The following is a 72,089-nucleotide window of genomic DNA, read 5'->3' on the forward strand; positions in this document are numbered from 1 at the left end:
ACTGAAGACTAAGTTTTTCATCCTTGCCTTCCCAAATGGCTTCCAATTCTCATATATCGATTCTTCACCCGTTCACGTTTTTATTTAAAGCCCCATTCCGGAAACCATCACGAATGTAGGTTTTGTGGTTGAAGTTTACCTTGTATGAATGAAAAGAGATGGTTTCTGGCCTCAGTGCATGATTAGGCAGCAATGTAAAATAACGCATAGTATGAACGTGCACACACAATGTCACGACTGGCTAAACACACTTAAAGTAAATGCTTCTGCATGGAATTTGTGGGTTGTATTAAACAAAGTCTAAACTGAGTTGTCATATCTTATCAAAGGGGAGTATTGACTCGAATCAAGGTAGCATCCTTGTTTTCATGCTATTGGTGAGGTTTGCTTTCCTGGAAGAGACTGCCCATTTGCAGCTACTTTTAGTGAGTGGAATAACTTTCAAAGTGTTCTTTTCTTTTAATGCAGGTATTCTGAGAAGTCTGAGTCCTGTGAGACAAGGCAAGGTCATTTCTATTGCTTTTGAAAATCTGCTTAATAGTTGTCTTAATTGGTATATTGGGCGTTTACCAGAGTAGAAAGAATCAAAGCCATCAGGAGGATTTCAGGTGTTTTGAATAACAGGGAGATCCAGGGAGAATGTCCCCACCTCACCATGGGTAGCCTGGAGTTCAAAGACAGCAGTAAATGTTTCCTTCCTTGGATGTCATTAAAATGGGGACACATTAGTGCAACTCTGTTCTAAACATTGCTTTCCAGTCTTAAACGAATTATCTGATTTCACTTACCCTTAACAGCCAATTTGGGTAAGTCTATGTTTCCAGGTCTTCATTTTGCAATATCTAACCAAGATAAGATGGTTACAAATAAGATCCTTAAAGTCTGTTCTAGATCAAGTTATTTGAGTACATTACTCAGTCTCATCTGCAAAGGAAAGTAGGCTTATGCTTAATGTGTCATCTTTTAAATATTCAACCAGATTATAAGCATAAAAATCTCAATGGCAGAGAATGTTCTTCTTTTTTCTCTTCCCTGTCAAAGACCACAGCACTTTCAACTTAGAGGTTCTCAATATTTATTTTGAATTCATATAAATCATAAATGTATATTTTCATATATATGAACCTATATATACATGTTTTTATATTATATGTATGTGTGCATACACACACACACACACACACACACACACACACACACACACGCATATTTCTCTTCACCAGAAATTCAGTGATATTTCTCAGTCACCAAAGGTCATCAAGCAACTGCTGCCCACTTCAGGAAACAAGCGATTTTGGCTACCATTTAAAAGAAATCTCCTTAATTGGCCAATCACTCCAGATTTTATTTTCCAGTTTATTCAGGCTGAGGATATTCTGATATTAAAAAAGAAACATCCAACTGTCCTCAAACCTTCATATATCCTAAAATTAGACAGTTATTTGGTTGTAAAACTGTTGAACTTTTTTTTCATTTATTTTCACGATTTTTCCTTTGGTTTTTTACTCCAGGTTTATGTTTCAGTATGATAGTTCTATTTATAGGTCTCAGTTCAAACTCACTGAATGCTTTTGATTAAAACCCACTATTAATTATAAAAAGTCAAAAGCAGTAATGTAAAAAGAAAAGGAAACATATTAGTCAAATGAGGTAGATACAATGTTTTTAAGGCTAAATTCTCTAGAAAGCTCCTTGGTTAACATTCATAGTTTCTGTTGAAAATACTTGAGTTCCTTTCTTATATAAACTGTACATCTGTATAGCCAAGAGGAAAGTAAAGGAACATTCTGTTTGTGGAAGTGTTTTATCACAGTTACAACTTGTCTCTGTTTGCTGGTACTTAGCTGATTTTGCAATGAAAGCTCCACACCTTGAGAAGAGGGTCAGACCCCTACTTCCAGAAAACAAATGAGAATAACTGACAAAATTAGAATAGCCACACTGTTATCCCTAAAAAGCAATAGGTCTAGGTACTGATCACCAATACCTGCCAACATCACACAAAGGAATGAGGGAGCACAGAACCTCTTCTGAAGGAATCTCATATTATCACAGGAAAGCATCTTAGCAAAAATCCAAGCATGCACTAGACATGAATCTCATGGAGACTCAAGAACTAAACACCAATTTACGGAATACACATAGACATGTAAACATGTAAAAGATTAGCACAAAGATGCTGTTCGCAAAATCCAAACTGAGACACCGTGCAAAAGAGACCTGGTTCCTTCAAAAATTAATTTCAATGAAAAATAAAACACTTTTTTTGTAACCTTGATAAAACAGCAAACGGAATGTTCCTTTACTTTCCACTTGGCTACACAGATGTAGAGTTTATATAGGAAAAGTACTCAAGTATTTTTGACAGAAACGATGAATGTTAACCTTGGAGCTTAAAAAAAGGAGAAAAAAAATCTATAAATCAAAAGACTACTTTCCTTGCAGATTTGTCATACTAGGTTACAGAGTTTCTGAAGCAGACTTGTGTCTAACCCACCTGTAGACTAACATCTCTCAACACCTAGCACAATACCAAAAACATGATAGGCACTCAAAGACGGTTTGTTACCTGTTGACCACATAATACTTTTTCCGATCCTTCTAAAAAAAAAGGTAAACTTTTCTCCTATGAGACATAATAAAAATGTATTATTCTTATACTTACATATTCAGCTGGTTAAAACAAGCAATAAGCCAGGCTCGGTGGCTCAGCCTGTAATCCCGCGCCTTTGGGAGGCTGAGGTGAGTGGATTGCCTGAGCCCACGGGTTCGAGACCCGCCTGGGCAGCAAGACAATAAATCGAAAAATCAGCCGGGCGTGGTAGCGCGTGCCTGTAATTCCGGCTACTTGGAAGGCTGAGGCGGAAGGATCGCCGGAGCCCAGCAGGTCGAGGCTGCAGTGGCCGGGAGCAGCCACTGCACTCCAGTCTGGGCGACAGAGTGAGACTCTGACTCAAAAAAACAAAAAAAAAAAACAACAAAAAAACAAGCAATAAGTCCATTGAGTGAATGGGTAGTATACCACTTAATGTCAGGAGCCAAGTGTCTCCATGGATGTCATTCCCAAAACAGATAAGCAATACATAGTATGAGAATTAAATTAAATTAGGATTAAATCCACAGGGATGACAATTGTAATCATACACACATATGAAGGAATACTGAAATGGTGTCCTGCAAAGTCTTAGCTTGGCAGCGTTATTTAAAGGACACAACTGAAGCTAGATCAGGTGTCCATAGAGTAGTCATGATGAGGAAAATATGGAATGGTTATCTTTTTTACTTTACATTTCTTTTCTAGAAGGGGAAAATCAGTGTAAGAACTGCTTATCTTAAATCCATAGGGTGTTATTTATACTTCACTTGTCATTTGTCACATTCCTTACAGGCTATACACTAGGTATTCATCTATAAAACTAAAAAGTTTTATCACGAATGAGCATACAAGGTATTCTGATCCAGGAAGAATTTCTAATTTATCACCTTAAGTTAAATATGAAGGACATCAGCGTTACTTGCCTCAGACCTTACTCTTGGGTGATCAAATGGAATCCAGATCAGATGTCTTACATGAGTAGCTGGAAAGCTAGACACAAAAGATGGAAAACAATAACTTTTCTCTCCTCATATATAAGTAGAGAGACAGTCATCCCTTTCCTCCTTAAGGGACAAGTAAGGAGAAACTCGTTTGCTCCATTGAGACTTGAGAAGTGTCCTGGGTTCTTTCCCTAATACTTCAGAATGTAAATGTGCCTTCCAAGAGACAGATTACCATCCTCCACTCTCATCTCTCGCTGTTAAGACAAAGAGATACATGTCTCTGAGTTCCCTGAGTTGCCGTTTTGCCACAAAATGTAAATACTTAGAAAGATAAGGCTCCAGTCTTGTGGCCATCTCTGAAGCTGACCTTGCTCCCTCTCTGAGGATGTGTGTCCAGTTGGCTTCGCGGAGATGAAAAAATGTTTGTATTCCTTTTGGATCAGAGTAATTAACTTCAGCATTAGAAAAACAATTGGCTATGGATCTAAACCTTATAGTGTGTGAAAATGTTTCTTGGGAAAGTAAAAACAAACATTGTCTAACTTCCTATCATAGACACTTTGATGACTCATGAAGCCTTGGCTCTTTACAGATTCAATAAGAAACCCAGAAATGTGCTATTTCCCTGAAGTCCTATTCAAAGTATACATGTCTATGTGATTATGTGATTATGTGTGCATGTCTTACCCATGCAACTGAATTGAAAACTCCTTGAGACACCCATGATTTTATACTCTTGTAGCGAATGAGTGAGGAATAAATATTAGTTGAACATCTGTCATCAACCAAACACTAGAATAGTTCAGAATATAAAAAGACAAAGAATGTATGGTCTTGACTTCAAGGAGCTCAGTTTCTTTGACTTTTTATTTTCAATTTTGTACATATGTGCCATGTGTATGTTGTGTTTAAACTTCATTGTAGTCTACTGAGTATGCAATAGAATCCTGTCTAAAAAAATGCAAGTACCTTCATTAAAAAATATTTCACTGCTAAAGAATGCTAAAAATCATTTGAGCCTTCAGCAAATTACAGTCTTTTTGCTGTGTAGCGTCTTGCCTCGATGTTGATGACTGCTGATTTCAAGGTGGTGGTTGCTGATGGCTGTAGTGGTTGTGGCAATTTCTTAAAAGGAGACAACAATGAAGGGCATCCCACTGATTGACTTTTGATCTCACAAAAGATTTCTCGGTAGCGCACAATGCTGTTTGATAGTGTTTTACTTACAGCAGAACTTTCAAAACTGGAGTCAGTCCCTTCAAGTCCTGCAGCCGCGCAATCAACTAAATTGAATAACATTCTAAATCCTTTGTTGTCATTTTAACAAGGTTCGCATCTTCCCTAGAAGTAGATTCTACCTTCAGAAATCTCTTTCTTGTTTCTCCACAGGAAGTAAACATCCATCCATTGAAGTTTTATCACAAAAATGCAGCAATTTAGTCAGAACCTCAGGCTCCACTTTTAATTCCAGTTTTCTTGCTATTTCCACCACATCGGCACTAACTTCCTCGATTGAAGCCCTAACCCCCTCAAAATCATCCATAGGGACTGGAATCAACAACTTCTGAACTCCTCTTAATGTTGATATTTGACCTCCCCGCATGAGTTACAAATGTTCTTAAAGACATCTAGACTGGTGAACATTTTCCAGAAAGTTTTCAATCTACTTCGTACACATCCATCTGAGGCATCACATCCGTGGCAGCCATGAATTTACAAAATATATTTCTTAAGTAACGATACTTGAAATTACTCCTTGATCCATGTGCTTCAGAAAGGATGTATTAGCAGGCATGGAAACAACATTAATTTCCTTGTACTACTCCACAGGCACTCTTGGGTGAGTGGGCGCATGGTCAATGAGCAGCAATATTTTGAAAGAAATCTTTATTTATTTTGGGGGAAGAGTTGGTCTCAGCAGTGAACTTAAAATATTCAGTCAACCATGCTGTAAACAGATGCGCTGTCATTCAGGCTTTGTTGCTTCATTTCTAAAGCACAAGTCAAGTAGATCTAACATGATTCTTTAGAGCCCTAGAATTTTTAGAGTGGTAAATAAACATTGGTTTTAATTTAAAGTTACCAGCTTCATTAGCCCCTATCAAGAGAATCAACTTATGCTTTGAAACTCTAAAGCCAGACTTCTCTTGAATCTTCTTCTGGTATAAGGCAGTTTCACAATAAAACAAAGTTTACTTGTAATCACAGGTATCTTGATGATTAAACTACCATTTTGCTCCATTAAAGCCTGTCATGCCAAATAATGTGTTAATAAATTAAGACATGACTACATTAAGACCAACTGGTCATGTAACACCAACAAAGTTAACGAAACTCAGTTAATAAAATTAGACACTATTAGGTTTGGTAAAATAAGACTGTTAAACTAAAGCAAAGATAGTTAAAATTAATGGTATTGAAAAAAATACTGGGAAAATGCAGATGAAGTGGAGGAGTGGCTGAGAATGTTAACCAAAAAAGAATACTCAAAAGAAAGAAAAACATTATTTTGTGCATAGACATTTTAGACTTTTACAGATGAAAACGCATCACAATATAGCACTGAAATTCTAAAAACCAGACTTGTATGGATTGCAAAGAAAAATCGATACATCAACAGTCATTTCATACCTTGACTTTTGTTTGTTTTTAATAAATCAATTAGAAAATGACAAGCATAAAGTAACAATGAAATAACTAAGGCAGTTGATTTAGTAGATACAGAACACATCCAACTTTCTATATATCAAGAATATTTGTTTTAGCTTTCCCAGGAAGGCATTTTGGAAATATGATTCAGAGTACAGAGCCAAGAACGTATCCGGCAAGGCCATGAATACAGAAGACAGTGTCAAGATCTCAGATGGCAGAGTCAGGATTCTACAAGGCACAGCCAGGATCCAAAGGGCAAAGTCAGGATCTTAACGGGCAGAACCAGGATCCTAGGGGTCCAGACAAGGATCCAAGTGGACCGCTCCCAGGCATTGAAACCGAGACCTAACCCAGGAAGAGAAATGTGCCTTGTTGGTTTTTAGAATTTCTGTGGGCCAGTGACTGAGTGGGAAAGCGGGTCTATCACGATTACTCTATTCTCGCTCCACCTTGTGTAATAGGCATAGAAGAGGAGGGAATAGCTTGTCTCTTTGACGTATATCTGTATTAGTTTGCCAGGGTTGTCATAACTAAGTGCACAATCTGGGTGGACAAAACAGTATAAATGTTTTGGTTGAAGGTTCTAGAGGCTAGAAGTCCAAGATCAAGGTGTCAGAAGGTCTAGTTTCGCCTAAGGCCTGTCTTCTTTGCCTGCTTCTCCCTGGGGCCTTTGCTCTGGGCTTGTGTACCCCTGATATCTCGTGTGGCAAAATCCCCTCTTGTCTTAAAGCAACAGTCAGTGACAGGCACAGTGGCTCACGTCTCTAATCCCAGCAATTTGGGAGGCCGAAGTAGAAGAATCACTTAAGCCCAGAAGTTTAAGACCAACCCTGAGCAACACAGCAAAATCCCATCTTTGAAAAATAATAATAATAGCTGGGCTTGATGGCTCAGCCTGTAATCCCGCACCTTGGGAGGCTGAGATGAGTGGATTGCCTGAGCCCGAGGGTTCGTGACCCGCCTGGGCAACTTGGCAAGACCTCATCTATACAATAAGTCAAAAATTAGCTGGGCGTAGTAACGCGCGCCTGTAGTTCCAACTACTTGGGAGGCTGAGGCAGAAGGATCGCCAGAGCCCAGCAGGTCGAGGCTGCGGTGGCCGGGAGTGGCCACTGCACTCCAGTCTGGGTGACAGGGTAAGACTCCAACTCAAAAAAAAAAAAAATAATAATAATAATAATAAATTTAATTAAAAATAAATGAAGACACCAGTCAGATTGGATTAGGAGCCACCTTACAGACCTCATTTAAACTTAATTACATCTTAAAAGGCTCTCTCTCAAAACACTGAAGGTTAGGTCTTTGATTTATTTTGGTCGAATGCAATTTAGTTCACGACAACATCCTTCAGAACCTGAGGGGTTCCACTCAACAAGTCAAATGTCCAAAGTCTTATCCACATCTGGATCTGGATTAGAAGATTAAATCTTGACCTTGAGCAATAATGGGATGAAACTTTGGGAAGTGTTAAGTGTGTCCTGTCTGTGGGAAGGACACTGTGAGTTGGCAGAATGTGGTAAATTAGTGATCTAGGAGTAGCCACCATAATATCTATGCTTCCACATGCTTTTCCAGTACCTTTCAAATCCCCAGCAAGATGTGTACAAATTGGGAGTATGCGGCAGCCCTGAAAAATAGAATGAGACAGAAGGGATACTGCATGCCTCCTATAACTATAATGACAGGCCATGTGGCTTTATCCTGGTTCTCTCTCTCTCTCTCTCTCTCTCTCTCTCTCTCTCTCTCTCGCCACTTGCCTTTAGATCCCAGTCACCATGTTATGAGAATACTCAAGTCACCTTAGGAAAACCATGTGTTGGTGCTATACCTAATAACCTGAGGCAAGTTCTCAGTCAGATTACTGAGTGGGTGAACCCTCAGATGAGGCCAGGACTGGCTGTTCAACCTCATCTAGCTAACCCCACAGGGAGCAGAGACAAGCTGTCCTCACTGAAATCTGCTTCAGTCAAACATCTCTGAGCAAAATAAATCTTCTCTTTTAAGCCACTAGTTTTTGTGTAATTTTTAACAAAACCACTATAACTGGGACGCTGGGTTGTTTTGTTTTAAAAATAATATCTATCAGGATTCAGTGAAAGAAACATCATAAATAGAGCAAACACAATATAGTAATAGATCAATAATAAAACAGTAGCCCCCAATCTAAACGTTCTCCAGCAGAAGGCGAAATGTTCTTAGTATCAAAGTTTCCACATTGCCTTTTGGAAGATTGTCAATGGAAGTTATGGTATTATTTCAGAAATCACTGCAGGTCTGAGTTACCTCTCCTCAGGTGAGTAGCACTGTCCACCCTGATCTAATCTTTGTATTGATTGATGTCTTATCCCTGAGTTTGCTAGCCTGGAAAGCATGCATACTCATCAGTATTGTGGTAGTATTAAGATCCTGGGTTTTAACTCTATTAAACCTAGAACATCACCTGAAGGAAAACGTGTACCTCATAGATACAGAATTATTATTATTTTTTAGTTTCAAAAACCAGTAGAATTATAATTTCAGTTTTATTTATCTGAAAGCTCATTCTTAAATGGATTTGATGATCATATAAGAATCATATATATAATTTAATCAATGATTAAAGTGACTTTGTGTGCTACTACAGCTAAAATATAGTGCACTAAATCATTTCCTAAATCATATCTAGTTTGTTATTTATATACTTTCATTTAAACAATCTAGTACATCACTAATCTTTCTGTTAAGAATAATTTGTGGGCAACCCTTTCGGGTCCCCTCCCACTGTGGGAGGTTTTTTGCTTTCTTAAAATAAAAGAATTTGTTTGGTTTAATTTGTATCTTGTGAATCTTTAAAAATCTTGTTTTTATAATTAAAATAAATTAACCATTACTTTCAACCACACAAATATCCATGACACTTTAACTGATTTTTCTTACAAGAGTATATCGTTTTACTATTCTAGCCTTAAAATGTAATTTTGTAATCTCATGTGAGGCTTCTGAAACAGAAATCACTAATGATAAGAATATAATGGTCTTCCATGTAGTGTTTGGTTCCATGTAGTGTTTGGTTACGTGAACGTCATGTGATCTGTTGAATCAATGTTGACAGTCTTCTTTTTTCAATATTTAGTTTTAGTTTTTAAATTTTTTAATTTAAAAGTATGTAATGGATAAATAAAGCTGATATATATTCAAGATGTACAACTTGTTTATCTGATAGATTATTGCAAATAAATTAATTAACACAAACATTACTACTCATCATGTATATGGTGTCTGATAATTAAGTTCATGAACTTACCACCATGCCCTTACATTGACTGCACTGCACAAACAACTCGGTAAGGTTTCAAAACCTTGGTATATCAGTATCTCACAGTTGTGTTCAAGCCGACTTGTGGCGGTCTCTTACTGAGTGGCATTCATTATTTGTGTTGCATGTTTCTGTGTACCGTTATAAGAATGATGGAGTTTGAATTAGAGCAACACACAAACATTAAATTTCTTGTTAAACTTGACAAGAGGGAAAGTGAAATCAGGCACAGGTTGGTCCAAATTTGTGGTTGTAATGCCATGAAGAAAATGACAGTGTACAAATGGAGTAAACGTTTTTCTGACGGGAGAGAAAGTGTCCGTGATGAAGAGAGGTCAGGACGTCCAGTAACAAGCAGAACTGACAAAAACATTGCAAAACTTTGTCAGATTGTTTGTCAAAATTATCAGCTAACTGCAAGAAGCATATCAGATGAAATAAACATTGATAGAGAAACGGTTAGGAAAATCTTAACTGAAAATCTTGGCTTTGGAAAGATGTTTGCAGAAATGATCCCGAAAGAGTTCTGGTATCACAACAATGCACCAGTTCACACAACTCTGTCTGTGAAGGAGTTTTTAGTCAGTAGACAAATAACTATATAACACCCTCCCGACTCATCTGATCTGGCCCCAGTGACATAGATCTTTACCCAGAGATAAAGGGAATGTTGAAAGGAAGACATTTTGATGGCATCCAGGACATTAAGGATAATATGACGACAGTGCTGATGGTCTTTCCAGAAAAAGAGTTCCAAAATCACTTTGATGGGTGGCTAGGCACTAGTGTTGGTGCATAGCTTCCCAAAGAGAATCATTTGAAGGTGACCACAGCGATATGCAGCAATGAGGTATGCAGTACTTTTTCTAGGATGAGTTCATGAGCTTAATTGTCATACCTTATATGAGACTCCTCCAAACAAAAACTTATTCACCTTATAAATTAAATATTTTACTATTTGGTTAACATACACCCATTTTTCTCATCTCCCAACTCCTGGAAACCATCATTCTACTCTCTGTTTCTGTGAGTCTGACTGTTTTAGATTTCACATATAGTGAGATCATGCAGTGTTTGTCTTTCTTAATGCTTAATACTTTCATAAGTATTTCACTTAGTGTAATTTCCTCCAGCTTCTTCCATATTGTCACAAATGACAGGAGTTTCTTCTTTTTCTGAGGAAATAATTTTCTATATTTTCTATCTCTCTCCCTCCCCCCTCTCCATTCATCTGATTGTTATTTTTATCTATTTTCCCCACTTTGTCGTGTAGTTTTGAAGGATCTTTACTCACTAGGAGGTTCAAGCCGAAATGGTCACTATTCTTACTGAGTGAAATGAATTCATTAGAAAGTACTGGCGACTAAACAGCAAAACAGAAAACAATTCAGCAGCAAAATTTTGTTTTCATTTGTGTGTTCCTCTGTTTGTTTTCTTTGATGTGTGGGCTTGTTTGTTATTTTTTATTTCAATTATGATTTCTGGAAATAAGATCCCAGGTGCCTTTCTTAAAAAGAACACTTTGCCTTAATAATATACAGTTATTGTACTGGTGAATTTGTCAGAGAACTCCAGATAAATTGCCCCAGTTCCCTGGAGCTCTCTTGCTTCAACCCCAAAAAGAAAAAGAAAGAGTTGGGCCCAATGGGACTTCTCTCCTTTTCCAACTCCCAAATGCTAGGGCTTCCAAATGCCCAGTCTCACAGAGCATGCAAACTATGCGTGAATTTATGCTTAACTCTTATATATAGGTCAGCAAAACAGGATCATTAAATTTAAGTTTACCCAAACACCACCACAGGTGATCTTTTTTTTTATTTCAAAGCTATTTTTAACTTATATGGAAAGGAGGTCCTTTCTATTCATAACCACATGCTTCTTAATTTTCTATTTTTACCTGTATGGCTTCAATTTTGGGAGGAGAATATAGGTTATAGATTTCAGAAAACCTAGTATATGACATAATTGAACCATTAGAAGCTTAAAACGATATATGTGTTTCAAATACTTAAAGCCAAAATATATATTTATAGATATATTTCTGGTTTGTTTAACTAAGTAAAACAATTTTTTAAATCTATTGATTTAGGTGCAAATCACTTTTTTTTACAGTACATAGAGTAAAATTAGTCTCTGGAAACTATGAAATTTATTGTCTTTAAAACATAGCATAGAAATACAAAGTCAATTATTGTTCAGGCAATTCACGTTGATGTCTTCAGGGGAATTTGCTTATGTCAATATATATAAGACAAGCTGAAGAGGGTATGTTTCACAACTGTGGTTAGACATGTATTATATCTTCCAGAAGGTGGCAGTCTGTAATGTTAAAAGGGTACATGACATTATTCTGGAAGCTTTTAAACTACTTCATGCAGAACTAAAATGAGCAGAAGAAAAAAAAATAATGTCCTTTATAGCTGCCTATTTATTCTTTAGAGCAAAAACAAGTTATATATTTATTGTCACTCTGCTAGTAATGACAAAATTGGTACTTTACAAAGAGTGATTATGCCATTTTTATGGTCATCCAGACTATAAGAGTGACCTGAATGAAATGAAGTTGAAAAGCACAATATTTGCCATAGTAAATTTAATCTAAAAATATGGAAATAGGCAACCACACACGAATCTCTTTGGAAAATGGTCAGTTATTTGACTATTTTCCAGCATAACTAACAATGAATAAAATGTCAACTTTATTTGCATCTAGCTTGTTATTGTTGGCCAAGGATAATTATCTTGTGATGTACCTATAGCTACTTAGGCTCTAATATCAACTACCTTTACAAGATAAAGATGAGTATTATCACCTCCAAATTGCACCACTAATGTTTCCCCTTCACACTACTTATATCAATTGTCCTGATAGAGCATTAAATTCCATTTCATCTGGTAAACAATTTAAATGACTAAATTACTTTACTACCATGTTTTCTCTCCAATTGTGTAATTTCTTCCTTTCCTCCTGTCTCCTGCCGAAACATCTTCTTGGCTACAAGTGTTATTTCTCATGTCAATTCTCACCTAATTTCTTGCACCTACCATTATTCAGTATTCAAGGGAGTAGTAAACAGCTGGATATTCTCATAAATACTTGTTGAATAAATTAATACAATTTTTTTGAATAAATAAAAGTTATATTGGCCCAATGTTACTCATAGAGATGACTGTAGCTAATATTCATTGAACTTAAAAATATGATTATGTAGAGGGTGAAAAAAGTCTTATTTATGGAAGAACCAAAGAAAACAAATATTAGAGACTGTTCCTCCAATTTGTAGTTGTCCTTTGCTTAAACTTCAAAATATTAGCTGTTTATTTTTATAGTACTGATAATATTTCAATGTGCTAAGAGGCGTACTGAGTTAATTTTTCTATAGTTAAAAAATATTGAGAAAGACCAATCTCTTCAGAGAAGCTTGGGACTAAATATACCTAACGCTGCCTGCATACAGTTGGCCAAACTGTTATATAGTCAGAAAATCCAAGCAAGTAACAACAAAAGTAGCTGAAGCACCAACAATACAAGCTTAACCTCTTTGCTTTCATTCAAAATTGCCCCACATTTGAAGGTCCGGATTAGATGAATTAAGTTATCAGTTGACAAGTAAAATATAATTGCTTTGTAAACAAACAATTTCTGCTTTACGTTGAATTCTGTTCTCAACAATTTTAGTACCTATTTTGTACCAGGAAGTATTTTTTTTTGCATTTTAGAGATAACACAGAGACAAAAACAAAGTTTCAGAGTTATATGTGGTGTGTCCTTTTAAATCTACTTTTAGGCAATAGACTAGTGAAATATACCAGCCCAAAACTGATGAAGCCATTGAATAAATCTGTTTTTAAGCAAACAAAATGGAGAGGGTTATTTGATTAGAAATTACATGCTATGCATATTCACAAACACTTTAGATCATTTTAAGGATGTGAGACATAAATGACACTTTTAATTTTGAAATCACAGACTCTAAAGGGCTAATGATGCCTCTCAGGCCCTGAGGACAGCACACTACCGAAAACCATACCCCCCTTAAAAATAATGGGACCACAAGGGTGACTGCTGCTCAAAAATACTTTCTTAATCAATCAGATATATTTTATTATGCATATAGTTGGTTTTTAGTATTTTCCTTGTGTGCTAGGTGGTAACAATGAAGCCGTCATCGCCCTTAATACATAGCTTAGTGTCATTTTACAAGACACTTGACTTTTTAAAGCAAAAGGACTTGGGTTGGAAAGACCTGTGCTAAAATGCTGGTAACCTTGCATATCTTTGCTTTTGTTGTTGTTAATTTAATTGATCTTATGTTGTAGAGCAGTTTTAAGTTTACAGAGAAGTCCGACATAAAGCACAGGAGTGATCTAATACACTCCCTCATCACCATACACAGGTGTCCCTACTTTTAATCTCTTGCATTAGTATGGTATATTTGTTATAGTTAATGAAGCAATATTGAAACATCATTATTAACTAAAGTTCTTTTTGTACATAAAGGTGAAGATTTGCTCTCTGTGTTGCACAGGTCAGAAGGTTTTAACAAGCACAAGCAACAGTCATTAGAGTATGAATAGTTTCACTGTCCTAAAAATTCCCTGGGCTCTACCTGTCTATTTCTCCCTCTTCTTCCCAAGTTCCTGGCAACCACGAACTTGATACTGTCTCTACAGTTTTACCTTTTCCCAAAGTGTTATATATTTGGAATCATGTGGCATGTAGTCTTTTCAGATTGGCTTCCTTTATTTAGAAACATGCAATTAAAGTTACTTAATGACTTTCTATGGCATGATAGCTCACTTATTATATTATTACTGAATAACATAAGGATGTACTAATTTGTAAGGATGTACTAATTTGTTTATGCATTCCTGCACTAAAGGTGCCACTTGGGGTAATTGTGAATAAAGCTGCTATGATCATTCATGCTGAGGTATTGATGTGGACATAAGTTTTCAACGTATTTGCGTAAATGCCATAGAGTAGGATTGTTGGTTTGTATGGAAAGAGAATGTTTAGTTTTGTCAAAAACTGCTAACTGACCTTTTATACTGACTGTAATATTTTGTATTTCCATCAGCAACATAAATAGGTAATTTTGTACCACAGCCTTGCCAGCATTTGATGTTGTTGTGCTTTAGATTTCTGACATGCTAACGGGTATATAGTGTTAGTCCCTTGTTGGTGGTTTTAATTTTTTTTTTTTTGAGTTGAAGTCTCACTCTGTCACCTAGACTGGAGCGCAGTGGCCGCTCCCGGCCACCACAGCCTCAACCTGCTGGGCTCCGGCGATCCTTCCGCCTCAGCCTTCCAAGTGGCCAGCATTACAGGCATGCGCTACCATGCCCGGCTGATTTTTTGATTTATTGTAGAGATGAGGTCTCGCTGCCCAGGCAGGTCTCGAACCCGCGGGTTCAGGCAATCCACTCACCTCAGCCTCCCAAAGGTGTGGGATTACAGGCTGAGCCACTGAGCCCGGCGGTTTTAATTTTTAATTTTAAAGATGTGGGGTACAATTCAGGGTTAGGTATACAAATGTTAATTATTCAGGTACCCTTGTTGATGCAGCGTGTCCCCTCCCTCCCCAGCAGTTTCCTACTACTGCTAATTACGCCCCCACCCTCACCTGACAGTTTCCCACGACTGCCATTCCCTTTCTTATAGTATTATGATAGTTAAGGTCTGCTTATGAGTGAGAACATAAGTCACTTGTTTCAGTTTACAATTCTCTAGTGTTGTATGATGTTGAACACTTTTTCATATACCTATTTGTCATTTGCACATCATCTTTGGTCACCTGCTTTAGACAATCTAGAAGAATCTCACAAAATTTCCAGCAATGCTGCCAAGGGTTGGCACTGATAAATGAGTGACATCTTTCCATACAGGTAAATGGAGTGAGAGCATTCCATAAAGAGAAAACAGCATGCAACACCCAGAAGAACTAGAGATGGCATATTTTGAGGGAAAAATCTCTGAATATGTCCCAGAGTATACTGAGGATATGCCTAAAAATCTTTTCAATCGGGAAGGGTCTAAGGGTGAAGAGTATATTCTGTGTTCTCCAAATCCTTTTTATTTTTCTCTGGAACGCTCAGGAAAATTACATTCCAGAATCCACTCAGAAGTTTGCTGAGACCATGACCTGGGTTCTGGCTATGTAGGCAAAACGGATGTTTTTAATTTTATGTTTAATATATAATATTCTCATGCCTCTCTCATTCACCCTTCCCATTCTGAAGTCCAGTATGAGCACACGTCAGTGATGGTAGTTTCAGAAGACAGAGGAAGACTCGAGGATCTGAATAGCCTTTGATTTTTAAGGCACTGAAATATTGGGATTGTTATATATCTAACGTGTCTTACCTTGACGGATAGAGAAATTGTTTCCCAGAAGTGATGTGATGCTACAAGAATAAATAAAATGAAATAGTACAACAAAATGAAATGTAAAAAAGTGCAATTGGCATAGCAGTTTGGCTGTGGTTATGAATTAGCTGATAGGAGAAGTTAGGAAGATAACCACCTTGCTATGTGGTGGCATAAGAGTGTGGTGGAGATTATCCTGGAGTATCCATGGGGACTCAATCTAGTCCCAGGAGACCCTAAAAACAGAAACTTTTCCCCACGGGAGTCAGAGACATCAGACAGAACAGTTTTCAGTTCTGAAGATTCAGAGGTCAGAAAAGGTATCTTTGGCTAGATGACATTTCAGCTACTCTAAAACATATTTTTCAGTGCATTATCTCATTGAATTCACATAATTGTTTAAGTGAAGCTCACTTTTCTTTTCTTTTTTTTTAAATAAGGAAATTTGGTTAAAAGAGGTTGAGTAATTTGCTCAGACAGCATAGCAACTGGTATTTCTGGATTCTGAATCAGTGTTTGGGGGTTTTCTTCCTCTTTCTAGCCTGTTCTCTCAGGTCAATCTTCAATTGTGAGAAGGGCTTGATGTCTTGAGATACAGGGGCCATGGGCACAGAGCAGGAATGGACATCTAGGCACAAGGGCCGGTACCTCACAGACAGCCACTGAGGAAATGGAAACCCCCTTATTACAGCCAGCGTATACTCCCGCCATACACAACTAAACTCTGCAACAACTTGACTGAACTAGGAAACAGACATTTCTCCAGACCCTGCAAAAGAGAACACAAGCCTGTTGGCATGTGATTTTGGCTTTTTGAGATGCAAAGCAGAGGACCCCGTTAGGCCAAGTTGTACGTTTAAGCTTCTGACCAACAGAGTGGTAAGACAATAAGTGGTTGTTTTTAAGCCACCAAATGTGTGGTAATCTATTATGGCTGTAATAGAAAATTAACAAAAAGAGAAATTATATGGAAGAAGAAGGAATAGATGAGAAGGGAACACAAAACATAGCCTGAAAACGGACATATGAGACAGTGACAAGAAGGGAAGAAGATAAACATTTTTGAATACCCAATATAAATATAGCCTGAATATTCAAAAGACTACCTAATATTTTTAGGTACTACACCATGCACAGGAATAATATAGTTTAAAAAAAAGCTCCTTTATGAAAAGTATAAAAGGGTCAGGTGTTTACATATTCTCACAAGTGACTGTATATTTCCAAGTCAGATAAACGCAGAAGTGAGAGGTGCATTGAGTAAACACAGTCTAGAAGATTCAGAGGTCAGACAAGGTATCTTTGGCTAAATGACTTTTACGCTGCTCTAAAACATATTTTTCAGTCCATTACCTCACTGAATTCACATAATCTTTAAGTGAAGCTCACTTTTCTTTTTTTTTAATAAGGAAATTGAGTTAAAAGAGGTTGAGTAATTTGCTCAGACAACATAGCAACTGGTATTTCTGGATTTCAAAATCAGTGTTTTGGGGTTTTCCTCCTCTTTCTAGCATGTTCTCTCAGGTCAGTCTTCAACTGCTGCAGAAGTAAAATGAAGATTGAAATCTAGACAATTGTTTGAGCAACGAGGACAGCTGTTGCTTGTTGCTGATAGAAGATGCAGGATAAGACAACAGTAGAAAAGAAACAAATCAGAGAGAGAGAGAGCTGAAGAGAATTTTTTTAAATGGTTGTATCAGTTTCCACTGATGCCATCACCAATCACCACAAATTTAGTGACTTCAAACACCTTTGCTTTGTGGGCTCTCAGTTCTCTGAGTCAAGCTCCCAGCCTGGCGTAGACAGACTCTTGGCTCAGGATAAGAGTGAACTCAGTGGGGCTGCCAAGTACATTCTTGTCTTGATGCCTAACCGAGGAAAAGTCTGCTTCTAGCTAAATCAGGGAGCTGGCAGAATCCAGTTCCTGGTGACTGTGGAACGGAAGTCCCTGCTTCTTTGCTGGCGGTCAGACAGGACCACTCTCAGCTGCCACAGACACCCCCAACCTTCCTTCTCACTTGTCCTTTCGGGGTGGCAGCACTGGAGTCCTGTGCAGCCCACAGCAGGTCCCCCATGTGGCATTCCCCACACACTTCAAGGTTTTCTGACTCCTTCTGCCACCTGAGAAAAATTTTCTGCTTTAAAGGGCTCATGGGATTAGATTCAGCACATCTGGATAATCTTTGTTTTGTCCGGGTAATATAACATGTAATGTGGGTGACATCTCATCCTACTCCCAAATCCACCGAATCTCAAAGAGGAGGAGATGATTCAATGGGAGCATACATGGATTCATCCTCAGAATTCTGCCACACTGTTGATTACAAGGGTGGAAAAGGATGCAGAATATTTGTAGTATAAAAAGAAACCAAACACACAAAAGGAGGGGAGAAACCAAACACACAAAAGGAGGGGTTAGAATCATTGTAGTACGGTTGGACACCGTTTCTAAAATATAGGTGACATTTCTTAATATCCACACCCCAGGTTTAAGTATAACAATTATTAAGTACGTTATTATTTTTGACAAAGGATTTAAGTTATACATTATCCAAGCAAGATTATGTGCATTCATGTGACACTTTAATGGAGATAATGAGAGCTCAATTGGTATCCAGTTGCCCTAATAATTACATTAGCTGTCTTCATTCGTTCTTTCCTTTGATTTTTATTTTCTGCAGGATTTATTTCTTTGGTTGGTTTGTCTTTAAAGAAAAGCTAATAAATGTTTGGAAATGATGTTGGTCTCATAAAGATGTTGGTTCTGTATTTCTCTGACAATGCCAGTCTCATGATAGGAAATCAAGCAAGAGAAATCGGGCAGCTACAATCTCAGCAAAAAATGTTCCTTTTTCCTTGAGAGATATTTTGCTATGGCTAGGCAATGCTGTTTCCAATAGTAATGGGAAATAAGAAAGTGTGTTCATCACAAAAACGGCAGGATCTGTCTTTGAAACGCAAGGAAAAGCTGAAGTTTTACAGAAATGATAGTCATTACTCAGCAAAGACTTCAGATGATCAAATTATGAATAATAAATGAGGTAGACATACAAAAGTTTGAGGAACATATAAAAAATATATTTTCAAATGTCAGTAAAATACTTACAAAGCATGCACTTTAAAAAGCATTAGGTATTAGACACCAATATGTAGACTTCAGAAATATTAATTCATTTAGTCTCCACAGCATACCTGTCAGGCAGAAGTTTTCACTGTTTCCACTTTATAAATTATGAAGCATAGCCACAGAGAGGTTAAGTTATTGTATCTAATATACACAGCTGTGCAGTGGTAGGGCCAGGATCTGAACTCCGCAGCTTGAGTCTGGGGTCTGTCCCTTCACCATTGCCTTAAAATTAGTCTAGAAGTACATAGTATTACAAAATATGTCATAGTTAGACGCCTGAACTAAATAATTAGACACTAACTGGTAGGGGAATCAGTTTGGTTATTCTGCAGATTATGTGTTAGAAAAAAAGTTTGGAAGATTCCTTTGAGTATTAAAAAATACATTAACTTTTCACAAAATTAGCAGGAACTTCTAAAAAAGAAAAAAAATTGTTATTTTTTGTCCTTTTTTGTTATTTTTGCTCTAAATTTTTTAAGCTTGCGTTGTTTCTTATCAATATTTTAGTTCATTGTAAAGGCAATATCCGTGTCTCTAAAGCCACATCAAGCTACTGCTTGTTGGCCTCAAATATAATAGACTTTACCATATTTGGGTTAGGTTACACATTGCTACCCATTTTCAATCTGAGAACAGAGAAGAAATGGACCTGCTCAAATGATTACATGGATTCTGAGAACAAAGTAATTGTACTTTAGAAGCAAGCAGCAGCTCCAGCTGTGCTATTCTGTATCTGAGCTCTCTCCTGGTGACACTGTAATCATTTAGCACCGAGTGCCTCCAAAGCCCCACATGAAGGAGCAACTGCTCACTTCCTCACTGGAAGAAACAGTGTGTAATCTGCTCTAATGATGGTGCATCTGAATGGCTGCAAGGTTTTCCTTTTCATCTTAGAGACAGACGGCTGCCTCAGTGGCCCAGGCATGCAGCCCTGTGACATACATTATTAATATGCATCGTAGAAGGCATGGGATCTTGACATAAAGAATGAGCCGATTCCATCAGGGGAACCATGCAATTAAGTGAAACGAGCAGATGTCATTAGACGTTGTATACATGATTCTATATATTTTAACATTTTATTCCCCAAATAAACTTGATTCAAGCTTCAGTAGTATTTATTTTACTATTAATTGTAAAGAGGGCATACATTTTTTTTTTCTTTTCACCAAGGCTTAAGTAGGTATTTTCTCCTAAGGTTTCTGTTCTTTCTAACCTGTTGAGGGTCACGGAAGCATTGTAGGGTGGTTTGTAGAGAAACGTCACTCAAGAAACAAGAACTTGAATAAGCTTTTAACTCAATAGAACTCTTTTTTTTTCCTGAGTAATAAATAATAATGGCAACCACTTGCAGGGATTTGGAAAGGATTAAAACAATAGGTATTTACTAAACAGAACACATGGTGCTTATAACATGACATTCATGAGAATGGATATGGTGATTCAGGGAATTTTTCAGATTTCATAAAATTTTGTGCTTGCCTGGCTCAATATTTAAGAACATACATTTGGGAGCTGGTGGTGCCTACAATTAAATCATGGATCTGCAACTAATTAACAGTGTGGCCTCAGAATTTCATGTCCAGCTCTGTGGTTCCACGTGCTAATGATACTACATTTAAAAGAAACTTCCAATCTGTGTCTTCTCCGTTGACTCAGGCATAACTTTGTTCTGACAGAAGCTGGAAATTGAAATATTTTAATTGAACACATCCTGCTGTCTTCTGCACTTCAGATTGTGACACCTCCATTCACTCAGTTGCTCACATCATAACCTCTGATGTAAAAAAGAATTGGAAAATCTCCCTCTTACTTGCCACACGGCATCTACAACCAAATCTTGTGAGTCTTCAAACTTTATCTTACACCGGTATCTTTCTCTCCATCTATATCCACCATGTAATTCAATAATTCAAGTCAATGCTTTCAACCACTTGGACTCCTTTTTTTTTGTTTTTTCCAACTCACAGTCCCAAGCCCTTTTATTTTGTTATTTCCGATTTTTACTTTAAAGATGTGGGGTACAATTCAGGGTTAGGTATACAAACGGTCATTGTATAGGTAAATTTTGGACATCATTTTGGCCCCCACTTTCTAAGGTGTCTTCTCAGTACCAAGGTGCTTGAAAGACAGACAGTTGTTCTTACAAATTTCTTCTCACATAACTCTTATCAGTAACCCCCCCCACACACACATACACTCTATGATGTTTAGAAGGACCCCAAATCTGTTTGAACTTGTGGAGCCATTTCTTTACTGGCCCTCTCCTCTGGGGCCGCAAGAGACCCCTGCAGACCTCATGTTCTTTTCAGCCAGGAAAAATCTCTATCTGGTGTGAGGAGGGAAGCCTCTTCTTCTTCCTGCTGTTGGCTGAAAAATTTTGTGTGTTCCTAACCTTCCTTCACTTACTCCTTACTATAATTTGAATATAACTACTCTCCTTTTAACTGCATCCTCCAGTTCGATCTCCACCATCACCCAGAGGATCTGTTAAAGCATAAATCTGCCCAGGCTGTGCTCAAGTGTCACCAATGGCTTTCCTGTAAACTTAGAATAAAATAGAAAAATCCCTATTACAGACCCTCTATCATCTGACTCCCAACTGCAATATCTCTTCCCTTGTTTGCTCCTTCCAGACTTGCTGGCCTTCCTTCAATTTTTAAAACTGCCACACCCTTTTCTCACTCAGAACTATTTCTTCAGCTTAGAAAACTAATCAAAGATCCTTTTGATCTCAAGTTAATGCAGCTTTACAGAGATTTCACTTCTGACTCCCTCAACCAAAATTAGATGCCCTCCCACCCCTCTGCAGTTAGTTTGGACTTTGCCTTAGAGGAGACACCAACCCCACAGGTTTGCTGCTATAATCACACAGTAACAAAGAAGGTAAGTGTCACCCAGGAGCTGTGGCTCATCCCTGTAATACCAGCAGTTTGGAGGCAGAGGTGAGAAAATTTCTTGAGCCCAGAAGTTCAAGACCAGCCTGGACAACTTGGCAAGACCTCATTTCGACAATAAGTCAAAAAAGTAGCTGGGTATTGTGGCACAGGCCTGTAGTGCCATATACTTGGAAAGCTGAGGCGGAAGGATGTCCAAGCCCACAAGGTCAAGGCTGCAGTGGCTGTGAGAGTGCTCTTGCACCCATGTCTGGGCAACAGTGAGACTTGGAGGAAGACAGAAAGAAGGGGGGAAGGGAGGGAGGGAGGGAGGGAAAGAAGGAGAAAAAGAAAAAGAAAGGAAAACAAATGTGTCACATTGCATGTCTATTCATCTGTCTGTTTGGTCATATTTCCTTTTACAGTTAATGATTTCTCTGACAGTTATGTAGCCTGCATACATGCACACGCATATACAGACACACACGCAATGATAAACACCTAGTATATCATTAGATTGCAACCTTAGAGAATTAGATTTTAAAAAACATATTTTGAGAAGAAAACAAAACAACAACAAAAAGAACACCTTACCTATAGAAGAACAAAGACAAGAATTATATCTATCACAGTCTTCAAAGCCATACAGACAAGAAGAATAGATTAAACAGTTAAGATTAACAGACAAAAACACTCATTTGGAATTCTGTATCTTACAAAAATTGTTTGTCAGAAATAAAAGATAAAAGCTTTCTCAGTCAAGCCGGGCTCGGTGGCTCAGCCTGTCATCCCGCGCCTTTGGGAGGCTGAGGTGAGTGGACGACTGGAGCCCGCGGGTTCGAGACCCACCTGGGCAACTTGGCGAGACCTCATCTCTACAATAAATCAAAAATCAGCCGGGCATGGTAGCATGTGCCTGTAATTCCGGCTACTCGGAAGGCTGAGGCGGAAAGATCACCAGAGCCCAGCAGGCGAGGCTGCGGTGGCTGAGAGAGGCCGCTGCACTCCAGTCTGGATGACCGAGTGAGACTCCAACTCAAAAATAAATAAATAAATAAATAAATAAATAAAGAAAGAAATAAATAAAACTTTCTCAGTCAAACAAAAGCAGAGGTAATTTGTTGCTAGTAATCTTGTCTTGCAGGAAATGCTAAAATAAATTCTTAAGAGAGAAAGAAAACTAATATAAACTCAGATCTGCATAAAGAAAGAGCATTAGAGAAGGAATATGTGGAAGTAAAATAAATCTTTTATTTCTGCTATTACTAATTAATCAAACAGACCACAATCTGTTCAAAATAATAATAGCAACAATGTATTTGATGACAATAAGCTAAGTATAAATGAAATGAATGACAACAAAGGTACAAGAAATGAGATAGAGGAATTAGGAATATCTTGTTATTATGAGGCATTCGTAGATGAATACACACTTTGAAGATAAATACACACTTTGAAGATAAATACACACTTACAGAGTTGTGTAATATAGACTTGTAATATCCATTTACAATTTAAATTAGTTTTAAATGTATATATATATTTTTTGAGTTGGAATCTTACTCCGTCACCCAGGCTGGAGTGCAGTGGCCGCTCCCGGTCACCGCAGCCTCGACCTGCTGGGCTCTGGCGATCCTTCCGCCTCAGCCTCCCGAGTAGCCGGAATTACAGGCATGCACTACCACGCTCGGCTGATTTTTTGATTTATTGTAGAGATGAGGTCTCGCTGCCCAGGCAGGTCTCGAACTCGCGGGCTCAGGCAATCCACTCACCTCAGCCTCCCAAAGGCGCAGGATTATAGGCTGAGCCACCGAGCCCGGTTTAAATGTATATTTCAAACTCTAGAACAATTGTTAAAATAAGTAAAAATTGGCTGATATGCTAAAAATGGAGAGTAAATGGAAACATACAAAGTGTACAATTAAAAATACAGGAAAAGAATAGAAAGCAAAAATGGAACCAAGGCCATGAATATAAGCAACAATAAATATTATACACATCATGGCAATTACATGAAAAAATCAATACAATGTCAATGGTCAAAACACACCAATTAAAAGACAGTGATTGTCACTGTGTGGATCAAAATCTAAAACCCAACTATGTCATCTATAAGAAACCCACCTTAAATATAAAGAAACACATAATCTAACATAAAAGGATAGAAAAAGGTATAGAGTACTAATGTTGACCAACAGAAAGTTGGAGTAGACAGACTCATTTCACACAGATCGGAGTAAAAAGCAAGAAAAAAAATCAAGCATAAAGAGAAGTACTGAAAAATCATAAAAGGTCAATCCTCTAAGCAGACTTAACAATCTTTAATGTACACGTAGCTAACAAGAGAGCACCAAAACATGCAAGACAAAAAAACAGACCTGCAAGAAGGAATGGATAAATTCACTACTGTAATTGGAAACTAAATTTCCCTCCACCAGCAATGGACACACCCACGGGCCAAAAATCAATAGATTATGGTTGAACTCAATAGTACTATCAGTCAACTGAATCTAATTGACATTTGCAAACACTTCACTCAGATGTAGCAGAACACACATGCTTTTCAAACTCAAATGAAAGACTTACCAAGATAGATCACATTCTGGGTCAAAAAGCACATTTTAAAATAGTTGGAAGAAAATAAATCATGTAACTTATGGTCTCCAAATAAAAAGGAACTAAATTAGAAATTAATAACAGAAATATCTCTAAAAAAATCCCAAAACATTTAGAAGAGTGATTGAATCACTCTTCTAAATCAGCATGAGTCAAAAAAGAGGCCTCAGAAGATATTTTTAAATACTTCAAATTAAATCAAAACATAAAACACAAAATAGGTAGGTGGGATGCAGAGAAGGCAGTGCTTACAGGAAAATTTAGGTCATTGAAAGCATATATATATATATAAAGGAAGAAAGCTCAAAATCAATAATCTGAGCACCTACCCTAGGAAATTAGAAAAATAAGAACAAACTGAATCCAAAGTAAGCAGAAGAAAAAACAATAAAATTGTCAATGAAAATAAAAATAAGAAATCTATGGAGAAATTAATAAAACCAAATTAATTATTGGAAAATGCACAGTAAATCAATAAACCACTAGTCAGGCTAACCAAGAAAAGACAAATTTCTAATGTCAGAAACAAAAAAGAAGCCATCACTACAAATCCCATGGACATTACAAGAATAATAAAGAAATGCTATCAACATCTTTGTGCTCAAATATGACAATGTTGGTAAAAATGGACTGATTTCTTGAAAGATAAAATCAGTCAAAACTCACACAAGAAGAATCAGTCAATTGACTAGTCCTATATCTATTAAGAAATCAAAGCAGTAATTAATAACCTTTCCAAACATGAAGCAAAAATCCTACATGGGTTCAACAGTATAGTCTACCAAACATTTAAAAAAAGTATACCAATTTTCTACAAGCATTTCCAGAAGGTAGAATCAGAAGCAATATTTCCTAACTCGTTGTTTGAGACTAGTATTATACTAATATCCAAACCAGATGTAAATATCACAAGAAAAGAAAACTAGAGACCAATATCTCTTATAAAAATAAATGCAAAAACACTGAACAAAATATTGGCCAATAAAATCTAACAATCTATAAAAATAATTATGCACTACAACCACCTGTAATCAATTTCAGGCTCTAAGGTTGTATCAACATTTGAAAATTAGCTATTGTCATTTATCATATTGACAGGTTAATAAAGAAAAACTACATGACCACGCCAATGTGGGCAGAAAATTCATTTGACATAATTCAATACCTGTTCATGATAAGAACTCTCAGTAATCTAGAGAGAGAGGGAAACTTCCTGAATTTAATAAAGACCATTTTCAAAATAGATAATATCATATTTAATGGTGAAAAAATAAAAGCTTTTCCACTGAGATTACAAAAAAAGCAAAGATGTTTTTTGTCACCATTCCTTCTTAAAATCATACTAGAAATCCTACTTATTGTAATATGACATGAAAAGGAAATAAAAAGTGTGCAGATTGGAAGAAATAAAGAAAACTGTCATTGTTCACAAACTTGATTGTCTACATAGAAAATCCAAAATATTTGACAAGATAACTCCTGGAACTAATAAGTAACATAGCAAGATTGCAAATATAAGGTTAATATATAAAAGTCAGTCAGTATTATAAATACCAGCAATGAACTAATGGTATTTGAAACAAGCTAACAAACAAAAGATACAATAACATTTATACTAACACGTCACAAATGAAATAGTTATATATAAATCTTAAAAAATTAATAAAGACTATATTAAGAAAATTACAAAACTATAATGAAAAATTTTGAAATGACTAAATTAATGAAATAGTACTACATTTGTGGATAGTAAGACTCAATTGTCAAGATTTTAGTTCACACACACAAATAGACCAATAGAATAGAAAGTAGAGCCCAGAAATAGACCTGCACAAATAGAGTCAATTTATTTTTGACAAAAGAGCTAAGGTAATTCAATAAAGAAAAGACCATCTTTTCAACAAATGATGACAGAAAAACCTGGACATTCATATGCAATAAATAAATAAATAATAAGTAAAAGAAGAATAATCTAAACAGAAATCTTACACCCCTTACAAAAGTTAATGCAAAATGCATCCTAGACTTAAATATAAAGCATAAATTTATAACAATTCTAGAAATAACAGATGAGAAGATCTAGGTGACTTTAGATTCGGTGATGACTTTTCAGATGCATCAAAGGCATGATTCAGGAAAGAAATTACTGATAATTTATATTACAGTAAAGTTAAAAACTTCCTTCAGTAGATACTCTCCAGGAAATGATAAGACAAGCCACAGATTGGGGATGATATTTTAAAAGGCATACCTGACAAGGGAATATTATTCAAATATACAAATAACTCAAAATCATGTGTCATTAAGGAATTGTAAGTCAAAACAACAATGAGATTTTACTACACAGCAATCAGAACAGAAAAAAATGCAAACTTTGATAATAGAAGATGTTGGCAAAGGTTCTGTAGCAACAGAAGCCTCATTCAAGACTAGTGGGAACGCAAAATGGTACAGCCACTTTGCTATCCACAAATGTAGTACTATTTCATTAATTTAGTCATTTCAAAATTTTTCATTATAGTTTTGTAATTTTCTTAATATAGTCTTTATTTTGTGAGACGGTTTCTCACAAAAATAAACATACTCATCGATAATCCAACAAAGTCCTCCTAGATATTTATCAAAATGAATGAAAACTATGTCGGTACACACACACACACACACACACACACACACACACACACATACACACACACACACACACACACACACACACACACACCCCTGCACATGAAGATTTATAGCAAGTTTATTTTTAATTGACAAAAGCTGGAAATGATGAAGATTTCTGTCAGTACAAAAGTGAATAAACGAACTACCATACATCCATAAAATGAAACATTATTCAGCAATCAACAGAAATGAGCTTTCAAGTCATTTAAGAAGGCGCTTTAAATAAATGTTACCATGTGAATGAAGTATGAGATGGCTATGTATTTTTAAATACGAGAATTATGTTACATTTGGGAAAGGCAAAAGTCCAGAGGAGGTCAAAATATCAGTGTGGTTTTAGTGGTTTGGGGATAAGGGCAAAAGGATGAATAAGTGGAGCATAAAAAAAAAGAGAATTTTTAGGACAGTGAATCTTTCTGCATGATACTGTAATGGTGGATTTGTGACCTTATATTTTTGGCAAACCATAGAATTGCACAACATAGAGCAAAACTCCTGTAAATTAAGGACTTTGGTTAATAGTAACATAGACACACTAGTTTATCAATAGTAACAAGTTATTGGCAACAGGAATTTACATTGAGGGGTAAATTGGAAGTATATAGAGCTTGCTGCACTCTCTCTTCATTTCTCTGCAAACTTAAAGTCACTCTAAAAACTAAAGTTCATAAATTAAAAAAAAAAGCATTGACTTTTCAAGATAAAAATGCAAAAAATGTAAGCAATTTTCTGTTTAAATGCATCACATGTGACTTATGCTTTGCTTTCATGTTTACAAATATATGTAAGATTTTATTCTTTTCATGGAAAAAAATAGAAACAAGCTAAATAAAAGGATTTGAGCATTGTGGTTAATTTATTCTCTCTATGAGACAAAATGCACACATTTTTAAACTGTCATTAGTATAGTCTGTCTTCCCAAGCTACTGCGTAAATCTTCTAGATAATTGAAAATATTTCCTTAAAGGTATTAAATGTATAAAAATATGCATTTGAAACAGTAAATAGCAGATTCAGGAGGCTAGAAAGAAAATCGCATTTTAAATAGTTATTGCTGGTCATTTGTTTAGCATGCATAGTAAGCGAGTGGATATTTGATACTATTTCCTGTACTGTTCCTCAAGCCTGAAATGCTGTAAAATACAATAAAAAGGGCTAAAAACTCATAAACTACAACTAAAACATAAGCAAACTGAGTTAGTACAAAAATATTTTGTAAATTATAATTAATATATGCTAAGAAATGGAATAGATGCATATTCAGTTTTAAAATCCAGAAATAATATAAATTTTAAATATGAGCTTAGGAAAAAAGCAAATGTACTAAAAAGTCAAATAAGTACAGAATACCAATTTAAAAATCTGAAATTATAGGGCTAATCAACCCAGGAAGTTCAATATAAAGTAAATATATATGATTTTAATAATTACTTTCATGGATTGAAATATCAAAATCAAAAGAACCAATTGATTCAAGGATAAAGCTGAAAATATCTACACATAAGTCAATTATCAGAACAGAAGTGATTAAGAAAAATTACACAATTTTCATAGAGAAAAATGACAGCAAAAAGAGACACGGCAGAGAAAGAGAGAGAAAGGACTGCATCAGACTACATGAGCCACAAAGATACTGACAAGGAGTGGAGGGGTATTATCAAAGTCTAGAGGGAAACTGGATGAAGTAACATCCAATTGTGAGGAAAAATAAATGAATGTTCATGCCATGATTCAGACCATTTCTGGAGCAAAATCTAAGATATGGGGGCTGAGGGGATAGATGGCAGCTGAGCCAGTTGTACTATGTGAGTCCTGGCGTGAACGGATGAGTGCGTGGAAAATTTGTGCACGTGCTGGGGAGCAAGTGGGTGTGGGGGTGGCCGACTGAGTGAGGGCTAGGGAGCTGGTGGCCCGGGCTCACAGCGGCTGGGCTTGGACCCCAGCGATTCCTGGGATGCAGAAGCCGAGCCCCACTTTCTTTCTTTCTCTTTCTTTCTTTCTTTCTCTCTCTCTCTCTCTCTTTTCTTTCTTTCTTTTTCTTTCTTTCTTTCTTTCTTTCTTTCTTTCTTTCTTTCTTTCTTTCTTTCTTTCTTTCTTTCTTTCTTTCTCTCTTTCTTTCTCTCTCTCTCTCTCTCTTCTTCCTTCCTTCCTTCCTTCCTCTCTCTCTCTCTCTCTCTCTCTCTCTCTCTCTCTCTCTCTCAATCTCTCTCTCTCTCTCTTTCATCAACAAAACCCTTCCTGGGAAGAAAATGCTGGGAGACACAGTCTAAGTGGGGGTTGAAGAGCAAGGGGCCAGGCCCCAGGTGCCACAGCTGGTGCTGCAGCTTCTCTGCTTGCTCCCTGGCTCTTCCCAGGTCGCAGAAGCTGAGCATCATTCTTTTTTAAAACAAACACAAGTTTTCCTGTGAAAAGTGGCAGGGAGAGAGAGACTGTCGCCCCAGGCTCTCCCTGACCATTGACAGGAGAGACGGCAGACTCCAGGCCTTGCCTCACCCCTTCAGCGTCTGGCAGGGCACTGGCAGCAGGGGGTGTGGAGGGAGTCCAGAGGCAAAGTCCCGCAGAAGAGGACAAGGGAGGCGCCCCAGCACCACCTTGAAGGCAGGGCAGGAAAGTGCTCCAACTCGCTCACCATGGAGCAACAGACTCCATCTCTGTGACTGGTGGATCAACGACTCAGGGGTGGACGGTGACCCAGAGGGAATTTCCTGGAAGCATATTCTTCGGAGGGACCTGGTGAGTGCTGAGCTCCAGGTGCCCCAATTCCTACCCTGATCCAGCCATGGGACAAAGGGTGTGGCCAGAAAAGGAGGAGGAAGACCTCCAAAGAGATCAGTGGTGAGTGAGTCCAGGGTTGACCTAAACCCCCTCCTCCCCAGCAATCCTCCAAAAGTCCGACCCACACAGCTGGACCACGCCTGAGAAGGACTAACCCCAGGCAGAGCCTGGATGTCAGTCTCAATAGGAGAGCTCCATTCCAGTATAGTCCTGGCTGTGGCACCTCCCATGAGTCCATAGCTGGGGAAGAGACCGTCCTGCACCTTCTGATGGGAAGAGATCTCCCTGACCATAGGAGGGTGGGAGGGGAGGCCTGCAGCCAGCCCACCGCCACTGCCCCTCTTCCCTCCTTGCTTGGGACACTGAAGAGAGAGTGAAAGAGATGGCTCTGCAGGAGAGACCTGATTAGAGGAACAATTGCAGAGGCTGCCACAAGAGGGCAGGTTTAAAAAAAAAATTTTTTTAATTTGAAAAATTAAAAAAAAAACTTGGTGACTGTTCGCTTGTTAGTTCATTTATTTTTAAAATGTTTTTCCTTTGTGCATGAATGTGTATGTGAAGGTTTGGTTTGTATCCCACCCAAATTTTTTTCTTTTCTTTTTCTGTTTCTTTCTTCTTTTATTTGTCATTTTCTGTTTATGTGTGTATGTGAATGATTGAGTGTTCATCTTTCAATTTTGTTGTTGCTGTTGGTTTGTTTTTGCTCCTTTGTTCTTCTGGGGGTTTTTATTTTCATTATTTATAGTTTAAGGCGTGTGTCAATATGTGTGTGAGAGTTTGATCTGAATTCCATTTTTTTCTGGTGTTTCTGTTTTTCTTCTCTATACAATTTGTGCTAGGCATATCTGTGTGTATGGTTAGTTTTCTTGGGTTTTTTTTTTGGTGTATGTCTTGTTACACTTTGTCACTATTTCAGTTTGTTTTGGGTGTGTGTGTGTGTGTGTGTGTGTGTGTGTGTGTTCAATTATTCTTTGCATTGGTTTCTGCTTTGTGTCATCATATAAAGTGGTGGTGGGGAGTGGAGCTCAGGGAACACATACCACAAAAAGTGAACATTGCAATTTTCAAGTAGTTTCTGAATCCTAGTGCCCCATCCCCTACTTTAGTCGAATTTCAAAAACTATAAGAGACAGCAAAGCTTCCCATTCACTGTCCTGTTTCAGAATAGAACAAATCCAGAGCCAGGATCAGGGAAGAACATAGGACTAAGCAAACATCAGAAGGGAAAGCCCCTCCCACTGACATTGAATAACAGAACTAAAGAAAAAAAAAATAAATGAGGAAAAATCAAAGGAAGACCATAGGCAATTTCAAGTGTACCAAAGACAAAACTGAAAAATCAGACCTTGGTGCCCAAACAATGGAAGTCACCAATGACTGGTATCGAAAAATGACAGGAATTAGGGAATGGATGGAAAGAGTGAATACAACTCAAGAAAGACACAATGCAACACTGAAATATCTAGTAACAAAGATTTTGGCAATAAAACATTTTATCCAGGAAATAACAAGATGACAAAGATGGAAAGCAGAATTAATCTGACTGAAGAAACAATCTCAGAACTTGAAGACCAGAACATGGAATTAACACGATCTGTAAAAAATATAGAAAGAAGACTCAGAAAGAAAGAACAAAGCCTACAAGAGATGTGCATTTATATCAAGAGGCCAAACCTATGCCTGATTGGTATTCCAGAAGAAGGAAGAGAAATGGAGAACTTGGAGCAAGTATTCCAGGAGATAATCCAAGAAAACTTTCCCCATCTCACCAGAGATGTGACCAGTCAAGCACAAAAGAAACAGAGAACCCCCACAGGACATCAAATGAGAAGACCAACCCCTAGACACATGGTAATTCACCTACACAAATTAGGCACAAAAGAAAAATCCTAAAGGTAGGAAGAGAGAAAGCTCAGACTACTTAGTGGGGAAAACCAATCAGAATAGCAGCAGACCTATTAGCAGAAATACTACAAGAAATAAGGGACTAGAGCCCTATATTCAACATCCTCAAAGATAAACAATTTCTACAAAGAATTTCCTATCGAGGCAAGCTCATCTTCATCAGTGATGGAGAATTAAAATCCTTCCCAGACATCCAATTCCTGAGATTATGCAGCTTCCAGACCAGCTCTACAGGAGACACATAAAAAGGTATTAAGCACAGAAGAAAGAAAGAAGAAGAAAAAAAGAATGACCACACACTTCTCAAGAGAACAGCAGAGCACAGAATCAACAGAGAATACAGCACAACAAGACAACTGAAAACACACACACATATCAACCCCAAAGCCAAAAGAAAATAAGCAAACAAAGAAAAAACTTTATTAGAACCTCTTCACAGGGATAAACAATCACATTACAATAATCAATCCCCATGTGAAAGGACTAAATGCACCACTGAAAAGACACAGAATGGCAAACTGGATAAAAAACCATGACCCAATTATTTGCTGCATCCAGGAGACTCATCTCACTACAAGGGATGCACACAAACTCAAAGTTAAAGGATGGAAAACAAGTTTCCAGGCAAATGGATTACAAAAGAAGGCAGGAGTTGCAATCGTAATATCAGACAAAACAACCTTTAAGCTATCAAAAATTTTAAAAAATTCAAAAGGACGCTACATAATGACCCGCCTGGGCAGCGAGACTTCATCTCTACAATAAATCAAAAAATCAACTGGGCATGGTAGTGCACACCTGTAGTTCCGGCTACTTGGAAGGCTGAGGCGGAAGGATCGCCGGAACCCAGCAGGTCGAGGCTGCGGTGGCCGGGAGCGGCACCTGCACTCTAGTCTGGGCCAGAGAGTGAGACTCCAACTCAAAAAAAAAAAAGTTTCAATCCATCAATAAGAAATATCCATCCTAAACATATATGCACCCAACATAGGAGGACCAGCATTTATCATTCAACTACTAAGTAAACTAAAAAAATATATAATTGACTCTAACACTATTATAGCAGGGGACTTGAATATACCACTAACAGCCCTAGATAGATCGATGAGGCAAAAAATCAACAAGGAGATCCAGAATGTAAACTTGACACTTGATCAAATGGACTTATAGATACCTACAGATTATTCCACCCAACAACCACAGAATATAAATTCTACTCACTATCACATGGAATGTTCTCTAAGATCAATCACATACTTGGCCATAAATCAAGCATAAACAAATTCCATAAAATTGAAATCTTGCCATGCAAGATTCTCCGACCACAGTGAATAAAAATAAATATCAATATCAACAACATTTCTCCAAAGCCCACAAAGACATGGACACTAAACAGCATGATACTGAACAACTACTGGGTCATCACTGAAGTCAAAGCAGAAATTAAAAAATTCCTGGAAACAAATTAAAATGAAGAAATGTCTTATGAAAACGTCTGGGATGCCAAGAAAACAGTTTTAAGAGGGGAATTTATACTACTTTGAACACACATCAAGAAAATGGAAAGATCACAAGTGGAGAGCCAAACAGATCACCTATGGGAGCTGGAAAGAAAAGACCACCAAAACACCAACTTTAACAGAAGAATCCAAATCATCAAAATAAGAGCCCAAATATTGGAAATAGAAGACAAAAAATATCACAGAAAACATCAACAAAACAAAAAACTGGTTCTTTGAAAGAATTAACCAGATTAATGAACCTCTAGTCAGAATGACCAAGAAAAAAGAGAGAAAAAAGCCCAAATAAACACAACCAGAGATACAAAAGATCAAATCACAACTGACCCCAAAGAAATACAAAAGATGATCAGAGATTACTATGTACACCTATATGGAAACAAACTTGATAAGCTAAATGAAATGGAGAATTGTCTTACATCACACAACCTCCCCGGGTTGAAACAAGAAGACATTGTGACACTACATAGACCCAATAACAACCCAGGATATTGACTCTGTCATGAAAACTACCTACAAAAAAAAAAAAAAAAAGCCCTGGACCGGATGGCTTTCCAACAGAATTCAACAAAATGTACAAGGAGGAGCTGATACCAATCCAATTGAAAGTATTCCAGGCAATTGAGAAGGATGGAATTCTCCCCAAATCATTGTACGAAGCTAACATCACACTGATACCCGAACTGAGTAAAGACCCAATAAAAAAGGAGAACTGCATGCCAATATCCCTTATGAACATAAGATTCAGACTAATTGAATCTCAAAAATCATCCACCATGACCAAATAAGCTTCATACCCAGGATGCAGGGCTGATTCAACATCCACAAGACCATAAATATAATTAAATACATCAACAGATGTAAAAACAAGAAGCACGTGATTATATCATTAGATGCAAAAAAAGCTTTTGATAAAATCCAGCATCCCTTCTTGTTAAAAACCCTCAAACACCTAGGTGCAGAAGGAATATATTTCAAAATAGTAAGTGCCACTTACAATAAACCCAAGCTAACATCTTCCTAAATGGACAGAAACTGGAAACATCTCCCCTGAAAACTAGAACAAGAAAAGACTACCCACTCTCACCCCTCTTGTTCAACATTGTGTTGGAAGTCCTAGCTCAGGCAATTAGACAAGAGAAGGAAATCAGGGGTATCCACATAGGAAAAGAGGAAGTCAAGTTATCCCTCTTTGCTGATGATATGATCCTATACCTCGAAAATCCAAGAGAATCTGTCAAAAACCTGCTTGCACTGATGAAGACTTTGGCAAAGTCTCAGGGCACAAAATAAATGTGCAAAAGACAGCTGCATTCCTATACACCAACAGCAAGCAGGCCGAAACCCAAATTAAAAGCACAAGCTCATTTACACTAGCCACCAAAAAAAATGAAATATATTGCATATATATATGTGCCAAGTTCTTGGCTCTGACTGCATTGCAATTAAGCATAAATAGTAAAAACAACTATATATACTTAAATATTCTCCCAAATCAAGGGTTAAAAGAGAAATTAATGTAGACACATTAAAAACTAACAAAGAAAAAGAAATCCTGACTAAATCTTATATGAAGTTAGTGTATAAAAAAGAGGAAAAGGAACAGAGTATGATCTATAAAGGTAACAGCATACCAGAAACACATGGCCACAACATATGAAAACATTACCAAATGACTTGAGAAAATCTAAATAAAGTTGAGCAAATGAGAGACAATATAAAATTACAATATAAATTAGAAATAGAAAAGCACAGAAAGAAAATGATAAAACTCAGCAAAAGATTATAAATGAAAATACGCAATTTAGTATAGACTAAATAAACATAAAAGATCATATCTTTAGAAAAAAGTGGTAAATGAGAAAAAAAAAATAAACCTCAAAAAGAAAGGCAGAAAAAGTGACGTGAGAGAAAGTGACAGATAAAAACCATAATCAAGAAACCCACTGGTGCACAAAAGCAGCAACACAGTTATAACACAAGAACAAGCACCAATTTCATAAGACCAAATGATAAAAATTATGAAATATCACACTAAAAGAGCTAACCATGTAACTAAAAAAACAGACCCAGACTCAGTTCCCATTCTAGTAAAATTACTGCTCTTAAAAACAAAGAAGAAAGCATTCTCTAGATTCCAAGAAGAAAACACCTCCTCACTTATAGGGAAAAGATAATAAGACTAACAATCAGTCTTTATATAGTGACTTTTTTAATGCCAAGGGTGATAGAGTGGTATATTTTACACTGTCATAAGAAAGATAGACTGACCTAAGGATGTTTTTTTGCTGGCAAATTGCTTTCAAATATTATGAGCAGTGGGAATTACCAACATATACTATGTCAGAGAACTTTTCTTGGACAATTTAGTTTAGAAAAAGCTTTAGATAACCAAAACAACTAAAGATACATTGGTAAGCATTAATTACATAAAGAGCTAATAATGGTTACAAGGAACTGATTTTCATAATGAGTAGATATCCTGGCAATAAAAATTCATTGCACTTATCAAAAAAGTAGTAGAAATAGTCTTTACAGTAGTCAGAAGATAGAAAAATACAAATGCCTACCAATGGACAAATCAAATACAGCATACCTGTACAGTGGACGAATACTCAGTGATGAAAAGGAAGAATGCGTGCTGAAATGTGAATGTACCTAAAAAAATAAAACCATGATGTTAAGGGAAAGAGGTCTGACATGAAAGATTACATGGTGCACAATTCCATTTATATGAGTATCCATAATAGATAATCCACATAGATAGAAAATAGATTTATGGTTGCCTGGGGGAGAGGGAAAAGGGAATGACTGTACAATAAGGCCAAGTTTTCTTTGAAGATGATGAAAATGTTTCACAACCAGCAGAGAGGATGATTGTACAACACTGTGAATGTACTGTTACTGAATTGTTCGCCTTAAACTGGTTAATTTCATCTTTTGTGAAGTTCATCTCAATAAGAAAGAAAGTTAAAAGAAGTGAGGAACATAGAAAAGTATAGGAAGCTAAACAGTGGCAGCTTATGACTATTTTTGGAGCTAAGAAAAACATATTGTTTCAGATGTAGGAATAAGGGGAAGTAAAATATTACAAACGCATTTCATTATTGCTCTTGAGTTTACAAACAAAAGGTAACCCCAGGCCAAAACAAAATGAAAATATAAGTTACTAAGGATAATGTATAATGTTATCAATATGAAGGTAAACATAAGAACCACAACGCAAATCTTTCTAAACATAAAAAAGTATGCACTAAAAAAGAAGCATCACAAATGGATCACAAAGCAAAAAATTATTGTTTTTAAATGAAAGCAAAATTCACAAAATTAAATACAAATTTACATGTCTATGGAGAGGAAGAAAGGGAAAAGCAGACAGTGATAGAATTAGACTCTTTTGGTTAGACTTTGCTTTGTGGATTTCACTTTGGAATCATGTAAATATTTATAACATAATTCTAAAATTAAAAATCCAAAAGTTAAAATTTTAGAACTGAAAGTGAAGTTGAAAAAAATGAGTCTAAATGTCAGAGATGATAAAATTGTGGCATAATCACACAGAAAATCCACATGACTTATAGTAACAATAATTTAATCATACATCTGTGGTGGACTACATTATGAGATTAAAGTACTGTGAAAAGTGTGAATTGTGCTCAGTAATCATATTGTAGATGCTATTGTTAATGTTGCTATTCTAAGTCTGCTGTGTATGATTTTTAGGATGAAATTAATAGTAACGATATCATACTCCAAATCTACAAGTATTCTAGAGAAATAAGACTCTTCTTGGAGGAAAATGGTAAATAAAATAAAGGAGCTTAACTAAAAATCGTTCATTAAATTGAAAGTCAAATGTTGCTGTGAATTAATGCTGGAGTTTATGTATTAAAATACAATTCTTTCGTTAAAAGGAATAAACCTGAGACAATGACCAACCCAGTATAAATGAGTTCTCCTAGATTACAGATTGATGTTCTAAATCCAAAATATCATTTCTTACCTAAAGGATGTTTCTCTCTCTCTCTCTCTCTCTCTCTCTTTCTCTCTCTCTCTCTCTCTCTCAGATAGGGTTCTTGCTATATTGTCCAGGCTATTCTCAAACTTCCGTGCTCAGTGCTCAAGTGATCCTTCCACCTCAGTCTTCCACGTTCCTGGGTCCACAGGCACAAATCACTGCTCCCAGCCATTTGGAGAAATGACTAATATCAGGTTTTGGTCAGGAAACATTCAAAATGTGTTTGGAACATTATTCCAAATATTAATCAAGTAAGTAAAAAAAAACTGCTAGGGAAGTGTAAAAAAGACACAGAAGCTAAAAAAAATTAAATCTTAAAAAGAAAAATAATTTAAAAATAAATTATTTGAGAAAATAAAAGCAACTTAAACAGGTCTTCACAAAAGATAATTTGACCACCAATATGAATAGTAACTCTTGCAACTGAAACACATGAAATGAGCTCACTGAATTTCCAATGATGTGTGTGTGTGTGCGATTGTGGATATGCGTGTGGATGTATTTATGGATATGTGTGTATGTAGGCATGTACATATTCACATTATTAGCCACCACTATATGGTGCTATAAATTCAAACCACTTTTTAAAATTACATGATATTTTACATTCTTCATAGTTATAGAAATCATCCATGTACAGCATTATACATTTTAACATACGTATAAATCTACGTAACAAGACCCATGTGAGGAAATAGAAAGTGTCTCGGATTCCACAGATTCCCAAAGGTAGCTACTAATCTCACTGCTATTATTACCAGAGATTAGTTTAACCAGTTTCCAAAATTCCATAAATGAAATCACAAAATAAGACTTTTAGCTGACTTTTTAAACTCACTGTTGTTTGTGAGACCTATTCATTCTATTATGTGTGTTGTCAATTAATTCATTTGAATTACCAAATAAAATTCCATTGAACAGATATACCATAATTCATTTAACCGATTCTCCTGTTGAGAAATATTTGGTTTGCTTCTCGATCTTGGCTATTATGAATAGAGCTACCAAGCACGTATTTCTACTGAAAATATCAAATTACTTTTTGATAATTTTCTTTGTTTTAGATCAAAAATATAGTTTATTTAAATTATTATTATTATTATTTTTTTTTTTTTTTTTTTTTTTGAGTTGGAGTCTCACTCAGTCGCCCGGACTGGACTTGCTGGGCGCTGGGCCCCGGCGATCCTTCCGCCTCAGCCTGCCAAGCAGCCGGAATTACAGGCGTGGGCTACCACACCCGGCTGATTTTGATTTATTGCAGAGATGAGGTCTCACCAAGTTGTCCAGGCGGGTCTCGAACCCGCGGACTCAGGCCATCCCCTCACCTCAGCCTCCCAAAGGCGCGGGATGACAGGCTGAGCCACTGAGCCCGGCTAGTTCATTTAAAATTAAACTAGAGAGAGAAAGAAGGGGGAGAGGAGATTCAGCTCTCCAAGGTGGGGGAGGGCGGCAAAGCCATCTTTTGATGATTTTCAAACAAACAGAATCAAGCATTTGCCTTGCCTTTCCTACATCGGCTGTAACACTAGATAAACACATAGTAGAAATATATATATATATATATATATACGTATATATACATATACATATACATACACATACTAGTTGATATGTACTAGTTGATGAAACGTAGGCGCAGTAGATTAGAAAATATATGCAATGTCATTTTGACAACAACTCAAAAAGAGAGACGTATTAATGCCTAAAGTTGACAGGAGGATGGAGGTGCACGTATCATTTGCCATATAAGTACGCCGTCATGTGGTGCACAAACATGCACAGAATCGATATTTCAGCATTTCCGTGACTCTGTAAGCAGAGTGACCACAGATAACACAACTAAGGTATTGACAGGAAAGGCGCACCACCTCTCACATCTACGTAAGAAAATTGTCCCAGCAGTACAGGGAGCAGAGCTCTTGGTCCCCGACTTTGATCCCTCGGTGGCAAAAAGAACCGAGTCTTGGAGCGAGAGTCACGTGGTGCCATTTGGGTTATGGGCAACTGAGCGATCAGTTCTGCCGTGAAGTGATGGAGGGCAGCGAATCAGGCGTGCTCTTCCTTTCCCTAGGGAAAAGGAGTAAGATCATTTCACAGATGGCGCTCCGGGCAGGTAAACGACATACAAGCCACAAAGAGTGCATCAGTCTGTGCTCTCGAGTTAAAGGAAGACTGATTCTCTTTATGCAGCTGAACGTTGTAGCCAATGGATTCCACGATGGCATAAATTATATAATTACCTTCCAACATTCCTCTACACGTATTTGGAGCTTGTCTTGTAAAATGCTGACAGGGTTCCAAGAACAGACTCTCAGAACTGACAACAGTTCCAAGAACAGGCTAACAGACGTCCTCGCTGCCCTCAAATCCAGGGGAGGAAAAGAAGCCTGAAGCAATTACAACCCAGACGGTAAATTCCAAGTCCTAAGTCAGCAAGGAGTGTCATGTGAGCACAGGCAAAAAGAAAAAGGAATCAATAATGTGTTCCAGCTCTTTTCCAGAGGAGGCATACAGAAGGCTGAATTTTTCTTGGGGTAGGATCCATTTCCTTCCCACTATAACTGTTTTAATTCAGCCTCTTTTCTTTATCCTTGTGCTGACACTGTTTTCTACATGGATTCCACCTGTTTCAGTCTAGCTTCTGAATATTCTCCGCATTGTTCCCAGGATTATCTTTAAGGATATGCATGTACATTACTCTCCCACTTAGAGACTTGCTGTTTCTTGCTCATGGGCTAATGTGCAAAGTTCTTTATGAACTCTCCATCGAGAATATGTTACTTTTTCTCCAAGCCGAGACAGCTTTTGAGAGTCAAAGGGACTCTATTAGTCACGACCCAAGAAATAGTTATATAATCAGAGCTAGTCTGAAAAAATGTGTCGCATGATCACTTGAGGAACCTACCACATATTTATTAAAACCACCTCTAATAACTCCCCCCCCCACTTATCTTGCATTTCAGTGACACTTAATTACTCATTATTTTCTAAATCTAGATGAGGCTTAGGCCTTTTTCATTATAATGGCTTCTTTAGCAGTGAATAATTCTACCTCATTTCCATTTAGCAATTGCATTTATCTTTCAAAATGCAGCTTAAGTATTACCTCCACAAAATATTTTTGAACATTTGCTGGCAAAAAGTTCACCTCACTTTTACTGGAATTTTAGCATATGTACATTTAAGCACAGTACTGGGGACACAGTAGTTGTTCAGTGTTCAATATATATTTGTTGCCTGACTATGTGCCCCTGTTTTATTTACTGTTCTTAGTGTAAACATTTATGTCTATATTCTCCTGTCATTGACCACGTACTTCTCAAGGTTAGAATGATAACCTAATATGTTTCATCTTTAATATCCTTAATTAGTTTCTCAATATCTACTAAGTGAATAAAAATATCATTTGTCATATGACCTAGACCATCACAAGTTTCCTATCTGCAGAAAATAAAATCATTTTAGTATGCCTTTGTAAAAATCCATTCTTTGGACAGAGTTACCATGCAATATTGTGACCAAACAAGAAGTCACATAAATAAGATTATAATAGCCGACACTACTCTTAATTAGGTTTTATGATTTTTTAAAATAGTGATATTAATAAAGGTACTAATTCTTCTTTCTGAAAAACATGCTTTAATTCCAAATACTAGAAAACATCCATGTATACCCAAAATACACATGGTCATGGTCACATGATATAACCATTACAGGAGAGGGGACTATACCAAACTTCCAATGCCTGGAGTTGACATTTTCTGCTTCTAATAAATATGTTCTGGTATAATCATGCATCCTATCATGTTTGCCAAACTCTATAAGCTATTGCACTTCATACTTTTTAAACCTTTAGAGTTGATCACTTGCAGACTAAGAGAGAAGATTACATGTAAGTGAAAAGACAATAATGAGATTGAGTAAGGAAAACCATAGCAGCTGAAGTCTGAAGGAAAAAGTAAGATTATAAAACTTGCGTCTTTGAAAACCAACAGAATTGTGGCATGAATCCAAAAAATGAGTATACATTTGAGTGTTTTTTTTTTTCCTTTGTGAGAAGTCTTCTCACATTCATTTTCCACTTGTCTGAAATTTCAGGTACTATTTATTCAGCGAAAACTCATCAGTCCACTTCTAGCTCTCACCTGGGAATTGTTGTGCTTAATTGCAATGCAGATATTCATGGTAGAAATAATAGAGAACAGAATTTTGATGACTGCATCCTCAGTATTCTGTTTTTTTTTTTTCCAGGGATTTTGAATGAAAGATAGTTATAGGCACATCTATTTTCACTGTGAGGGTACAAGAGAAAAAAAAATTCCTGGAATGACTACATATCCCAATTTGAACGATTTCACATTTTAGTCTAACCCTACAGGTCTTCTGCTTTGTTTACTAAAGCAGTCTGTATTTTGTAATCTTTTATTCAGCACTCCAATTGGCTGATTACATCTTATATGTTATTTTTACAATAACATAAAACAATTCTCAATAAACAATTATCAATAATGTTGCAGAATGCAACCAGTACAGTTGTTTTTATTTGAATGCTATTAAAATATTTATGAAGTGAATTTAAATGTAGTTATTCACATCTACATGCAATTTATCTCCGATTAGTTCCTGAGAAGCGATGATACGATTCTTTTCCTATAGACCGCTTTCGGGAAATAAAGTTGAGTTGCACTGAACACTTTCTGCATCACATACACAACAAAATGAAGTTAAACTGATGTTCCTGAGTGACTGCAGCAGCCTTATCCCTTGATCTTGTGTTTTAGAAATTATAAATAAGATGTAAGAGAACACTATATGAAGCTAAAAAATTCTTTTTATGTCATATTTTTTAAATTAGGCAAGACTTTCACAATCTCCGATGATTAAATTTTTAATAACAAAGTATTTAATAATGCAAAATCAATGAGTTCAACACTGTCAATTTATCAAAATACTATAGTTAGAATCACTCACATAAGGAATACAGAAACTGTGACGCACTGACTTGTTCTCAAGCTGATGACCACCTGGTAGACAGAAAAGTTCAAAAGTACTTATAACACAAGGCAAATTAAAAGTACTCAGAAGATACATAAGCCAAATTCAGAGTTGGAAGAGAGCATATTTAATTAGAGAGATTTTCAAAATCTTTGTAAAAGAAATGACATTTGAAGTTGTCCTATAATTATCAATTATATCTTGACATGGGGTGAGAGAAGAGGTGATATAGATCATTTCAGATTCATGAAATACTATAAAGAAAAACATGATTTTAGAAGTGATAAGGCACTTGCATAAAATAGCAAGATGTTTAAAACTGCATGAGAATCAGATCTCCATCTGTAGCTCCAAATACATCTTCTTTCAATGTATGACAGCTTGATCACTTGATATGAGCATGCTTTATAAGCTCTCAACATCTTTCACTAAAGATTATCTCCTTCTGATACTTCTATCTCTTTAATACCCACAAAAGTCCTTTTGACTTATGTAATCCTCTAGAATGAAAGGTGATCAAGTTACATAAAATTCAATGCCCAATTATCCTTGCATTGATTTTCTATTTTTCATAACAATTACATCGCCTCACCTTAAACTGTTGTAGGATAAATATGATTGATCGACAGGAAGAAAAACACAGAAAAACCTGGCTGACTCCTGATGCACGAGATAGAGCAATGCGTTTAGAGGGACCGAGGAGGCTAGACTTTGAAGAAGAGGTAAACTTTTCTGTCTACTAGGTGGTTATAGTTTGGGAGCAAGACTGCATTACATTTTTGTATTTCTCGTATTCATGGTTCCAACCATGACATTGTATTGGTATTTTGATACCTCGATTCTGTTCTAACCCTGGCATTTTGATAAGTTGACAGTGTTGGACTCATTGATTTTGCATTGTTTATTAGCTAATTTATTAATACAAATTTAATCATCAAATGTATGCCAAAGAATTAAAAACTGTTCAGGCAGAGAACACCAAAAGTATGCAGAAAGTCCCCTTGAAGAAGAGTGTCCATCCAACCTCCCACAGGTGAAGAACCACACCTGTTCTCTCCATCCAGAGTAAAACCTCAAAACATATGGAGTGTTGGGTGGGCTGCTTGAAAGGATTATGTCTCAGTAACGAGATTAGCCCCAGCTTGATCCTTACTTTATTAAAACCTAAAAAACATTAGCATGCCATCCAAAAGAACCAAGCTTTGTCTGAGTAACTTAACTACGTCCTAGAGTGAGGCTTAGTAATACCTATAGGAAGTACAAAAATTACCCAGGGGAAATTATGGTAAAATTCACAAAGTCAGTTATGCAAAAAAAAAAAAAAAAAAACATTCCTGGAGGGGGGAAGGGGGATGGGATTAACAGTAGCAAATATCTGTCTGGGGATGAGAAAACACCTCTTATCAACAGGGTGTCTGAATGAAACGTAATTGTACACCTAACCTTTAACTGTACCCCATAAAACCATCATAAAAAATACTGATTAATAAAAAAAAAATTCCTAGGCAAGCAAAGAAGTAGGACAACACAATCTATAATGAGGAGATAAGGAATCAATCACAAACAAACTGAAAACGGATACAGATGTTAGGATCAACAGATAAGGACAATACAACTGCAATTATACTTAGAGCCTATAGGTTCTAAGTGATAAGTAGAAATATGGAAGATATAAGAAAAATCCCGAATTCAACATCTGTATAAAAATATAATATCTGAAAATTATTTTTTACAAAAAAGACACACACACACAATGAATGAGATGGACAGCAATTTAGGTATTACCAAAAGAATCATGTTTTCAAAGATAATTGTGTTTTGGCAAACTATACACATATTTTAGGATGTCCAGAGTAAAATAGGAAAATGGAAAATTTTTATGAAAGGCCAAAAAGTTTTTGATTTGGTGAAAACAATAAGCCTATAGACTTAAGAATCTCAACAAAGCCTAAGAACCAGAAACATGAGGAAAATTACACCAAAGCTTGTAATAATCAAATTGATCAAAACAAGTGATAAAAAGAAAAATTTTAAATGAGCCAGAGAGTAAAATGACTAAGATTTATAGTTTCAGGGAATAAAGATGAAAGTGTAAATAAAAAAAAAAAAAAAAAAAGATAAAACCACAACAAGCAAATTTCAATTTGAATTCTCGTCTCAATTTTAATAAGTAACTCTGACCAAGGAAGAAGCCTAGAGGTAATGACTGTATTATCTAGTGGCAGTGGGTGTCCCTAGCAATGTAGAAACTTGTCTGGGTCCTAAAGTGAAGAAATCAAGGTTGAAAAGACAATATGAAGAAAATTTAAAATAAAATATAAAAATAGATTTCTTATTAACTACTGACAAGTATTTTATACATTTTTATAAAGGACAGTAATGGCAAGTTAGTTACATAGAAAAGGAAAGTACTTGTATCTCAAATACACATACCAAAGCATTTAACGTAGAATTAAGAGAATGTCAAAGTTTGCTTTTAAAAATTTCTGGAAAAAATGATGTTGAAAGGAGATTAAAGAAGATATTTATCATTGTTGCTTCATTACACTGTTCTTTATGTCTATTTAAGTTTCCACAATTAAAGTATTTTCAAAGCAACTATAAGCTAAAGAAATATTTTTCAAATATAACTTTTTAATAAATATGTTCTGTAACAGTGGCATATAAAATAAATCCAAACTGCATAATTTAACAATTTTACTTCGTTGTGCTATATAGCATGGTTTCTCTACTTAAAGAAATACCTAGTGACCAGCAAACAAAATATTTTCTGTTAACAAAAATTTTCTGTGAAGCAACTAATATAGTGGTGAGTGTAAAGATTCAAATTAGGAAGTTGCAGATGCAGTTAAAAGTTAGGTTTTACTTTCTCATATGCCTTTTCACGATTTGTGCTAAATAATTTTATTCAGGCAGGAAAAAATTGTGAAAAAAAATGACTTTTCCTATAACAAAAACCAGCATGTAACTGAGGCTACCTGCTATAGGGAATATATCAATTAAAAAACTTTTCAATTGAAATACTTAAGACTAGACTGCAATAAAATAAAATTGATTTTTGGATGCACATACATATCACAGCGGAGAATAAAAGAAAGTTCCCTACGTGGTTTTTGCATTAGTTTCTAACCAAATAGCCTCTAACAGTGGTGTATACACTAATATAGATGTTTGACTCCATGTTGATCAACAAAGTAAATTGCCTATGCTATGTAAGTTTAGAAAACCACTTTGAATAATGAGAATATCATTTCTGCTAACTTATTGCTGCGTAGGCATCAGTATTTTCTAAAATAACTTTGTAAGCTCTATCCATTAATACCTCAACATTTGGAAATGATGATGCATAACTAAGCTCTATGATACAAGGCTGAATCTATGCAGATCTGAATTTAAACATTATACAGCATCATTTTGTCCAAGATGTCTTTTCTGTTTTTATTAATCTATGATTCCCTAACTATACTGACAATATTCAAAAAATCCCTAAAATGTTTAGTATTTAACATGCAGCCCATGAATCAAGAGGTAGAGACCTAAAAAACACACCCACATACAGATATACATGTTCCCAAAAATACAGAAATTATATTTTTGAAATTTGAAAGGCAATAATAAGAAAAGATTAAGAAAATAAGGAAAATGCAAAATATGAAAAAATTAAAATGAATAAAAAAGATGATACAGTTTGAATCCAGAGAAAAATGAATAGGAGAAAATAAACTTAAAATGATAAACTATTAGAGAGATAGAAAACTATCAATTTCTCTATAATAAAGTAAATAATGAAGCAAAGAAAAATATCTTTAGAATATAAAAAGATCAAAAATGCATTATACACTAAATAGCCAAACATGGCAATTATGCTACATAAAGGTAAAATACATTGTGCATAAATCTGGGGTACAGCAACAAAGTGAAGAATGTGATTTTAGCTACAAAATATATCAGGGGAAAAAACTTTAAAAACTAGATTTCTGTTGGTAATCATGTCTGTGGAAAGTATATGACAGATGGCAGATGTGTGCAGTCCTATAAGTAGTTTTAATATAATCAACTCAATGAATGTGGATTACACATCACAAGATCAATACAAGATTAAATAAGAAATAGATTTAGGAATTAATAAAATAATAGCTAAAAATTATATATACTAAAAAAGAAATACTTAAGCACAACAAACACTTACGAGTTTATAATATTTTTATTTTCCCACATGCCTTACTATATTTTGCATGTAGACGTCCATAGAACATTTGTCCCAAAATTGTTTTTTAATGAAGTAAGATTTGATCTATCTAGAAGCATATTTTGATGTATAAAAAAGGTATTTAACTTGAAATGTCTGTGGGTAATTATTTGTGAAAAAAATGCAACTTAAGATATGAACACCAATGCTATTTCTACCTTATTAAAGAATAAGGTGGCTCATGCCTGTAATCCCAGCACTTTGGGAGACTGAGATGGGAAAATCACTTGAGGTTAGGAGTTCGAGCCCAGCCTGTGCAACAAAGCAAGAACCTGTCTCTACCAAAAAAAAAAAAAAATAGCTGGGCATAGTGGCTTGCACCTGTAGTCCCAGCTAGCTACAGCTACTTGGGAGGCTGAAGCAATAAGATTGCTTAAGCCCAGGAGTTCAAGACTGTGGTGAGCCTTGATCTGACCACTACACTCCAGTTTGGGTGACAAAGTGAGATCTTGTCCTATCATCATCTATCAGATTGTTCCTTTAAGATATTTCTTCCAACTAAATAAAGTGAAAAGATCTTTACAAGCAATGCACCAACTTATACATTGCACATGAAAATCTTCTCACTCAGACTGTTCAGCCATTCACATGAAATATTATATGCCATAACATTTGATTACATCTCATTTAAGATTTTTTAAATTTCAGTTTATTTTAATTTGGCAAATAATAATTGTATTTATCTATGAGTCCAATTGGATGTTATAATACATGTATATATTGTGGACTGATTAAATACGACTAAACATGTCCATCATTTTAAATTTCTAGTGATAAGAACATTTAAAATGCACTCTTTCAGCAATTATGAAATATATAATGCATTATTATCTATAGTCATCGTGCTGTGAGGTTCACTAGAAGTTATTCCTCTTGTCCAACTGAAACATTGTGCCCTTTGACTAAAATTTCCTCTTTTTCCATCTCCTGCCTCTAATAATCACCATTTTCCTTGCCACTTCTATGAATGTGACTTTTTTAGATTCCACGTATAGGAGAGATCATGTAGTATTTGACTTCCTGTGATTGTCTTATTTCACTTAACACAATGGCCTTCAGTTCCATCCACGTAGCTGCAAATGACAGGATTTCATTCTTTATTAAAACTGAGTAGTATTCCATTGTGTATATATACCATTTTTAAAAAATCCATTCACCTATTAATAGGCACTGAGGTTATTGTAAACAATGTCGAAATGAACGTGGAAGTGCAGATACCTCTTTGACACATGGATTTCAATTCCTTTGGATATATATAACTAGAAGTGGAATTTCTACATTATATGGTGATTCTATTTTTAGTCTTTTCAGGAACCTTCATACTGTTTTTCAAAATGACCATACCAATTTACATTCCCACCAACAATGTGCAAGGTTTTCTTTTTCTTCACTTCCTTGCCAATATCTGCGGTCCTACCCCCATTTGATAGTATTCATTCTAACTACTACTGAGAGGATATGAGAGGATAGCCCAGTTTGCATTTAATTTGCATTTAGTTTGCGTTTCTCTGATGACTAGTGATTAGTGATGTCAAACATCACTGTTTGTTGGCTACTTGCGCGCCTTCTTCTGAGAAAGGTTTATTCAGGCCCCTTTCCCATTTCTTATAAAGATTAATTATTTTCTTTCTATAGAGTTATTTGCATTTCTTATATATTTTGGATATTAGCCCCTTATAAGATATATGATTTGCAAATCTTTTTCTACCAGTCTGTGGTTCTCTTTTCACCATGGTAATTATCTCCTTTGCTGTGCAGAAGCTTTTCCGTTCGATGCAGCCTGATTTGCTTATTTTTGCTTTTGTTTTCTGTGCTTTTCTGGGTATCACGAAGACTTTCTCTGTTCTCTTTCAATCATTTTATAGTTTCAGGTCTTACATTTAAGATTTCAATCCATTTTACATTGATTATTGTATATAAAGTGAGATAAGGATCCAATTATATTCTTCTGCATGTGAATAGCCAGTTTTCCCAACATCATTTATTGGTGAAAATGTCCTTTGTCTGTGTGATTTTATTTTTGAGAAGGACGACAATGGCATTTTGATAAGGAGTGCATTTAGTCTGTATATTGTTTTGGGTAGTATAAACATTTTAACAGTATTGATTCATCCAGTCCATGAACATAAGAAATCTCCTGTCTATGATTCTTAAAATTTAAACTCCTCAAATTTGAAATCTGACTAAATACTAGTAGTTTTTGGTATGATAGTTGTATTTTATTATATATTTTTAAAGTCCTTATATTTTATGTATGCTAGTGGAAAACTTTACATATGAAATTGTATGTTGTCTGGTTTTTGTTTCAAAATAATCTAGGAAGAAGTGTTAGGAATTTTTAAAATGGTATAGATGAAACATAATGCTATGTAGAGGTTTAGTGATGGGTATGTGGTGGTTTATTGTACTATTTGCTTTGTTCTTATATATGGTTGAAATTTTCCATAACTATAGTACTTTTTAATCTAAACCCTTAGTTAGTAAGTAGATCTCTAATGTTTGCACATCTTCTTTTCTTTTTTAATAAGGCAGCAAAGTGCCAACTTCTAGCTATTGCTCTGATTTTTAATTGTACTCACGTACTTACCTTACTTATTTTTGAATTCCATTATGTACATAAAATGATGCTGTAGTTTTCTATCATTTTTAGAAATTTTATAGCAAAATTTTATGTCAAGATTATTGAAAATATAAGCTATCACTAGGGTAGGCCACCAATTCGTGGTATTTTAAGACAATCACTAAACATTCACCTTTTTGGCAAGGATTGGGAAGAAAATATAGGGGAACTAAAGAGTATTTTTTGTTTACTTTTTAAAAAATAACTTAAATCACAGATTATGTTCACATTAATAACTGTGTATTTGCTACTTAATTAAATACCCACATTTTCAAAAATGAATATTGAACTCAGAGTGAAACCCAGAGTGGACTGAGTAACTTGTCCATTGTCTATTTTAAAAACATAAAAATACTATATTCTTCATAAAATACATTCCAGAATCCCATGTGCATTACCTTTCTTTGCTGTTATTATGGAGAATCTGTTCTTCCAGTCCTCTCCATTAGTAGGGATAATTAAGAGTCCACAGTGATCCCAGGAGAACTCATAATGCACAAATGTCAAATAACTGAACTAGATAAATTAAATGCAAAGACTAGCACTTGGTTACCCTGGCAACTTAATTGAATATTTCACATTACTCTTGGGTAAATTAAAAAAAACATACAAAGTATATTTTCAACAGAATATTTTTAAGAGTATTCTCAAGATGCAGAATTTCTCAATTCTCTCATTTACTTTTTAAAAAAGTTTTCTTTGTAGAGTCCATTAGAAAGATACATATGAAGAGAACTGATCCATGTGCAAGGGATAGTTTAAGATTCTGAAATACACTTCCAGAATTTCAGGATGCATGGGCCAAAATCATTTGTATTTCAAGCCACATCATGCAAATCAAAATATACATTTGAAGAATAAGACATTTATGTGTAAAGTATTATTTGTGACTCGAGGCACACAACCTACTCAATGTAACCACTCAAGGCTTTCTGCTAATAAAAGGTTAATTTTGTTTTCAGTCAAATGCCAAATATAAACACACACCTCATCAAAACGTGATTATAAAAGCACTTAGCCTCCGCATTTAAAATGGAAATTGGAGGTTAATCAGCACACATATTGCTGTCTACAATGGAACATAACCTTTCCTAAAGTGGCAAGCCATGTGGGTTCCTGCGGTCCCTCATAATGAATGCTGACAGAGCTATTCAATTACTCAGGCTTGGCTGCAGACACAGCCCCTAACTCTGTGAGATGAATGAGGTGGTGGGGAACGCAGAGAGAATACAAGCCTTAGTCATGTACAAAATCAGAGAAATACATTTCAAAAACAAAACTGAAAAGCGTAATTTTGAGTTCCTAAGAAGGCTTATAATATTTTTTTAAAAAAAGAGTTATGCTTAGTGAAATAAACATTGAATCAGAAGTCAGAACATAATTTTGGCTCTGGCCCTAAGTAGCGGTGTGATCTTGAAAAAAAACTTTCAGGACATTAGTTCTCTCATTTGTCTAAAGACAAAAGAGGTGGCAATTGGGCTTCGGAATAGATTAAGACCTCATTCAGCTATGACATTTCACGATTCAATTATACATACAAATGTGCTCACACATTCTTTATATATGGAGAATACGTATCTTATGACAGTACATATATCTTATCTTTATCTCATAATACTAACTATTTAACCAATACAGTACATCGTATCTAAAGGCATTTAGCAGCATCACAAACTCACTTTCAAAGAATACTTACTTATTAATTACAACTGCCATAGTTCAAGACACTTGAAATTCTATTTTTAGAATGGTTTCAGAATGCATTTCTACAGATTTCCTCAGCAATGTAAAATTTTAATATTTTGAAACTGAAATTTTATAATATTCCAAGGAATTCATAAACTATTTTATTTAATAAAAACAGAGAATAAACAGGCTCACAAATTTGAGATAAAACAAGACAGATATTTTAAGCAATTGCGGCATCACTGGAGTAAGTAAATTCCTTTCCAGGGTGACTGATTTAAAGGATGACATTCATTTGGGGTTTTTTTTGTTTACTTGTTTGTTTTGAGTTGGAGTTTCACTCTGTTGCCCAGACTGGAGTGCAGTGACACACTCCTGGTCTTCGCAGCCATGACCTCCTGGGCTCCAGCATCCTTCCGCCTCAGGCTTTCAAGTAGCTAGAACTACAAGCATGTGTTACTACGCCCGGCTAATTTTTGATTTGTTGTAGTTACGAGGTCTCACCAAGTTGCCTGGGTGGGTCTCGAACCCACTGGCTCAGACAATTCACTCGCCTCGGCCACCCAAAGTGCTGGGATTACAGACTGAGCCACCAAGCCTGGCCAACATTCACTTTGAACTATAAGTTTAGATGTATGGCATCTCATAGGTAAATGCATATGCAAGTGGCTATACACATGTACAGATTTGGGTTTAATTAATATGTATTTAATAAAATGGGCAATTTGACTATTTTAACACACATAGACATCAGGTTTTCACTTTTGCTATCAGTAAAACAGAAGCTTAAAAAAGATAATGTTTTCCATTTAATTGTCTCGGTTTAACATTTTTTGGAGACTTGCCAAAGAGGTTTGTGAACACTGAATTAATGCACCGTTGCATTAAAAACATTTTACTGTGATAGTAAGTATTGCAATTATTTTCCTCTAAAGACTTTAAACATTTGGAAGAAAATTGGTTAAAGCTAAATTAGGTATATGCTTTCTTTAAATCTTCACTTTCCCTGTCAGCTGTCTTTTTTTTTTAAATTTTTTTTAATTAATCAATATTTTTTATTATAGTGTTGTGGGGTACGGTTAAGGGTTAGGTATACAAGTACGTTTTGCTCAGGCACCCTGCTGATAAGAGGTGTTTCCCCGTCCCCAGACAGATATTTGCTTCCATTCAAATACCTGCATGCTTAAACCTCAACAAAGATGTGGTATACGTGTTCTAACCCTAAATGTTACCTTCCACTGTTGTAGCTTTTTGAAATCTTATTACCAAGAATGATAAAATCCATTTGTCCTAAATGAATTCATGGAGCTTGCTTGTCAAAAATCTCCCACTCATCTTTTTGAAGTTTGAACAGAATATGATCTAATGCCAAATTCATTTGTTTGTCCAGCATTAGCTTCACAGCAACCTTTGTGGACAAAAAGGCTAAAAACCATCTGACTTTCTCTTCTTGAAATAATCAATACATTTTTCACAGAGTAGTCTTTTTCTTCTTAAAAAGGAAGTATCAGTCTATTTAATATTTAGGGTTAAAAAATGAGAGAAAATTATAAATATGCTGCTTCCTTCTTATCGTGAAATGCTGTCATTTTTTGCTTTAGGAAATGATATACAGGTTTCAAAATAAACCTGAACCTAGGTGCTCTTTCAGATATATAACAATAATAAAAAGCATGTGGTTCATTCATCTCCTGAACCTTAAGCTTGATTAAACTCGGCAAAGAGCTATGAATGCCATAAGACAGTTTTAAAAAAAAAATGATTTCTTTTAAGCATTAGCTTTTTCCAGATGACTGTAAATGCCAAGAATTTGTGAAGATACATTTCCCTTCTCTCATGAAAGTCTTTCAAAGTAATCTTTGATGTGTAGACCAAAATTATTGCATCCTAGTTGTAATAGACAAAAATCTAGTTATGAATAGAAGCATCTTTTAGAAAACTAGCCACCATTTGTACAATTATCTAGCCCTGAAAATCATTTGCCAGAAAAATTGAGAGCAAAAAGATAGCAAGAATAAGACATTCTAAATAACGTTTATAATTTTAACAACCAATTTTTAGGATACATAGATATCTATGGACAGTTGTGAAAAGACAACAACTTTATTTTACTAAGAATTAAATAATGGATAAATGAATAGGTGTAACAAGTAAGCCATTAAAAAACAATGAAATTAAATTAACAGTATTGTGTTCTATGCAGCTGAAGACATAGAACTTGCGATGCTACAAATCCTAAAAGAAAATAGAAGGAAAATGGAGGTGGTACCAAAGTAAATATTTTGATCTTTTAAAAGTCCCCCTCAATGCTTTGACTTCTTTTCAGATTGAATAAATCTTTCCCTTCAAATCCCCCTGAAAATGAACAGAGTAACTGAGTGTCATCCTCAGTGTATACACAGAGGATGCCAAAAATGTATACATATTTTAAGAAAGGAAAAACTATTAAAATTGTAATACTCAATGTATACCAAAGACAAAAGATACCATCAAGTCACCATTGACTTCTGCAATTACAAGAGGTACTTGAAGCAGTTGCTATCAGAGTCCAGACACTTCTGATAACAGTGAACATCTCTTAACATTACTTAAAATGTGTGTACTTATTTTGGCACCCTTGGCTTATGGAATACATAATATGCATAAATAATATATAAATATGTACATATAATACAATATATGGGTACATATATGTGTGTGTGTATGTGTAACATCTGCAACAATGATCACAAATGAAGAGGTAGCTGCTTATACCCCAAAATGTATGGTAGGGAAGAAAATACACATAAACCATACAGATTGGGCATGGTATTATTATTAGCATAGAGAGAGCAGAGAGAAACAGAGAAGTCTCTCATGACTATGAAACAACTAAATAAAGAAAAGCTAATAGCTAACAGGAACTCTCTGCAAAGCACGGTGGACTAATTTGAGAACAACAGATGAGACTGGAAGCGTTTTTCCTACCTTCATCTTAATATGTGAGTGGAAGGGGTCTCTGATAAGGTCTGAAGGTGGAGGAAATGTCTGAGTCCTGTGAGCATGTCCAACTGTCCAGTAAAAGTTTCCTTACAGGACAAAGTCCCAAACTGAGGGGTAACCTCTGGGAACACATGCCTCACTGAAAGAATAAGACTCATCCTGTAATTCCACCACTTTGGGAGGCCAAGGCCAAAGAATTGCCTGAGCCCAGGGGCTTGAGATCAGCCTGGGCAGCATGGTGAGACCTCATCTCTACACAAAAATCACAAAAACTAACCAGGCTTGGTGGCTTGCCTCTATAGTTCCAACTGCTTGGAAGGCTGAGGTGGAAGGATCGCCTGAGCCCAGCATGTTGAGGCTGTGGTGACCGTGATCATGCCACTGCACTCCAGCCTGGGCGACAAGAGTGAGACTCCAACTCAAAAAAAAAAAAAAAAAAAGAAAAAGAAAAAGAAAGAATAAGAGAAGAAAGGCAAATGAAAAGTTACAGTTTTGAGGAGAACAAATTCTGACATCTCAGAGAGCAGGACACTAAGTTTCTGAACAATTTATAAGACAAAAGGAGGATTTCTAATGCCACAAAACTAGAAAAGCAAACCTCATATACTCTCTAAAAGTTCAGCCAAAAAAAAAATCTGTAAAATATAGAGAACAGAAATAAGTTATAATCGAATTATATATAAAGCTACTATAAGAAAAGATAGTGAGAAACAGAATAGAGCTCTTAAGACAATGATAGCACATGACACATTCACAAATAACTAAAATTTATGAACTACTGCTTCAAAATGAGCTAAAAGGATGATAAAAGATAAAGGCATACATTAAAATTAAGGAAACAAAAAATTAAGTGATGAAACATAGGAAATAATTATAAATAAAATACTTTATTTTGGAAAGAAAAACTAGGAAGAAAATTAAAGGTAAATCAAATATAACCGAAAATCCTATAAGAGAAAATAGAAAGATTGAAAAAAGCTTTTTTCTAATAAAAAAGAAATGAATAAAATACAAATTAAAATTACAATCAGCTAAGTAATAATAACAAAGATAGAGAATTCTAATAATTTTTGCTAGGGTGCATTAGAACTCTCGTATAACACTGGCGAGTAGGCACAATCAATTTGGAAAACTAGAAGTATCTAAAATTTGACACATTCATACCCTAGGACTCATCAGTCCCATGACTAGGTATCTGGACGACAGAATGTACACATAGGTTCACCGAGAGACTAGGACATTAATAGTCATCAAATAACTATTGCTCATAGTCAAGAGTTTTAAAGATCCCAAATTTCAATTCGCAGTGCAGTAAACACTTAAGTCATGGTATATTCATTCAAAGAAACACTGCATAGAAAGGAAAGTTAACGAACAACTATATACAACATCAGAGATGAACTCCCAAACATAAAGTTGAGAGAAGGGAGACAGACACTAAAGAGTGCACACTGTAAATATCTCTTCTATAAAGTGTTAAAAGTATAGTTTTAAATGTCGATATGCTGTTTACTTTTCAGTAGCATCAGTGATTGGATAGATGTATGTGGGGTAAGACTGGGGTTCTGAAACCCTGAAATCCAGCTATTTTAATCTAGATATTATTTATTCGATGTTTGAATCGTCAAACTTTAAAATTTTAGGTTATATGCTACAAAGCAACAGATTGTTTTCAGATCAAATAAATGAAATCAATAAAAAATATTGAAAAGAAAGGGGCAGATATCAAAGACAGGCAAAACGATCTAACATACATATAGCAAAATTCCACACAGGGGAAACCAAAGCAATAGAATAGAACAAATGCACACACACACACACACACACACACACACACACACCTAAACAAACCATACATTAAAAGAATTTTTCACACACTAAAAAGTAAACAAAACTTGAAATTGTATGTTTAAACAACAAACCTGGAAAATCAAATTCAAATGACCAATACCAAGATAAATTCTAATACAAATACTAGACTTCAAGCAGCATTTTTTATAAAAACCTTTCCTCACCCAAGTAAAAATTGAGCAGATAAATCATAAGAGAAAGCAAATTAAATTATCCTTTTTTTTTCAATTGCTACACTTTATGCCACAAGAAAATGGAGTCATAGGAAAGGCCAGGGTGGCTCAGCCTGTAATCCCAGCACCTTGGGAGGCCGAGGCAAGTGGATTGCCTGAGCCTGCGGGTTCGAGACCAGCCCAGGTAACTTGGCAAGACCTCATCTCTACAATAAATCAAAAAATTAACTGGGCATGGTAGCACATGCCTGTAGTTCCAGCTACTTGGACGGCTGAGGTGGAAGCATCGCTGGAGTGATCGCTGGAGCCCAGCAGATGGAGGTTGCAGTGGCCGGAAGCATGCCACTGCACTCCAGTCTGGGTGACAAAAAAAAAGAAAATGGAATAATATATTTAAGATACTCATGAAAACAAAATGCAAAAAGGCATAAAGGCCATGACAAACTGGTATCAACATGTAAGGAGAGCTCAGAAAGATGTTCCTGCAAGCACTTCTTTAGGAATCTACTGGAGAATAAACTTCATATAACCATTATGTCAAGAGAGGCAGTGACACGAGATATGGTGGTCACACAAATGATGTCTGATGATGGATCACCATTAAATGATGGCTACAAGGGGCAGAGTACAGTATGAAAGAGCTATAAACAGTAAAGACATAGATCAAGAACAAAAAATGGGTAGGGACAGAGTAAAATAACTTTTTTATTATTTTTACTTTTTTTTTTCTGAAATGAATCTTGCCAAGTATCAAGTTTGTGATCCCTGCTTTCTTTCCATTTGATATTGCCTGACATATCTTTGCTTATACTTTTATTTAAACCCTTTTGTTTTTGCTTTAATATGTCAAAGTCAGTCTATTTCATGAGAGAGAAAATCAATTGATATAATACACAGCATTATATACTTATAAATTATTAATCCAGACAATGATCTCATTCAAAAGAATTCGTGATGTTGTGGTGAAGATGGAGTTTCCTAGTCCACTTTCTGCTTCTGTAACAGAAAACCACAGACAGGGTAAAGAAAAAAAGTTCATTGAGCTCACGGTTCTGAAGGGTGGGGAGTTCAAGGGTATGGTGCTGCATCTGCTCAATATCTAGGGAATGCCCTCTTGCTGCATCATAACATGTCAGAGGCCATTATATGATGAGCTCTTGTGCAAGACAGAGAGAAAATGCGGGTACATGTTATCCTTTTATCAGGAGCCCACACCCAAGATAAGTAACTCAATTCAGTGAGAATGGCATTCATCCGTCAATGGGGGCAGAGTCTTCATGACCCAATCACTTCTTAAAGGTTCCACCTTGTAATGGTAACTACATTTAAATGTAAGTTTTGGAGGGACATTCAAAAAGTGGCCTAGGGACAAGCCAGGTTTTTAAAGCAAAGTACAAATACATCTGTTTTAGCATAACTATGGTGTGACAATATTCTACTGCCTGTAACATAATTAGAAGACAGCTGCTCGGACATTCGATGTGATTCTTTTTTAAAGTTAAAACAAAACAAAACAAAACAAAGACTTCAAATGGAGTTTTACTTTTTAAATTTTCAATCTTGACTTTGTAATGACTCCATGTGCTCTGTCCAGCTTACAGAGACGTAAATTCTAGGGCTTGTGACCAGACATAAAATAAATCAGAAAAGATAAAATGTAAAGGTCTTAAAGTTGCTCTTATACACTTAAGAATGCAAACAAGCAGCAAAAAATACCTTTTTAGAAGATTAGCACACATGCATTCTAAATATATATCTGTTATTTGAAAATGTTACCAAAATATATATCTCATTTTTAGGAGATTTAAGGTGTTCTATGAAATTTCACACTTTACGTAGGTTAGATACTTTTATATTTGTATGAATGTCAATATAAACTAATGTCAGGACTAATAAAAAGTTTTATAATATTTTGAGCATACTGCATTGTATATTTAGTGAACATCAATTAATGTGTCAAAAATACCATATTTATTGCTTTTATTTACTTTTATATAACATTGAAGCAAATACGAATACATTTAAAAATTTTAGCATATTATTTCCATATATACAGCATTTATTCTAAAGTGGTAATCTAAAAAGACCCTCACTTTTACTTTTAAATTAAAGTAATTTAATTTTTTGTTTAAAATTAAGAATGTGGAAAGTCAATAACTTCTATAAATTTAAAGACTATTTGGATTAAGGAGGGGAAAATCTAATTAACTAACACATGTAGGAGTCCACTGTGATAAAAATGATAGGTGCTCATCCTGAAGACCGTAGAAGTATTATTAAAATATTTATAGACATTCAGGGTGGTAACATAAGTATGTGCTTTAGTATACACTGTAAAATAATTTTAATCATTATTAAAATGAGCCATTAAAAAAAATTTTGGCATATGGTGGGATATAAATACATTCATTAGTTATTTTATTCATTAAATATTTATTCAATATTCTGAATATTCTGAAAGTGCTAAGTGAAAGTGCTAAGTGAATCTCAGCAAATCTTTTCTAAAAACGGTAAAACTGGACAAATTGTCAAATGCAATTATTTCAGGACACCAGAAATTGACCAAAGGTATACAAAAGATTAAGAGGTATTGATTCTAAAATATTTCACTGAATCTCAATAAGAACATTTGGAGTTTTCTGTTTTTGTTTGTTTTTTTCCTGGAGTTGATCTCAACATTAATGAATTTTCATAGTAGGGTTGATTGGACAGGCAAGTATAGGTTGTGAACTGGCAGACTCACTACAGAAGGTAATAGTCTTGCTTGTGAGTAAAGTATTAAAAAATAACTATGACCACAGCATTGTCAATATTATAGTGAATTTAGTAGCAAACAATCAGGGAAAGGCAACATCACATTTAGTCAGAGGTTACAATATTGATTAGTGAAAGTAACAGACTAGTTAGAAAGTTAATAGGACGATCTGGGGAATGAGACAATCATAGTGGACTCTGATAACTCTTAACATCCTTTGTTGTCTGTAAGTCTGTCAGTCTCACAAAAGACAGGAGACAATCCAGTTCAATACAAGACCTTGATGGGGTAAGAAGTCTTGCACACAAAGAAATTAAAAACTGGGGAAGACCTGTAAACTGTCTCCATATTAAATGTGATATCCAACCCACACACTGGTCCATCAGCAAAATGCAACTCAATATATGTTTAAGTACAACTTCTGATAAATCCATAGATGACTACTAAGCAAAGCTGGTTCATAGGCAATCCCTAGAAAACCAGGCTAGATAAGTAAAGATTAAAAACAGAGCAGAGACTTCAATAAATACTTGCTTTATGGGTAAATCATTTGAAAGGAAATGACCAACCAAAACAAAACAGCAATCCAAGGGAAAGAGAGAATCTAAAATTGAACAATATACGACACAAAATATTCTATATTCAGTTTCCAGAAAAAAAAAAAGAAAACATGTTATGCATAAAAATAGGAAAGTATTACCCAATGAAAGGGAAAAAAAAAATGTTCATCGGTAAACAATGTTCCTGAGAATTTACAGCTGTTGGACTTTACTAGACAAACTTCAAAATAATTATTATAAGAATGTTTGTGGAACTAAAGGAAACCACCTTTGAAGAATTAAATAAAAGTATTATAATAATGATTTATCATATACAAAAATTGACTCAAGATGGATTAAAGACTTATATGTCAGACTTGAAACTATAAAAATCCTAGAAGAAAACCTAGGAGAAACTTTCCTGGACATCAGCATAGGCAATGAATGTATGGCCAAACTCCAAAAGCAAATGCAACAAAAGCAAAAATAAACAAGTAAGACTTAATTAAACTAAAATAAATAATCAACAGAGCAAACAGGCAACCTACAGAATGGGAGAAGATATTCACAAAGTATAAATCTGACAAAGAACTAAGATCCAGAGTCTACAAAGAACTCAGATAAATCATCAAGAAAAAAGTAAATGACCCTGTTAAAAAGTAGGCATACAACATGAACCATTCTGGATATAATTCACAGCTTTGTTTATTTTTTATTGTCCATGTAGCCCTATATTTATGTAAACTTGTAGATTTTTGTACAGCTTGGGAGTTATTCATTATTCAACCCCATAAAACTATCTTTGAGTGTCACTGCCCGCAAAGTGAAACACAAAAAAGCTCAAAAGAAAAACAAGAATGTTCACATTGTTAAAGCTAGCAAGCTATTCCTGCTGGTTCTCTGACCCTTTTGTTTTTCATTTAATTATTGCATTTAGAGTTAGTCCAAGTCATGCAAAGTTTAAATCGCTGTTTCCTGCTTTCATGCCTTCCTTGGTACTGATTACCTGGACTACACTCCTACGCCATTATTTAACTTTCATAAAGTGCCAGGGTTCTGATAAGTTCACTACTTGCATCTACATGTAGATGTGAGTCATAGAGACTCAATGTAGAATGTAGATTTTTTACCTCGATTTTACAATAAAAAAGAAACTGAAGTTTAGGAAGTTTACTGGCAAATGTTACACAGTAAAGTGACAAACTCTGGCAATGTGATTCTGGAGACAAAACTTTTTAAACTATGTCTCTTTCCCAAAAAGACCTAATGATTCTTCAAGTCTCAACCTAAACTCCCTGTCATCTAGAGACCCTTTTCTGGTCTCCTAATCCAATGAAAATGCCTTTCCTCTTTATCCCCGCATACATTGCTGCCCTTATACCTCTTATTCCATTGGTTCAACTGTGCTCACTACCTGTTACACACACACACACACACACACACACACACACACACACACACACATACACACACACACACTCACCCATCTGCACCCTTATCATATGCTAGGCACAGTGGGAATATAATAAGGAACAAGACCAAGTTGATCTCTTCTTTCTGAGAGCTTATAATTTAATAATCACACAATTCTTATTGACTTAAATAATTAACTAGGGTTGTCAGATTTCTCTGAAGGGAAGTCACAGAAAGCAATGAACCCACTGAACAGGAAGAGATCACAAGATGAGAGGCATTTGGGATGTACTCCCTGAGGAAATATCTTTCTAGATGAGACCAAGAAAAAAAAAGGAGAGAAAGAAACATTGTTAGAGAGGAACTAGAAGATGTTTCCTACTGAGAAAGAATCAGGGGTTGATGTGGGGTATATTTGACGAAGAAAAAACATGTGGGAAAACCCTGAGATGATAGGGGGGGAAATGGTCACTATATCAGGAGCACACTTAGTAAAGGAGAGAGACGCTTGAGCAGATACATGGCAGACCCTTGACTAGGGGGTTTGGCACTTTGTGGGATGGTCTTGTTTTTCAGTAGGTTAGTGACACAAACTGCTTCTGTCTTCTCGCCACTTCACCATGGGTTTATAAGCAGTCTTTTACTTATATTTGTCGTTGCCAGAGTATCTTCTTCACATAACAAACACAATCAGTAGCCCAAAAAGTCAGATGTCAACCAAATCTTCTTCAGCCCTATTTCTACCACACGGTAGTAGGTAGCTCTTATCTGGTTTCACTGTCCTTGGTTTTAGTTACCATGGGTACAAAATATTCCATAGAAAATTCCAGACATAAGCAATTTATAAGTTTTAAATTGTACGCTTTTCTGGGTAGTGTGATGAAAGCTCGCACTGTCTTATCCAGGACCATCTCTCTGTCCAGTGTGCTCACGCTGTGTCTCCCTGTTCTGAGTCACTCCACAGCCATCTAGACTGGCGGAATCACAGTGCCTGCATTCAAGTCACCCTTATTTTACGTTATAATGAAAGAGTAGTGAAGCTGGCATTGTGTATGTGTTAGGAAGAAGCTGGAAAGCACCTCCTTTAAGTGAAAAGGTGAAAGAATAAAGGGAAAGAAAAAGAATGTATGTTGAAGTTGCTAAGATAAATGGTAAGAATAAATCTTCTATTTGTGAAATTGTAAATAGTATATTGTTATAATTGTGCTATTTTATTCTAATTGATTGTCATTAATCTCTTGCTCTGCCTAACTTATAAAGTAAGCTTTTTCATAGTATGTAGAGGAAGAATCATGGGTTCACTACTACTTGCAGTTTCAGACATCTCCTGGGAGTCTTGGAAGATGCCTTTTACAGCTAAGGAACGACTACTGTACTCTTATAGGCAGTAATGACTCATTGGTCGTAGGTTTCCCATTCAGAAAGTCTCTGTAGAAAATTTAACAAAATATTTGCATCCATAAAGTTAAAGACCATAAACACATACTGGGCACCACCATGTGTTCTGGGCTGTGTCAAGCACTAGCAATTTAGGGAAGATAAGAGATGCACCCTGCCCTTAAAGAAGTTAAGTAATTGAGCCATATATCTCAAAATAGATTTATAAGATGTGGGGAACATATTGAAAGCATTCCTCTAGTGCTCGCTATTTAATAAGCAGGATTGCTTATTAAATAAGCAGGAATGCTTATTAAGTACAATGTCAAGTCTATGTAATAAAGTTTGTTTTGTTTTTTCAATTGTGGGCTGCAGCTCAGTCTTTTCACTGCCTAGAGTTTTCTTTCTTAATTAAAATGCAGAATGTAGTGCTCGGGAACTGTTAGTGGTCTGAAAAAGAGCAAACGATTTAAATAAGTTCAGTTGTTAAAATCATCTTAAAAACATTTTAACTTACTCTTCTAGCCTAGGGTCATATCAATGAACTATACACATGCTCAAATGCCATCATAGAATCCAAATGTATTAGATGCATTTTTTTTAAATTAAGAGGTTCATTATCAACAATTAATAGTTGAAATCTCTAGAATGGAGTCAGACTCAAAAGAGGAACAATCTGTCCAAAAATATTATTTTCTTTAGCACTTTTTCTTCTATGTATGGTATGCCCGCATAGAAACTCTATGTATGGCAGTTTCTAAATCTTCCTGAATTCGCGATTGGAACAGTCATGCAAATGCTGGCTATGGCAGTTACAAAACCATCTACAACAATGAGAATGGTTAACTGTCTGAAAGGTTGTATGTCTGCACCAATACTCATTGGCAGCAATGTTTTTCTCCTCTTAATACAAAAAAGAAGAAACTATGATTTAATAATGCAGGTGAGTCAGATCAATATCTATCTATGATCTGAAAAATAACTTTTCAGTTACAATTACAACATATTCAATGACATTGTTCTGTTTAGATTGTAATATTTATTTCAAAGAAATCATTTACCCACTTCATTGAAAGAGAAAAAAAATCTCTCTAAAGTAAACAGCAAAACTGTCAATGATATAGATGAATTTTTCTGGAATAAGCAGGGCTCTGTGAATATTGCGAGTGTTTGAAATGGACGTTGGCACACTTAATAATATTCTCTGCTTGACCTCCTGTCAATGTTTGAGATTATTGGTATTTTTCTGTACTTTCAGTGGGCTGGATTAGCGCTGTGAGAAAACAAGGATTCTTATTTTTTATTTAAATAGTAACCTAAAAATGTACTTTATCCCTGGGTTTGATTTTGTTAATTGATTTGGTTTCAGTTTTGAGTCGGGATCTTACTGTCACCCAATCTGAAGTGCAGTGGCATGATCTTATCTCACCACAGCTTCAATCCCATGGGTTCAGGTGATCCTTCTACCTCAGCCTCCTGAACAGCTGGGACTACAAGTGTGTGCCACCATGCCTGTTTATTTATTTATTTATTATTATTTAAAAAGGTCGGTCTGTCTATCTATCTATCTATCTATCTATCTAGACGAGGTCCTATTATGTTGCCCAGGTTGGTCTTGAACGCCTGTGCTCAAGCACTCTGCCTGCCTTGGCCTTCCAAAGTGCTGGGATGACAGGCATGAGCCACTGCACATGGTCCTAGGTTTGTTCTTAATATTCCATGCATTTTCTCTAAATCTGCAAGATATTTCTTCTATTGCTTCTTCCTCAGACAGACATCCTTGGGAATATATGTTCAAAATGATTTGTATGAAAAATAATCTACTGATCTGATGGCTTTGGTTACTTCAGCCTATATCTGTTCACTGAGAGGAGAGATGGGACGTGTTGTTAGATGGGGTGATTTAGTTCTCATTGTTCTGCTTTCATGGGCTCTTGGCAGGACATTAGCCACCTGAACCATCAACCTGCATATCTGCTCCACTGGTCTCCTCACTATTTTTTTTCCTGCTGGCTACTGATAAGCAAATGTAGAGAAGAACAAGATGACCGTGATGGTTAATTTTATGCGTCAACTAGGCTGGGCCATGGTGCCCTGATATTTGGTGAAATATAATTTTGGATATTTCAGTAAGAAGATTTTTGGATGAGATTAACATTTAAATCTGTAGACTTTGAGTAAAGCAGACACCCATGATGCGGGTGGGCTTTTCGCCATCAGTTGAAGGCCTGACTAGAACTAAAGAGTGTCTCCCAGACGTCCACCCCCACTCCTCTTCCCAGTCTCCCACCCCTGCCCATTTTTCCCATCTCAGTGAGAAGGAATTTTGCCAGCATACACTCTTCAGAGTAAAAACGCAATGTCAGCTCTTTCCCAGGTCTCCCAGATGACAGTCTGAGAACTTGAACTACAGATTTTAGTTTTGCTGACCTCCCTAACTGGCATAAGCCAGTTTCTTTAGATCTCTCTTAATAGATATACACCCTCTCTATCAGCTCTGTTTTCCTGCTAAAGCCTGTACCAATAAAGCTGTTAGGTTGGCAGGTCCCCAACCTTTTTTGGCATCAGGGACTGGTGGAAGACAATTTTCCCACTATTTGAGGTGGGTAAAGGGTAGATCATCAGGCATTCGTTTCTCCTAGGGACCGCACAACCTAGATCCCTGGCTTGTGCAGTTCACAACAGGGTTTGCACTCCTGAGAGAATATGATGCCGCTGCTGATCTGACAGCAGACGGAGCTCCACTTGCCCGCCACCCACTTCCAGCTATACCAGGGGCTTGAGAACCCCATGTTAGATGACTCATGTGCTCTTTATGCTTCTTATAGTTATCGAATTTGAATTACAACTTTAAATTCAGTATTACATTGGTGTAGAGATTCTTACTGGTCTATCTGACATTTTCACCATGTGTTTGTGTGTTTGTGTGTGTGTGTGTCTGTTTTGAGCCTGAGTCTGTTACCAGGCTGAAATGCAGTGCCATGCTCATGGCCATTCTAGCATCAACCTGCTGGACTCAGGCGATCCTTCCACCTCAGCCTTTCAAGGAGCTGGAATCACAGGCAAGCACCACTACACCCGGCTAATTTTTTTTTATTTATTGTAGAGACGAAGGTCTCACCAAGTTGCCCAGGCTGGTCTCAAACCCCTGGACTCAGGCAATCCTCTTGCCTCCACTTTCCAAAGTGCTGAGATTAGTGGTATAATCCCAGCCACCTTATACACTTTTAGGGATTATTCAATCTTAACCATAGCAATGTTAGATTATCTTACCTTTTTTTTATTCTATGGGTTTATTTCATTATTTTATACTCTTTTGGGTAGAAGGGAGCGTAGACATAGGCACTTATATCATAGCTTGATATAACTGTTCTTCCACATTTTCTAATAACAGATCTTAAAGTGATTTATTATCATTGTTTAGGTCATAATGTTTCTCGATAAGGTGTTCTCTCCCGTAATGTGCAGTGTAAATTACTTTTCTCCAGGTATAGAAAAAGTTGTATGGTGCCACATATTGAATGATTTCTAAGGAAGTTTTCATTTTTCTTTCAAGTCAAAACAACATAGGATGTAGGATTTATGTAATCTGACTGGTATGGGCTGAATTTTGTTCCCCTCACATTAACATGTTGAAATCCTAGCCACCTGTACTGCAGACATATTTGAAGATAGGGTCTTTAAACAGTGACTTACTTGAAAGGTCATTAAAATGGGCCCTAATCCAATATGACTGTTGTCTATAAGAAGAGGCGATTAGAGCACAGGCAAATACAGAGAGACAATTATGGGAAGAAAGGAACAGATGACCATCTACAAGCCAAGGAGAGAGACCTCAGACAATCCCACTCCACTGACACCATGGTCTTGGACTTCTAACTTCCAAAATCCTAAGGAAGTCAATTTCTGTTCGTTTAATCAGTCTGTGGTACTTAGCCACGACAGCCCTAACAAATGAAGATGTGACAAAACATCCCTGGATGTCCCAGTTCTAAAATTCCAAGAGCCATGTAATAACTGTACGTACAGGATATTTAAAGGGGCCACTTTATCGGAGCACAATTCTGGGACCTCATCAGATGCCCTGTAACGCTTCTGCTCTTTCTCTGACTTTCACGGTCAGATTCCCTTGCCTTTCTGTAAGTATACTGAAGGGTTAGTCTAGCTGCCTCTTCTCTTTCCTCTGTGCACTAGACTTCATACTTTAATCGGAGGTATTCTGAAAAAAATACTCCAATATGTCATTAATGTCACAGTTGAAAATTCTTCAGGCATTCCTCAGAATCCTTAATATTGCTGACTACCTTCATCCCAATTAAACATTTTCTTTCTTCTTTCCACTCATACCATGTCCGTTCTTCATTCTTTTCACATTTCAACCAGACTGGTCTGTCCTGTCTTTAAGTAGATCATGCTCTCAACTCCAACTGCTATGCGTCATGCCAACCTAGAACGCTCTCTCTGCTTTGCTCGCCTGACAACCACTCACCCTAGCCTGTTTGCTGCCTTCAGTTCTTCGTTCCACATTGCTCCCTGGCTATGCCATCCAGCTCCACAATTTGGAATGCTGTCCATATATACTGACGGCTGCCATATTTATGTTTCTAAGATTAACCTCTTCCCCGAGCTCCAGATTCAAACCTACTATTTCATTACACACGTCATGAGTATTTCAAACTGAACATTGAAAAAAGTCACCAAACTTTCTCCAATCTGTTCCCTACCGTCAACATTCCTCCATTTCAATAAATGGCTCCATCGTTGGTCGGACGAAAACTGTAGAGATCACCTGGAGGCCTCCCTTTCTCTCACTCCAGATCAAATCCATCATCCCATCCTAGGTTGTCTAGCTTCAAAATGCATCCTAAACATGCCTTTTACTCATCTCTATTTCTGACACCCTGAATAGTACAAAAGCAACACTCAACTGGATTTTTCCGTTTTCCCCTAATTGGTCTCTATAATTCCAATCTTTTTTTTTTTTTTGAGTTGGAGTCTCACTCTGTCACCCAGACTGGAGTGCAGTGGCCGCTCCCGGCCACCGCAGCCTCCACCTGCTGGGCTCTGGCGATCCTTCTGCTTCAGCCTTCCAAGTAGCCAGAATTACAGGAATGCGCTACCATGCCTGGCTCATTTTTTGATTTATCGTGGAGATGAGGTCTCGCTGCCCAGACGGGTCTCGAACCCGCGGGCTCAGGCCATCCACTCACCTCAGCCTCCCAAAGGCGCGGGATGACAGGCTGAGCCACCGAGCCCGGCTACCTTCTTCTAGCCTACTTTCCACTTTTAAAGTCATTTTATCATGCTACTCTTTGTGCGAAATCTGCCTTGACTCTCCATCACACAAACCGGAAGATCTCCAAGCCTTACACCACGCCTGGAAGTCTTCCCACACTCCGGCCCTGCAACGTCCCCATGTCATTTCCTACTTGTCTGTCTTTCATTCATGGTGTGACTCATCCTCAAACACGCTATTCAGGCTTCTAGTACGCGGCAAGCGCACAAGATTTTTCCTCCACCTGACAAATTTTTCAGTGGAATAGGGATATGGACCGTTTCCCTATTTGATTTGAGTTTTTGCTCAAATACCCCTCTGAGGGGTCTTCCACAAGCCCTCTTTAAAAAGTAGCATCCAACACTCTATGCCTCTTCTCTGTTTTGTTTTTCTGCATAGTCCTTTTCCTCGGCTGGCATTGTTTTCTGTATTTATGTTTATAGGCCTGTCTTTTTTTAGTAGATAGAAAACCTGAAGAGAGACTTTGTCCCTTTTGTTCTCTGTAGGAATTTCAAGCCCAAGAGGACTGATTTGTAAATTCTCATAACTACTTCTTTAATAAAATGTACATATGTGGGAATAAATAAATGTAAGAATGAGTATCATTATTATTAATATTATAACTAGCTAGAGTTTGTCCTCAAGAATGAAGAGGAATAAGCAAACATGGAAACAACTAAAGGCAATGAAGAAATATATGTGCTGCGCTAATGGCTACATTTAGGAATTCCATATATCAGAACTTGAAAAAAACTGTATGAATCTTTGGAAACTGCAACCCTGAAGTTTTTAGATATTGGCCAAAGATTGCACAGTTAGCCAATGATTGCGCTTTCTTAAAGCCTTAGCAATCCAAACAATGATGTCTCCCGGCAACCGCCCTATATTATATAAGAAACACGGTGAAGAACGGTATAATTAGCCCTACAATTCTTTAGAGTATAAAGAAGAAAATAATCCTCTTTCAAGGACCTTTTGGCGTTCCAAATGAAATTCTGTTATCTGAGTTGAGGCACTTTCTACAGAGTTATCTTAAATATCGTATCAGGGAGAAATAATGTAACAATTCACAAAACATATTAGATGGTTTGTTTATTAGAATAACTCCAGAGACCTAAAATAAGCAGGATGTGGAGGAACGTGGATGCAAAAGAGGGTATGAAAAATATGAGGCTGAGGTAGTATCTCAGCAAGAGTCCTCAGCCTTGTATGGGATAGAGACCTGCCTTCTGTGGGAGGTAAAAGTATTCAGCAGACATCTAGGGGCCCAGCTGGCACTGAATGAACTGAAGAATTCTTCAAGGTGGAGGGGAACTTAACCACCCTTTCTCTCCTGTAATACTGCAGGAATGTTCTTGGACAGATGGTCATTCAGATACTGTGTGTACACTCTGAGGAATCCAAACCTACTTGATGTCCATTCCATGTATTCCCTTACTATCAAAGGGGAGAAACATAGATATCCCAAAGAGAAGTGGAGAACCTTCAACCAGTTCTGCGGTTTTTCCAGGTACCAGTCCTGACTGTAACTATTTGGCTTCTCCTTTCATTCAGTCTTCATTCAACCACTGTTTGTCGAGCATAGATAATAATACATTTAATATTATATTTATTTATTATGTCAGTCCCTATTCTAGGCACTGGGAATATAGCAAAGAACAAAACAGACACTATTTCCTGTCCAGGGTATTTTACATTCTAGCTGTAGAAACAGCTCAGAATTTGAAACTTTGAAATCTGAATAATTAAAATTTAAGAACTTTGATGATGTCAAAGTTAAAATGATGTGTGGAAACTATTTAATGATTCACCACAGAGTCTTGCTATAACTAAGGTGCAAGATGCAACCCATCAGCTTCTGTGACTAATTCCCACACTTACACTTTCTGAGGCTGGTGTGTTTCAGTCCATCATAGAAGAATCACGTTCTCTGAAACAGTCACAGATCAGAGATTTGTTTCAGGTCTGTGGACACTTTTCAGTGATAACAGTATACAATGTTTAAGAATCAGAAAACTTGATTATTATCTAGTGAAGATACAGTTTTATCTGTGTCCAAATAAAAACAGCAGATGAGCAGATTTTATGTCACTTTATTTTCCATGTCACGTAGAACCAGGGATTGCAATACTAATATGGCAATTTTCTAGCTAGACTTATTATGTATCAATTACTGTAAGTTTAAAGATTAAGGTTTACATATCGCACCTCTCAAAAGAAAATTGCTTGCAAAGCAACATGTAAAACAACAGAATTAATTCCTCTTGATTCAACTGGTCATGCTTCAAAGCTATATATTTTTCCTAGTAAATAAAGTTTACCTTAGGACACAGCCCTGCTCCTTCTGCAAGAAAAGGATAAAATTGTTGTGTTTATTTTAAAAAGAAGAGACACTGTAAGTTAATATTAGCAACTACAACATGAAGTTCTTGGATGGAATAAGAATAAAGTATTAAGAACATTACTTCTGAAGTAACAAATATAACCTCATATTTCAACATAATTTAATTGTATAACTAGAAATCATTCTGTTTGCCTTACTTTTGTTTTCCAGATGACCTTAAACAACACATTTCATAACTCTGCACACAAAACTGATCACTTGAAATCTTTGATGTTTTTGAGTCTGCAAGTCTTCAGAGAGTTGAGTTGTCAAAACTGAGAAGTTTAATTCAGTGTTCATGTAATCTGGGCAAAAGCAGAATGCTGGGTTTGTCAGTAAATTTAAAAAATGACAAGTAAGAGCTGTCTCTGCTCTCCAAGGCAGTATAAAACAAATGGAAATTCCCAATATAGTAGGTGTCTTAGTAACATGAATAAACAATTTAATATTAATATAATATATTTTATTTTTTAAAACTAAATAAACCAATTAAACCAGTAAGTCAATGACACATCACTTAGAAATACTGAAGATATGTTTTTGTTACTTGAGTAGTTAGTCTTTTTTTCTAAAACAATGCAAAATATGGGGGAAGAATTTGTATTTAGAAAAGATGACAAATGTAGGTATGTGGGATCTTGATCCTTTTGAGAAACTTAAATTATTCTTTTTTTTAAAGCATGTTTATTTGGAACTAATAACATTTGCTCCGTCTATCAATAACATTCTATCCTGTCCCGATGGGGTGACGGGCTCTCTTCTAGACACTTGGCTATGCATGAAAAAGATCACTCAGACAATATGGAAGATGTGTCAGATGGAAACAGAAATACATGTCAAACTATATAAAAGAAAGAGCTCCTGAAATACAATTGAGGCAGAAAGGAGATTGCAAAGCACAAAATAGTATTAAGGTCCTTGCTAATGATTTTGCATAATTTTGTTTGTGGGGACAAGTTACTGCTAGACCCTAGTGCGTGTTTGTTTGTTTTGGGGTTTGTTTGTTTGTTTGTTTGTTTGTTTGTTTGTTTGAGTCGGAGTCTCACTCTGTCGCCCAGACTGGAGCGCAGTGGCCGCTCCCGGCCACCGCAGCCTTGACCCGACCTGCTGGGCTCCGGCGATGCTTCCGCCTCAGCCTTCCAAGTAGCCGGAATTACAGGCGCGCGCTACCATGCCCGGCTGATCTTTTGATTTATTGTAGAGATGAGGTCTCGATATGAGCTTGGCCTCGGTGCTGTTTTACAGTCAGTGACTTACATAACTGCGCATGAAATCTTAGGAATCCAGAGACAGATGGCAATGATCTTAACTTTCAGACTGTGGGTGAGTGTCCTTCTTCATGAAGGCAAGGAAAAAGGGAGAACAACATAAGATAATATACTAACTTTAATTCTGAATATGATGCATTTCATTAGGAAGAGCTATAGTAGATCTAGATATTGAGATATATGCTTTAGCCTTATATATATTTGAGGCAGTGCGTAAAAAAGGCAATGTTAGTAACATACAACAAATGGAGGTGATCACTTAGTAAGAGAAAGAAAACCAGGATGAGGGTGGGATTTAGGGGTCTAGTATTTCATTAGGAGTCAAAAAGTAGAAATACAAGTAAATATAACTGAAAGAATAGTCAAGTAGGTCAGCACGTGGTAAGGAGAGAATGAGGCCATTGAAGAGAAAGAAAAAGAGGGTTTTTAGACAGAAAAGGAAATTAATGATGTTAAATGCTGGAGAGCAGTGAGGTAAAACCAGGTCTAAAAATAGACAGTGGAATTGGTAATGAAGGTCAGTGGTGACCTCAATCAAAGCTGTTTCAGCTGAGTGCTAAGTCAAAAGCCTAAATGTATGACTCGAAAAGCTATTGGTGCTTTCTTTATTGAAATACCAGGTTAACACTGCATTACAAACTCTCCTCAACAATTATAAAATTAACAAAGATTTATAGCACACAGTCACAATTTCCTCAACCTCAACCTAGACACCAGGATTTTAACATAATGCAACTAATATTTAAAATGTGTAAGCAAGAGGAAAAGTAAAACTTTGGGGCTAAGCAGTCAGACAGCCCAGTGCAGATTGTGATCCTTTCTCCGCTATCCTGGAGTCATACAGGGGTGAGAAAAAACTTGGGGAATTTCTTCTAACACAAATATCAAGATAAACATTTGGTGGCTATCATATGTTTCCATTTTGATAGAAGTACAAAGGAAGTGAATGGTGGAGAAAAAGGGGTGAACATGGATAAAAAATGATACAAATGACTGTAGAACTGAACACACTTGTAGCACACACTGACTTCAGGCAAAGAAGAAAACATTCAAAACCCATGTGTTTGTCTCACTGGAACAGACACAGCCCCAAAATAGATAAAACAAACATACAAACAAAAAACACTAGTAGGGAGCACTTTGAAAAAAATTATCAGAG

Source organism: Carlito syrichta, unplaced genomic scaffold, assembly GCF_000164805.1.
Source record: "Carlito syrichta isolate Samal-C Ts95f unplaced genomic scaffold, Tarsius_syrichta-2.0.1 Scaffold304484, whole genome shotgun sequence".
Classification (NCBI taxonomy): Eukaryota; Metazoa; Chordata; class Mammalia; order Primates; family Tarsiidae; genus Carlito; species Carlito syrichta.